We start from the raw sequence: 72089 nt of genomic DNA, 5'->3' as shown, positions 1-72089 counted from the left end.
GTATGTATTATTCCAAATGGTGGAAAGTTTCCTACCAATTCCCTTTGACTTGGGTTTTACTGAAATTTCTATCACATTCTATCTGATACTGGCTTAATGTCAAAAGTAGCTATACTAATTTCATCTCTGAAATTTCTTTATTTGGTCTATGTTTACGCCAATATAATTATATATAGTTATAATTCTATATCCAATGGTCCTGGAAAAACTCAGCTGAAAAAAATGTTAAGCAGCTTGCTAGTGAGTAGGTATGGCTTGATAGTGTTATTTACATCACTTTTCATCAAATTGTTGATTGAGCACAGGCTTAAAGAGTGGTAATTGGCAGGATGGTTTTGTCCTCTGTATTGTGGGCAGAATATGCTTGCGTAATTTTCCACATTGTCAGGAGATGTCAGTGTTGATGTGAGATGACGGAAGCTGGAACTGAGGGTTGACTGCTGCCCTCTGTAGCATCTCAGTAATGCCCAGGGTAGAACTACTGGCGTTAGTTACCACGTTATGATGCACATTGTTGAAGGGATATCAAGGGTTTAGATTTCATCCTGTGAAAGGGCAATGTTGATCTCTTAATGCATAACTACCTCTGTTATAGTGCAGAGCTGTCCATGGTATAGGATTCTATAGGAAACCACATCATTTGAGTAAGATAAAACAACACTTTCTTTGCTTCGACCTATTTAATTTCAATTTATATATTAAGAATCCTAAATTTCAGTGTTTAAACTGGCAAACACCATTGCAGGTATAGATTTTGTACCAGCAGTGTCAGCAAAGCTTTGATAATGTAGAGTGCTGCCAACATGGTGAATTTCTGAATGATCTGTTGTTGGGTACAATGATGTCACAACATCTGAATGTGTTTAAGTCATCTGTCCTGATCAGTCCAGATCATGCGTGCACTAGGTCATCACCTCAGTAGCATTGTAAATAAAGTTGGGGTGTTGAGGGTGGATGGTTTATCAGGAGTGTGGGGAGAGATAATGATCTTTAACAGAGGTTTAAAGAGGTTGGGCTCATTGGATAGTCAGACATTGGGCTATTAGGAGGGGTGTGTCCTGGCTGTTGGGTTCGGGGCAAATTCAGTGCATTGGAGTATGCTGGAAGGTGGGGTGGGGAGTTGTTTTGGCAGTGGGTCAGGATTGTGCAACGCAGCTGTGTAAGAGGAATGGAGGCAGGGTTGAAAGATTAAAGGCGTGTATGAGTTTCTATGAGACTGTATTAGTGGAGCTCTGCTTCAGCACCCTAGCATGAAGATGTCATTGAGCCAGAAGTGCTCAGTGAAAATTGCCGTCAGAAAAATGTGTTCTGATGTCCCAACACTGCCCCCAAAAGGGCTTGCAGTGCAGTGCCTGGTGGAATAGTGGAATTTCTGGGGCTACACAAGATGATTTGGCAATGGCTTTTGTCATGTGTCACTCCACGGAAATACATTTTCAATTGCATGTTTGTTGAAGCAAACAACAGTGTGAAATGTAATTTTTGGTCCACAGTTTTGATGCGACATACTAAAGCTATGCACATTTCTGATGCAGTCATATCTTAAATTAATACATTGTTCCTTATTGTGTTTACCTTTTGTTTGGGAGTTTGTAAAGAGACCACTGGCTGTTCTTCCTGTAAGTCATGTTCATAACTTCTGCACCTGTGCATAACAGTGTGCAAGTACTGGTTGAAAATTGTTTTGAAGATTGAATTCTGGCACGTTTGACCTTTTGTCCAGCTGCAGGTCTTACCATCGAGAGTAGCAGTGGTTCTTGATCAACGTGATTCATTATCTGGCACACCACCTTTATGTAGATCAGCAATCTGCATTAAAAATGGAGGTGAAGGTTACGGTTTATGTGTTTTATTTATTTCATACACCAGTTATACATTTACAGCAGTTTAATGTATTTTTATTTTGTGGATGATCAGCCACGATCACATTCAATGATCATTCGGCTCGAAGGACCGAATGGCTTACTCCTGCACCTATTGTCTATTGTCTATTGTCTATTGTCTATTAAATATATTTCAACGGTTTCAGTTGAAAAAAGTTTTTGACCGCACAATCAGGGCCTCAGATTCCACCAAATTGCAACACATGACCCCTTCTACCTCTTGCCATCATGAGATGACCATAATGTCAAGGGCTTAAGGAATTTTGGAACTCCAGTACATGCTCACAAAACGTAACTGTAACCAATGGATTAATACAGAGCATACTTGAGACATGCTCTTTTGTGAGATTCGGGCTATTACTTTGATGTGGCCATGCTGCCCATAATCTCATTAAGCATTTTATATATGATTATTTGGGGGTGCCTACTCCTTATTGTGTTTGTTCCTGTGCCACACCCTAATAAATAATGCAGAGGTGATCTGCTTTATTTCCTAATAAACAAAACAATTGCAACAGCTAAAACACCATGCAGTACAATCCAGCTATGATGGGCTCAAAATGATGTTAAAATAATGGTTGGTCTAATAAGCTACTCTTATTTATGCCTAAGTAATTTGGGATCTTCAAGTGAGGAGCAGATGTGCCATTGAGTACCATTGTCCAACAGTTACGCTATATCTTGAAGTTTCAATAAGAACACACTATGGAGCAAATTGGGCATAGAAATTAAATTCTATCTTTGCAAGTCTAACAATAATTTAACAGGGTAGTAATTGTTATTGATTGTTGTTTAAGGTTTCTGGTATTGACAATTATCTCTCATTTGCATGGGATGTTATTTCTTCAGGTTTTAATTGTTCGAGATTTAAATTTTTTGTTATTTTTTTTATTGTCGCCACCCTTGTCACCTTTCGTTCCCTTTATTTATCCTTCTGTACCTAATTTAACATTAAGTATTTGTACTCTGGCTTACATTTCTTTCTCCGTCCTTCCACCATTTATTCTCCTTTCTGTAATCTGATCAGCTAAGGAGATGTATATGTAGCCTTCAAAAAACTTAATATTAGTTTTTCTTATTAAGAGATTTATATAAGTTTTGCTGTGAATATGTGTTCTGCATTTGATTTGTTGTTAATGAGTTAGATCAATTTTCCTGTGTGGTGATTGGTTTGGGGGCGGGAGCTGGGAATTGTGGGTAATCGAAGTCCAGGAGAGAGAGAGAAGAAGTCCAGAAGAAGACAGAAGAAGCCCAGGCTAACTGCTACCCCTTCAGCTCGGAGGTGTGGATTAAAGACTGTCGCTGTTTGGACTTTGTGATTACGAGGAGAGTGAGAGCAGCGGTTAGCTGAGCCCTGGAGACAACGAGGGAGAAGGAAGATTTCTGCCACATGGGGTCCTCTCTGGTCAGCCAACTCCCCGCCATCTTGTGAGCTTCTGCACTGTGCACTTGACGGCTTCCACTGTATTTGGCCGCGACGCTCTCCAGCTTCGACCAGGCCTGCAACGTGGGGTTATTCTTGTTTTGTTTTTAATGTTGCCGGCTTGTGTGAGTGAGTGTGTGGGCCCACATAGTAATTAATACTTAAAGGTACTATAAAATATTGATTTATTGAGTGTTGTAGTTTTTTGAATATCTGTGTGAGAAACACCAGTAAAACACCATATTTTTGGTTATTGATATTTTATTTTGTATTTCCCTGACCAACATATCATTTATTTTAATTAATAGAATAAATTCATTGGAACATAGTTGTCAGTTGATTTATTTTAACTGTTTCTACAGTAGGGTATACCATTTAATATTGAAATTAAAGGTGCCCTATTGTCCAAATTAAGAGAGTGCATAAATACTTAAATTAAGGGTTAACTAACACCTATAAGGGAATTAAAGTTTACGAACCTGGGGTGCAGCTCATGTAGAGGGCAAAGAAGCGCTACATATAGTTACTTACTCTCTTCACACACATTTCCCTCACATGCCATCTGTTATCAGCTCACTTGTCCTGTAACACGAGGAACACAATTTGAAGAAAAACCTAACTCTTGACAAAACTGCTAAAACAAAAACGGCCCAATATGAAATGCAATGCACTACAGATGCACACTCCAACATGCAAATCAGTCCTACTGCAATGAAAGTCTGAGCATACAATGGACTCCTGATGTGACACTTCAACAAAGGACACAGTGCCCATAGAATAGAACATTAATACTTTACTGTATATTTCATTTGATGATTTGTAACTTATAGACCCTCCATTCGCCTGCCTTTAATGAAATGGAATTGCAAGAATACCACATTGATTTGTTGTAAATCGCAAGATATAAAAGAATATATTTTTTTTCTCCAAGAAAATCACCAAATGAATTTTTTTTGGATTCACTTTTTTTTTGTGTGTGGTGCATCTTGTGAGTGTCAGAAATCCCTACAGAGCTCATTATATCTAAACCCTGCACTCTTAAGAGGGCTTAAGGTCTAAAGCAGCCTGTTCTGAAATGATCAGTATTAAAGTCAGTGATCCTCCGCTACCAAATTAGACTGCCTGATTAAATCACACAAAAAAAGGGAAATACTTTAAAAAGCATAATTGTATGTGACATTGTGAACTGCCTCACTGCTAATTGAGAGCAGTCTAAAACTCATTTCAGTCTGTTTCTCTGAACAGTGCGAATAGGAAACTGTACCAAAAATGTCAAAGTAAGAGCAACGCATCAAAGTTATTATTGTTCGTGTGGGAACAATTCCTATTTTGCTATGAAATACTTAAAACCTGTCCAGCTAGTAGAGAAATAGGTAAACCTATCTAATTTACACAGCACGTCACCTTAGGATGTAGATTTCATTAGAAACCCTACCCACTGAGACACAGAATGGGGTCTCTGCCCTTTATTTGTTCTAAAAACTTGATAAACCAGGCAGATCCTTCACCCATTGAACGTGTTGTTACATTCTGCACCTCAAAAAATCCCTAAAAATATTTTTTCCTTGGGGATTGAACGGGGCAGAAAAGGATACACCCCATTATGTCTGAATCAGTTTATTGCTTTAGTTCCCTACCTTGTACTCAGATACCTCACTATTTCCCAATAGCCCTCATCATATACATGTCCAGTTCTCTTTTAAAAGTTACTAAAACCTAGGTTCATCGCTCTTTCAGATTGCATGAAGGAATTTGCCATTTTTCTCCTCCAGATTATTTTTTTGTCAACCTTGGACCTGTAATCTCTGACAAGGGGCATTACATTCACTGACAGTGTCATTGCGAGCTACAATTATTATCTAACATCCAAGAGTGGCACAGTGGCGCAGATGTAGAGTTGCTGGCATACAGCACCAGCAACCCGGGTTCGTTCCTGACTATGGGTGCTATCTGTACGGAGTTTGTACATTCTCCATGTGACCACGAGGGTTTTCTCCGGGTGCTCTGTTTCTTCCCACACTCCAAAGACGTACAGGTTTGTGGATTAATTGGTTTTGGTAAAATCGTAAGTTGTCTCCAGTGTGTAGGATAATGCTAGTGTATGGGATCGCTGGGCTGCCCGGACCTGATGGGCCAAATAGTTTGTTTCTGCACTGTATCTCTAAAATAAAGTCTAAAGTGTTAGATTCCATTTTCATTAACTTAAACTTATCCAATATTTTATTTTCTTCCTCTTCACCACCACCACCTTCCTTCCATCTTCCTGATCCCCCACTCACTGGAAATTTGTCCAAGAATTAAGTGTTTCAATCAGCAATATGGCTTGTCAGTGCAGTAATTGGAAAAGTGGATTAAAATTATCAATCTGGTGACAAGAAAGGACATCTTGTTTCATATATTCGGCACCAATCTTTTCACCTTGCCATTGCACGTAATTAAAAAATATATATATTTCCTGAAGTGTTTGGGATGTAGTTATTTATTTTGGTTTGCATGTTTCTGAACTGCAGTTTCACTTTTTATCCTGAGCTTTTGGGAATTATCTTTGAAGAATTAATTCCCCAAAGTTGCATGTTTATTTCTCTATGGGACTTCATTTTTTAAATGAGTGATGTAAATATGGGAATAGCAAAGATGGTTTAACATACTCTCGTTTAAATTAGTTAAATAACTGATTCCAAAGCCTTTGCAAGGTTTGATAATTTCTTGAAATTTTACATGCAATCATTGTGCTGGACAGGAAATAAACCTAATAACACCCGGTCAATGATTTATTGTCCTGCCATGCTGTTCCAGTCTAGTGGCTAGTTTCTTAATAGCAGCAAGTGGAAATAATTGATTTAATAAAATATTTTGTATGTGTTTCTTTTTCTGTTCATGAATGCCATCAAATCTCTGTTGCAGTATGCAGTAGATAATTTAATCTTCCCATACTGTGTCCAAGATGCCTCAGGCAATGCTGGGTGAAGTAGTATGTGTGCAAGTGTAAACATGGGATCGGATGGTTTCCATATATTGGACATATATAAAATGTTGAATTTTGGGTTGAAATAACTGATTCCAGAATGTTAACTCTGAGCTTGTCTTTCAGTGAATATGCAAAACCTTAATCTCATTGTCGGTTCTCTGATTAGCTTCTCTTTGTGCTGTAGCATTTGCACACATACTTCTATTTTTTGTGTTTGTGCCCAGTGTTTATCGGCGGCCCATAAGAAAAAACACACTCATGGTGAAATCCAACTTTATTCCATTAAGTATACAGGAACATTCCAACAGCCAGCAGTTTGTGTCTGGCGTTACTGACTAGTGTGCCCAAGCGAGAGAGAGGGAGAGAGAGAGAGAGAGAGAGAGAGAGTCTTTGTGTAGTACTGTAATACCATGTAAAGGGTGGCATGCACATATGTGTGGTGAAGGTTATAAATGGCATGAATTAATAAGGGTTAATCTACATCCTTCCTCTGAAAGAAGTAAAGCATATACAGTGGTTAGTGGAGCAAATATAAAACACCAGTATAAGGTGTGGCATTTATTATTTTACTGCATATGAGAACACATAAAACTAAACAGGTCATGCACAGTTCAGGTATAGCCAGTACATTTTCCAATTAGCGGGTTTGGCTTGCAGACACGACCTGCACGTGTACGATAATAACCCCCAGCACACAACTCATCCTTCGCTGGGGAAACAAGTCCCTTATCGGGTGAACACGGAGGAGAAGACATCGGTGGAGATTGGGGCACCGGGGAAGGCAGGGATGGCGCCGGCAGATGAATCGCGGGAGCAGCATTCGCAGAGGGTGAGGGAAGATCGGCGGGCTGGTCCGGGTAAGGATGTGGAGGTGCTGGTTCATTAGCCGGAAGGAGGATTGGTGGGTTCGCCGATAAATGCCATTGTCAATACTGACCAAGTACGAGCGTGGTTCCGCAGTGGACCCCAAATTGACTCTGAGGCGGTCGTAACCTCGGAGTGACCACAAACGGACAACCTGTCCCTTGTTGAGTGGTTGAAGCAGAGAGCTGGTTTTATCGTAGTATTTTCTTTGTATGTTGCGGCGGCGTTGGAGCTGGGATTGGATAACTGATGGTGCGCGAACTTGGGGTTCTAGTAGTTGCTTGGCCATAGGCAGAGTGGAGCGGGTTCGCCGTGTCATGAGCCATTCGGCCAGCTGCGGCGGATGACAGTCCGTGGTGATTGTAGTGTTTCGTCTGCAGCTGTTCGTGACACTAGGATGTCTAAACCGGCAGATGGGAGGCAGGAGACCATCATAACTGTGTACCCCTCATGCTCATCATCAGACAGGTGTTTTTAACAGGTTGGGCGAGGTGCCCATGAGAGGGTGTCAGCAGAGTGCATGTCCTTACCACATTTGTAGGTTAGTCTGATGTCATATCTCTGTAGTTCCATCATCATGCGTTGTAAGTGCGCTGGTGCCGTGTGGATCGGCTTACTGACGATACTGACCAGGGGTTGGTGATCGGTTTCGACTGTGATCGGGTTGCCAAAGATAAAGTCCTTGAATTTCTTGCAGACAAAGGTTATGCGAGGGTTGGAGCGCAAGACATTAGTTGTTTGAGGGTTCCAAATGCTCTCTGCTGGTGTTGGTGCCAGGACCAGAGCGTATCCTTGTGGGTCAGTTGTCGCGGCAGGGCTGATAGCTCGCTGAAGTTTGGGATGAATTTTCCAAGGTAGTTTACCATGCCTAAGAATCGTTGTAGAGCAGTCACGTCCGTAGGTGCTGACATTTCATTGATGGCAATAGTTTTAGACGGGTCTGCCTTAAGTCCGTTGTTGGTGAACACGTGGCCCACATAAGTCACTTCGTCGATCTGAAACCTGCACTTGAGAGGGTTGAGTTTGAGATTTACCTCACTGGCACGATCCAGGACCTGTTTCAGGTTTGAGTCGTGTTCTTGTGCATTGCGCCCAATGACCAGGATGTCGTCCACGATTATGTAACATGGGCAGCTATCAAAGAGTACGCGGGAAAACCTCACTAGCTGAATTGATGTCAAATGTCATTTGTAAAAATCGGTAGCTTCCGAAGGGCGTCGCGAATGTGCTTAACATGGAGGATGCATGGTCTAATGGTATTTGCCAAAATGAGTTCTTTGCATCTAGGACAGAAAAAACTGTGGCTTTACCCAGGTTGGCAGCGACTTCTTCCACCGTCCGCATCGGGTGGTGTGGCTGTTTCATGGCAGTATTTAAATCCTTAGGGTTGATGCAGATCCTTATTTCGTCTTTGTTCTTCTTGACTGCTACAACCATGGTGGAGACCAAGGAGGAGGGGTTGTTGACAGTGGCTATTACACCCTGTGATTCTATTCTGTCTAATTCAGCTTTGACGCAGTCCTTCATTGCTAGCGGGATTTTGTGAGGAGAACGAATGACAGGTATAACAATGCTGTGTTCTGTGGGAAGCTTGCCCTGCTGATTGTCAAAAAGGTCTTTGTATTGTTCGAGTAGTTGTTGGGTAGGATTTTAGGAGGTCGACAGCTGATACACAGTTTTGCTGAAGAAAACTAGGTTCATAGTACGGCATGCCTCATTGCCCAGAAGAAGTGGCACTTCCCCTTTTACGATAAAAAATTCCAAGTTGTAAACTTGAGATGCCAGATGGCATTGTAGTGTAACCGTACTAACTGGTTGCAATTCCCCCCCACTAAATGAATGTAACTTCGAGTTTGTTTTCAGAACAGTTTCATTGTTGTGAATTATTTGGAAATCTGCCAGCGAGATCACATTACATCTCGCCCCCGTACCTATCTTAGCAGCAACCTTGGTGTTGTTGATACTGAGCGTTGTCATAGGATCACTGTCTGTAGCCACAGAATCGGGAATACAAGAATGTATGTTTTGGCTGACTTCTTGCAGGTGCTGCGGTTGTGGTTCTGCTGTTTCAGTCAATGCCTCGTAGGAGAGTGTGGGTTCAAGTGCATAGAGAGATTGTTGTGACTGGGCCCTGTTGACATGGGTGCAGCAGCACTGGATAAAGTGGCATTTATTTTTACAATAGTGACAAGATTTGCCATAAGCGGGGCATTGTTCACGGAATTTCGGGTGCGAGCCACCACAATTACCACGGTTATTGACTAGATGATCAGTTACCCTCCCTGGGGGGTTTAGGCAATTGTTGAGGGGTTAATCCTTGTTGTGGGGACCTACAGAAGTCATGGTCATCATAGGCAGAGTGTGGCCCCTGTTCCAAGGCTTTGTTATGGGTATCAGTGTATTCTGCAACCCGGCAGGCACGTTCATCCTTATCAAGTGGAAGCTCCTCATCCCGGAGTAATTAATTTCTCACCTTATCATTCAGGATGCCATATACGAGTCTGCCGCGGATGAGCACGTCGCGGTCTTGAAAGTGGCATCTGTATGCAATGCTCTTAAGGGCACCAATGTAGGATTCAACCGTTTTGCCCTCTGTTGGCTGCGGGAAAAAAACTTGTTTTCAGAACAGTTTCGTTGTTGTGAATTATTTGGAAATCTGCCAGCGAGATCACATTACATCTCACCCCCGTACCTATCTTTGTTGTATCTATCATGATGGCAGGTGTTTCTAGGAATAATACAGAAGGTGCAGGATCAGTTCATTCCTAGGAGAAAGAAAGATTCCAAGGGGAGAAAGGGACGACCATGGCTGACAAGGGACGTCAGGGACAGTATAAAAATTAAAGAGAAGAAGCACAACGTAGCAAAGATGAGTGGGACGCAAGAGGATTGGGTAATGCTTAAAGAACAACAGAAGATAACCAAAAAGACAATACAGGGAGAAAAGATGAGGTACGAAGGTAAGCTAGCCAAGAATATAAAGCAGGATAGTAAAAGCTTCTTTAGGTATGTGAAGAGGAAAAAATTAGTTAAGTCCAAAGTTGGACCCTTGAAGACTGAAAAAGGTGAATTTATTATGGGGATCAAGGAAATGGCAGATGAGTTGAACAGGTACTTTGGATCTGTCTTCACTAAGGAGGACAAACAATCTTCCTGATATAGTAGTGGCCAGAGGATCTGGGGTGATAGAGGAACTGAAGGAAATCCACATTAGGCAGGAAATGGTGTTGGATAGACTGATGGGACTGAAGGCTGATAAATCCACAGGGCCTGGTGGTCTGCATCCCAGGGTACTTAAGGAAGTGGCTCTAGAAATCGTGGATGCATTGGTGATAATTTTCCAATGTTCTATAGACTCAGGATCAGTTCCTGTGGATTGGAGGGTAGCTAATATTATCCCACTTTTTAAGAAAGGCGGGAGAGAGAAGACTAGTTAGCCTGACATCGGTGGTGGGGAAGATGCTGGAGTCAATTATAAAAGATGAGATAGCCGCACATTTGGATAGCAGTAACAGGATCGGTCCGAGTCAGCATGGATTTACGAAGGGGAAATCATGCTTGACTAATCTTCTGGAATATTTTGAAGATGTAACTAGGAAAGTGGACAAAGGAGAGCCAGTGGATGTAGTGTACCTGGACTTTCAGAAAGCATTTGATAAGGTCCCACATAGGAGATTAGTGGGCAGATTTGGGGCACAAGGTATTGGGGGTAGAGTGCTGACATGGATAGAGAAGTGGTTGGCAGACAGGAAACAAAGAGTAGGGATTAACGGGTCCCTTTCAGAATGGCAGGCAGTGACTAGTGGGGTATTGCAAGGCTCGGTGCTGGAACCGTAGCTATTTACAATATACATCAATGATTTGGATGAAGGGATTCAAAGTAACATTAGCAAATTTGCAGATGACACAAAGCTGGGTGGCAGTGTGAACTGTGAGGAGGATGCTATGAGAATGCAGGGTGACTTGTACAGGTTGGGGGAGTGGGCAGATGCATGGCAGATGAAGTTTAATGCGAATAAATGTGAGGTTATCCACTTTGGTAGCAAAAACAGAAAGGCAGATTACTATTTAAATGGCGTCAAGCTGGGAAAAGGGGAAGTACAACGGGATCTGGGGGTCCTTGTACATCAGTCTATGAAAGTAAGCATGCAGGTACAGCAGGCAGTGAAGCAAGCGAATGGCATGTTGGCCTTTATAACAAGAGGAATCGAATATAGGAGCGAAGAGGTCCTTCTGCAGTTGTACAGAGTCCTAGTGAGACCACACCTGGAGTATTGTGTGCAGTTTTGGTCCCCTAATTTGAGGAAGGACATTCTTGCTATTGAGGGAGAGCAGCATAGGTTTACAAGGTTAATTCCCAGGATGGCGGGACTGTCGTATGCTGAGAGAATGGAGCAGCTGGGCTTGTACACTCTGGAGTTTAGAAGGATGAGAGGTGATCTCATTGAAACATATAATATTGTTATGGGCTTGGACACGCTAGAGGCAGGAAACATGTTCCTGATGCTGGGGGAGTCCAGAACCAGGGGCCACAGTTTAAGAATAAGGAGTAAGCCATTTAGAACGGAGATGAGGAAACACTTTTTCTCACAGAGAGTGGTGAGTCTGTGGAATTCTCTGCCTCAGGTGGAGGCAGGTTCTCTGGATGCTTTCAAGAGAGAGCTAGATAGGGCTCTTAAAAATAGCAGAGTCAGGGGATATGGGGAGAAGGCAGGAATGGGGTACTGATTGGGGATGATCAGCCATGATCACATTGAATGGCGATGCTGGCTCGAAGGGCCAAATGGCCTTCACCTGCACCTATTGTCTATTGTTTATTGTCTATGATAACGTTGGTGCGAAGTTGGCACATGTCACGGAACTTTCGGAGGAGGCAGGCTGGGTCTCTGATGGATTCTGCTGGGGTCACAACATGTGTTACCGGATCGGTATGTTCTGATGCATAGTGGAAATCCTGTGCCCGCCACATTGAGAAGAATTGAAGCATCGGTGTGGAGGGCAGCTGCAGGGTGGGCAGCATCAATGAAAATCCCGAATTCCACCTCGAAGATGCGCCACCATTCAGCAAGATCACTGTCGAACACCAAAGAATCTGGTCTGCGTAAGGAACTATCCATTATTCAATGTAAAAAAATAAACTAAAATAAATTCAGGCAAAATAATTGGAGTGGCGATTCAAGACTCTGACACTATGTTTATATAGTTTATGTTTATATAGGCCCATAAGAAAAATACACTCATGGTGAAATCCAACTTTATTCCATTAAGTACACAGGAACATTCCAACAGCCAGCTGCTTGCGTCTGGCTTTACTGACTAGTGTGCCCGAGCGAGCGAGAGAGTCTTTGTGTAGTACCGTAATACCATGTAAAGGGTGGCTGGCACATATGTGTGGTGAAGGTTATAAATGGCATGAATTAATAAGGGTTAATCTACACCCAGGAACAGAGGCATCTGCGCACTCTTGAAATTGCCAAACCAATGGAAGTAGAATGCTGTGCATGTATTTTGCCACCAGGGAGATTGTGGGTGTGCAGGGATAAATCTTTATTTAGAAACCTTTCAGGGGACAAAGACGACAGACTAAATAGAAAAGAAACAGGGGTGGTAGACATGAATCAATGAGCTTTCATACAATGAGTCATGTCGGAAAGAAGGGGATGAATATTCTGAAGCGTGACTTTAGAGAGCTCGGAAAAGTGCTGAAAAGCAGGACCTCCGGGGTGGTTATCTCTGGTTTGCTTCCAGTTCCTCGTGCTGGCGAGAGCAGGAACAGGGAAATACAGGACCTGAATGTGGGACTGGGGAACTGGTGCAGGGGGAAGGGATTTAGATTCTTAGGCCACTGGGATCTGTTTTGGAGTAAGGGGGAACTGTACAAAAGGGACGGATTGCACCTTAGCAGGTGGGGGACCGGCATTCTGGCAGGCAGGTTTGCCACTGCAACACAGGTGGTTTTAAACTAAATAAGGTGGGTGGGGGGGGAGGTGTCAAATGGGATAGTCAAGGATGGAGTTAAAGGGAAAGGGAGTAAAGGGATGGTTAATGACCCCCAGAATTAACGGGAAAAAAAGCTCACAAAGGGATAGGAGAGTATGGCCAAATGTAATAGGGATCGATGTGAATGGTGAGATGCGTAGGGAATTAAAAGTACTGTATTTGAATGCGCGAAGCATAAGAGGTAAAGTAGATGAGCTTGAGGCTCAGATAGAGGTTGGTAGATATGACATTGTGGGGATTACCAAGACGTGGCTGCAGGAGGATCTGGTCTGGGAACTTAATATTCAGGGTTATACATCCAATAGAAAGGACAGGCAGGTGGGCAGAGGAGGGAGGGTTGCTCTTCTGGTGATGAATGGAATTCAGTCCCTTGCGAGGGAAGACATAGGGACTGACGAGGTAGAGTCACTGTGGATTGAGTTGAGGAATTATAAAGGCAAGAAGACACTAATTGGTGTTATCTACAGACCCCCAAATAGTAGCCCGGATGTAGGGTGTAAGTTGCAGCAGGAGTTAAAACTGGCATGGAACAAAGGTAATGTCACTGTGGTGATGGGGATTTCAATATGCAGGTAGAGGAAAATCAGGTTGGTTCAGGACCCCAAGAAAGAGAGTTTGTAGAGTGCCTTCCGAGATGGATTCTGAGAGCAGCTTGTAATGGAGCTGACCAGAGAAAAGGCAATTCTGGATTTAGTGTTGTCCAATGAACCAAATTTGATAAGAGAACTCGAGGTAAAGGAACCGCTTGGAGGTAGTGATCATAATATGATTAGTTTTAATCTGCAATTTGAGAAGGAGAAGGTTAAATCGGAAGTGGCAGTGATGCAATTGAACAAAGGGGATTATGAAGGCATGAGAGAGGAGCTGGCCAAAGTAGACTTGAAAGGGATCCTAGCAGGAATGATGGTGGAACAGCAATGGCAGAAATTTCTGGGCATAATCCAGAAGATGCAGGATCATTTCATTCCAAAAAGGAAGAAAGATTCTAAGGGGAGTAGGAGGCAACTGTGGCTAACAAGAGAAGTTAGGGATAGAATAAAACTAAACTAAAAGATGTATAACACAGCAAAGAGTAGCCGGAAGCCAGAGGATTGGGAAACTTTCGTAGAACAACAGAAGGAAACAAAACGGGCAATACAGGCTGAAAAGATGAAGTATGAAGGGAAGCTGGCCAGGAATATAAAGGACAGTAAAAGCTTCTTTAGATATGTTAAGGGAAAAAGAATAGCAAAGTCAAATGTGGGTCCCTTGAAGGCAGACACAGGTGAAATCATTATGGGGAACAAGGAATTGGCAGAAGAGTTGAACAGGTACTTCGGATCTGTCTTCACTAAGGAACACACAAACAATCTCCCAGAAGTACTGGAGGACAGAGGATCTAAGGGGGTCGAGGAACTGAAAGAAACTTTCATTAGGCGAGAAATAGTATTGGGTAGGCTAATGGGACTGAAGGATGATAAATCCCCTGGGCCTGATGAACTGCATCCCAGGGTCCTCAGTGAGGTGGCTCTAGAAATAGTGGAAGCATTGGTGATCATTTTCCAATGTTCAATAGATTCAGGATCAGTTCCTGTGGATTGGAGGAAAGCTAATGTTATCCCACTTTTCAAGAAAGGAGCGAGAGAGAAAACAGGGAATTACAGACCAGTTAGCCTGACTTCGGTGGTGGGAAAGATGCTGGAGTCAATTATTAAAGAGGTAATAATGGGGCATTTGGATAGCAGTAAAAGGATTAGTCCAAGTCGGCATGGATTTATGAAAGGAAAATCATGCTTGGCTAATCTTCTGGAATTTTCTGAGGATGTGACAAGTAAAATGGATGAAGGGGAGCCAGTGGATGTAGTGTATCTAGACTTTCAGAAAGCCTTTGACAAGGTCCCGCACGGGAGAATGGTGACTAAAAATTAGAGCACATGGTATTGGGGGTAGGGTGTTGACATGGATGGAAAATTGGTTAACAGACAGGAAGTAAAGAGTAGGAGTGAACGGGTCCTTTTCAGAATGGCAGGCAGTGGCGAGTGGAGTGCCGCAAGGCTCGGTGTTGGGGCTGCAACTGTTTACCATATATATTAATGATTTGGAAGAGGGAATTAGGAGCAACACTAGCAAGTTTGTGGATGACACAAAGCTGGGTGGCAGTGTGAACTGTGAAGATGATGTTAGGAGGTTGCAGGGTGATCTGGACAGGTTGAGTGAGTGGGCAGATGCGTGGCAGATGCAGTATAATATAGATAAATGTGAGGTTATCCACTTTGGTGGCAAAAACAAGGGGGCAGATTATTATCTCAATGGGGTTAGGTTAGGTAAGGGGGAGGTACAGCGAGACCTGGGTGTCCTTGAACACCTGTCATTGTAAGTTGGCGTACAGGTACAGCAGGCAGTGAAGAAAGCTAATGGAATGTTGGCCTTCATAACAAGAGGATTTCAGTATAGGAATAGAGAGGTTCTTCTGCAGTTGTATAGGGCTCTGGTGAGACCACATCTGGAGTATTGCGTACAGTTTTGGTCTCCTAATTTGAGGAAGGACATCCTTGTGATTGAGGCAGTGCAGCGTAGGTTCACAAGATTGATCCCTGGGATGTCGGGACTGTCATATGAGGAAAGATTGAAAAGTCTAAGCTTGTATTCAGTGGAGTTTAGAAGGATGAGGGGGATCTTATAGAAGCATATAAAATTATAAAAGGACTGGACAAGCTAGATGCAGAAAATGTTGGGCGGGTCCAGAACTAGAATAAAGGCCCAGCCATTTAAGACTGAGGTTAGAACAAACTTTTTCACCCAGAGAGTTGTGAATTTGTGGAATTCCCTGCCACAGAGGGCAGTGGAGGCCATATCACTGGATGGATTTAAGAGAGAGTTAGATAGAGCTCTACAGGCTAGTGGAATCAAAGGATATGGGGAGAAGGCAGGCACGGGTTATTGATTGGGGACGATCAGCCATGATCACAATGAATGGCGGTGCTGTCTCGAAGGGCTGAATGGCCTCCTCCTGCACCTATTTTCTATGTTTCTATGTTTCTATGAGTGGCTGAGGATGAATGTGGAGCTTCTCACAGCTACTCTGAATGGGATCATCTTGAGCTAAGTATGGAACCTGGCACTGTCAGACTTACTTTTCCTTTACTTGTAAAGAAATAGTAAGGAAGATTTTGCATGATACGATACTATGTCAAAATCCAAAATAATAATCAAAAAACTAAATTAAATCCACTTGTCCTGTTTCAGGAGGGCTTTCACTTATCACTCCGAATGCTGGATTAGTCTACAAACATTAGCATTTTCAGGTCCCCCAGGAGAACTTTTAATTCCTATAATTAGTCATGATCTTCTGTTTCACTCACTTGGGCTATTTCAGAGTTTACTTCTTTTATCTTATTTTAAACTTCCTTAAGTTTAGTTTCTAAACTTGATAATAAAGCAGGAATGTTTTCATTGACCCTCTGCTTTCACATGTTGTTCCTTTGACATTGCACAGGTCAAAGGAGAATGGGCACTGCTGAATCTCAGCTCTGTAAAGTTTCACTGCTAAAGTGTATTTCATTTCTTGTAACCAAAATGAAATGCACTTTACAAGGCGTTAATATGATCTCTTCTGGCTGGTTTTGATAAATACTTTATTTTAATTATATTTTACTCTAACCTACTAGAGACATTGTAGATCTGATGTGTGAAAGAGAACTGGAAACATTTGAAGCCCAGCAGGTGCTCAGTGTGAGGTTAACATAGGCACCTCAGTGCCCAGAAGTCAGTTCTCACAGCATTTATAAGACTCTGTAGCACTCTGTGTGATTTTCATTTTATTATTTATGTCTTGCATCCGGTCAGTGTCTGCAGGATGTGCATTTCCCCTGTTACATTCTCACTGGAACCTGAGGACATCGACAAACAGCAAAACATGAAAACTGTCAGGAACATAAGTGATTGAGGTGGCGGCAGTGTTAAAGGTAGAGTTGCCAATCAATTTTTCAAGTACATTCAATAAACCCTGTCTGAGCATTTGTGAAAGTCATTGTGAAAGATGTTACTGGAGATTTAGACCATTTTTCACGAGGAACAGGAGGTGACATGGAGTTGACGGTGTTTCTGTTTAATTTCTTCTTTGTGTGTGTATATCCTAAAGTGCACAGTGTATTAATGTACTTTAGTGATTTGAAATTATATAGTAATGCTTAATCCTGCTCCTGGTATTAAATATTTGTGTTCAATTTCCATTGTATGTATTAGAACTTGTATATTCTCACTGGGAAAAAGTTCTTCTTCGAGTCCGTTGCAATCTCAGATGTGGGAAAAGGTAAAATTAAATCACTAATTGGCAGGAATTAATATACATTTTGAATAATTATTCCAAAAATTTGATTAATTTCTGCCATTTAATTATTCTATGAATGCATTAGGAGGCAATAAAGAGTTTCCAATGGTGAATTAGCATACTACATTTGTTAGATTATGGGATTATGCTTATTTCCCCGTTTATATATTGTCGAGAGAAAATTCTCCAGATATTTGTTTATGTGCCTAGAAATGTTTGCACATTGTTATAGAGCCATACAGCATAGACACAGGCCTTTCAGCCCACCTTGCGCATGCTGACCAAGTTGACATATGTGGCGTCCCATTTGCCGGCATTTGTCCCATAGCAATCCAAACCTTTCCTATTCATTTATTTTCCCAAGACAAATATATGGATAGCATGCAGTGAAAAATGTGGTGATCATGGCTGATCATCTAAATTCTGTACCTTTTCTCAGCATTCACTTCATTATTCATTGATCCCTTCAGATGCAAGAACAATATCCAACTCCATTTTTAATATATTTAATAATAATAATAATGGATGGGATTTATATAGCGCCTTTCTAATACTCAAGGCGCTTAATGATTGCCTTCAATTGCTTTCTGTGGTAGAGAAAGGTTCACCACTCTCTGACAGAATAAATTTCTCATCATCTCAGTCATAAATGGCCTAACAGTATCCTTAGACTAAAACCTCTGGTCTTGGACTCCAAACCATTGGAAACATCCTTCTTGCATTTAATCTGTCCAGTCCTGTTTAAAATATGTGGGTTTTTGAGATTCCATATCATTCTTCCTGTGGCGAATATTGACCTAATCTCTCCTAAGTTCTGAACATAAGTTCTGCCACCCCAGGAATATCATGAACTCTGTCTGTCTTTTTAAGAGTGATATGGTGGAAAATTTATATGTCAAAGTGTAGCTTTCTTTTGCAGCTGTGTAGTTTAAAGCGTCACTTAGGAATCCTGCTCAAACTTCTGCATTTTGCTGCAGAATGTTCTGGAGGTTGAATACTGATTCTAAACATTGACATGTAAGTTGCAGTAAGAAGGATGTGGCATAGACACTCTTCTCTTCAATAGCAGTGAGCAGAAGTGATTGAAAGACTGTATTATGCTGTGCAGGTAGGTGTGCAGGAATAGAACTTAAAGTCCTGATATTGCCATTGGGGAGATGCTACTGATAGATGCAATATCACTGTTATTCTAGTCCAAGGAGAACCTTTACAAAAATGGATAGGTGCAGCACTTTATAATCTCAGAATTGTTTATCACTTCAGTGGCTTATCTACAAAGAGTCCATCTTATTAATTGAGCCCACAGCCATATCAACAATCATCCACTGCCCATGATATAAAGACAGTGAGGTGAAAGTTCTCTGTTGTGGGATGCCATCAAAGGACTTGTTACATGGGTACTGAAGAGACAAAAGGGTTTATGTGATGGTGTTGGGATGGGCAAACAAGGATTCATGATAAATGCAAGGATGGTAAGAAGTCTAGAGGAATTGAAGGATGTTGGTGTGCATGTCCACAGGCCCTTGACAGTGTGTGTGAGACAGATAGACACAGTCAATGGCATATGTGCATCTCAAAGCATATGAGATAAGAAAAGCATAAAGTAGATGTAGGGAACTAGAATTAGATAAAATATATGTTAGGCTTTGATGAAAAACTCTTCTGATCACAATGGCAGAGGAAGGATTTGATAGCATGATGGAGTACAGAGGAATGTTGAGAATTACAGGATGATCAGGAAAAACCCATTCCACTTGGCAGAGTGTTTAATGACCAATTAATTGGGAGAAAGATTAGAGTAGATCTTTGGAACAATGTGAACTCACAGCCTGAAGGAATGGTAGAGGCAGAATCCCTCATCACATTTAAAGAATGCCTGCATGAGTATTGGAAGAAATAACTCACAAAATTGTACCCCGAGAGGCAGTAAGTGAAAGTAACCTAAACAGGTTCACTTGTACTCAATATGAGTGCAATGTTTGAAAAGGCCCTTGGACTATAATTTTTTACATTCCAATGTCTAAATATTGCAAAACAAGCCCATCACTTCTGTTTCCATTTTACACTCCTTTGCTTTAACATCTTTCTCTTTACCTCTTCCAGATACCTCCTCACTATCAGCATACTTCCTTTCACCTCTACTTTTGGGAGATCTCTCATCCATCTCTTCCCTTGACTTCCTACTGTCCTGGTCACTTTGTTTATTTTCCTCCTTTATTTATCCCAGATCCAACTAAACAGGATGGGAGAGGAAAGTGTGCCAGCCTACCTTACTATATGAAATCTGCAGACTTCATTGAAAGCTGCCCTTAACCGTGTAGAAAAATGAGCATTGGCCACTCATGGTTCAATTAGTAGGAAACCGATACAATTTGATGGGAGATTATGCAATCTCAATACAAAATTCTCAATACAAGAGAGTTAAGAGCTGAGCTGTAATTTAACAACAACAACTATTTGGAATGAGAACTGTGATAGAGTCACCAGTTTGTCAGGCAAATATGGGTCACTGAGCCCTCCTTTGTTCCCAGCACTGAATAATTGCCTATTCTAAGTTGAACGGCACAGCAGGTTGTCAAACTACTTTTTCACAACTACTGAGAAACAATTTGAATTCTCTTTATAGTGACGGAGAGATAACTTATTAAGCGATAGCTTTTTAAGTTAAATTAGGCTTGGGTAATTTCATTACCACTCATAATTAGTGAACCAAACGAAAGTTACCCCAAATGTTGTACAATGGACCTTCAATTCGCCTACTCACCTGAGGCTAGATACATTTGACTCTTGTCCTCCATAGTTTTAAAGAATTTGGGGAAAAAAGAAAGAATATAGAAACAAAAGAGAGAAAAATGTGTAATGATTAGAGAAATAAAAGAGAAAGAGAGAGAGGTGAATGAGGATAATATTGAAATGAAGAGGAAGGAAGCAAAGAAGACAGAGACTAAAAGTGGAGAGAAGAACAAAAGAGCAAAAACTGAAGGAGAAGAGGCAATACGAAGCAGGATAGGTACGAAAAGATGGAATTATAGAAGCCAAGAAGATAGTGTGAAATGGGTGGAGGGGAGTCAAATGACAGTTTAACAAAGCAGTTCATTAATTTCTGTATTAGAAAATGTCATGAAATAGAAGTATGTTTAAATGTCACATCATGTCATATCATCAACCTTACCAGACATTTGTACTCAGTGTACCCATTAGTCTGTCAAACCTGTGATTATGATCACTGTTCTTATGGTGAATGTTGGTAAATTACAACTTTGTTGGTAACCTTCTGTCTAAAACAATGGAAGATTTTTTTTTTGTCAGTCAGGGTATTGAGTATAGAATGTTTAAGAAGGAACTGCAGATGCTGGAAAATCGAAGGTAGATAAAAATGCTGGAGAAACTCAGCGGGTGAGGCAGCATCTATGGAACGAAGGAAATAGGCAACGTTTCGGGTCGAAACCCTTCGTCAGACAGTCTACGTATTGTTTACCTATTGAGTATAGAAGTTGGGATGTTATGCTACAGTTGTACATAGATGTTGGTGAGGCCACATTTAGAGCATTGGGTTCAGTTTTGGTCACCCTGCTATAGGAAAGATGTTGTCAAATTGGAAAGAATGCAGAAAGGATTCACAAGGATGTTGCCAGGACTTGAGGGGCTGAGTTATAGGGAAAGATTGGGCAGGCTCAGACTTTATTCCTTGGTGCGCAGAAGGATGAGGAATAATTTTGTAGAGGCGAGTAAGATTATGAGAGGAATAGATCGGAATACTCAATTACCCAGAGTAGGGGAATCAAAAACTAGGGACCTAATTAAGTTGAGAGGTGAAACATTTGATAGGAAGTTAAGGGGCAATTTTTTCACACAGAGGGTGGTGGGTATATGGAACAAACTGCCAGATGCCAGACGCGGGCAGGTGGGATTAGTGTAGGTGGGGCATCTTGGTCGGCATGGGCAAATTGGGCTGAAGGGCCTGTTTCCATGCTGTATGACTCTAGGAATGGTATTTCCAAAGGGAAATTATTTGTGCAATCTTTAGGACTGTTCAAAATAGACGGCATTCAGAATAAGCATTAACATTTACGCTGAAGGAACAGTCAACAATTGGATAACAGAGAAATAAAAGAAAGAGTTGAAAATGTTATGCAATTTCTTGAATTTTTCTTTATGGTCTTTCAAAATTTTCTTCGAAGTTTCTGATTTCTAGGAAATTGAAGACTGATTTTAAATGGATGTGCGTTACATCCAGTGTTATTGAGTTGGAAATGACTGGAAATAGATTGTGTTGTATCACTGCATAATTTAAATATTCCATCTCTGTTTGAGTAGATTTTTTCCAGCATTCAGTAATAGAAATGCTGGAATCTATAATGAATGTTAAAATGTCATAACGGGTTCCTGCCCCTTTTTCTACTCCACTACTGCTGAATATTGGGAAGTATAAGTAAAAAAAAGTCTACCATTCAAAACTGTCAGATTATGTCCCCTTGTCTCTTTCAAGCCTTCAAGAATTGCCATGCTGAGTTCAGGCTTGGTGCCATGCTATGAGATGCCTCGTCTGCTTTGAAAGGCACACAATGAGTCGATCAAAATTATGTCAAGATAATGAAAATCATTAATATTTATCATTTTGGTGACAAAATCCATTTGAGGGTAAATTTCCCTTAGTTTTTAGATCTTATCATTAATGCATGATGCCAATAAAATTATGCAGAGCACAAAGGCCTGGTAAGGTTGATGAGGCCCAGCCCTGATATGACATTTAAACACATTTCCATTTCAAGACTTTTTCTAATACAGAAATTAATGAACTGCTTTCGAGGGAAGCCGAGGTGAATCTTGCCCTCTCCTTGAAAGCAATTCAGATTTTTCCTAATATAAAAAGAAAGCCTTATTGACCCTGCCCTCTAATTACTTGTCATTGGTAAGGCAAGTCGTATTCACATGAATTGTCTCAGCAGAGCCTGCTTTGCATTTTACAAAAGTTGCTATCTTTCTGACGTTATCAAAGCTGACTTTCTGAAAAGGGATCTGACTCTCATCCTCATTTAAACTACAGTGGATGAAAATTTTGCATTTATGTAACTTTTAACTGCTAAATAAAACTTTATTATCAAAGCTGACTTCGGGAAAAGTGATCAGCTTCACAGCCCTCTGTTGGTGCTTTAGAAAAAGACAGATTTTAAATGTTGTGTGAAGAAGAGTTTCGACCCGAAACGTTGCCTATTTCCTTCGCTCCATAGATGCTGCCTCACCCGCTGAATTTCTCCAGCATTCTTGTCCACCTTATAAATGTTGCTGTTGTTTCTCGAAACTCAAGTGTCTTCAAAATGTTGATCACAGTAATATCAATAAAATACATACATTGCAGCCTGACACAGTCCCACTTGCAGAATCATAGTTACAGTGTGCCAGACCCCTTTAGGACAATACCTGGGCATGTCCTATATGCTGACATGACATATCCATCATAAATGGGAATATAGTGGGATGTGTTGGCTGGAAAATTCCATGAAGATTCATCGGATCAAACATAAATTAGGAGAAATCAGTGTTCTATTGCATTGAACTCAACTGGAAAAAAATACTGAAAATTGCATGCTCAGAATCCGCTTCGGGTGAAGAGTCCATTATTAAGAGAGGCTTGACAGCACCACCACTGTCTGAATTGGCCATGCCCAGGCCAATGAAGGCTGTGGCAGGTAAAGAGAGATAAACTTACTTGATCTAGTTCTCAGTAGTCTACTTGTAACAGATGCATCTGTCTATGACAACATTGGTAGGAGTGACCACCATCTAGTCCTTATGGAAACTAAGTCCAGTCCTTATGTTGAGGGTAGCTTTGATCATATTGTGTGGAACAATGATTGTCCCAAATGCAGTTAACCCTGAACTGATGTGGAAGTTTAAAACACGGCATCTACAAGCTGTGGACATCAGTAACACCCCTACAATCTGTAACCTCAGTAGCTGGCTAAACCTTACTCTATCATTACAAACCAAGGGATCAATAAGTACTGAAAGGTATACTTGGTGCAACTCTATAATGTTCTTAAACCTGGGGAAGCTGCAATACTGCACTGCACATATGCTAACGAGCAAATCAGCATGCAACAGGCAATCATCCCGTAATCAATGGATCAGATCACAGATCTGCTACATTGCCACATCCAATTGCGAATGCTTTTGGACATTATAAAACTTGTGGGAGCAGATGGTAGCAATGTTACAACATTTTGAGATTTTAAAAATCAAGTCTGTAATTTATCCCATCAGATAAAGCATAAAAAGAAGTTTAATTTGACACCTAATTCACTTTCATATCTTCAGTATTAAAATAGTTATGGCCATTTTCATACTCGGAAATTAGCATCTTGTTCCCTATTGCTTTTTCATTGACTTAACATAAAAGCTGTGATCGAGAATAGTCAAAAGCCCATAACTTTCTTAAAAATTAAGAGAACTGAAAGAAATGTTCAGTTATTGTAGATTGAAGTATTCTGAAACAAATATGAAACAATCTTACTTAGATGACTTGAAATTAAAGCATATAATTAGTTAGTTACCTAATTGTAGCTAATTACAAAATTCAATTATTAGATCTAAACATCTATCCATTTCTTAAGAATAGATTAACATTTTTAAATAGCCTAAGTGTCCAAATAACATTCACACAAGAATTCACAATATAACATAATTTTAAAATCTCATTGTCATGGGTTTATAGGCCAAATGGATGGAATTTAATGGTTAATACCTGTAAATTAATGGCCATTCAAATCAACTTGTGAGTGGATTTTTTTGGAATGCGACCATTTGGAACATTGCGATTGCGATGATTTTAGTCCCCCATATCAGCAGCAAAAACACTGTCGGTTCGTTCGGGGAAAAAAATCACCGTTTCGCAACTTAAAATGTGAATTAAATGCATCTTAAGAAACACTTTTATACATAAAAATAAACTACTTTATTTTACCTGTCCCCTACGTAAAATCTGGCCCCATTGTCGGCGTTGACGGCTTCAGAAGCTGATTTTAAAATCACTCCAGCGATTAACTTGTCGGGCGAATTTTTTTTAAAAACCACACAGAACGCCCGTCGGAACGATTCTTTGGCAAAATCTTGCACTCCAACAAAATATAATACAGGACAAGGTCGGAAAAAAAATGCTTTTTAACCCCGCCCCCCCCCCCTCAAATGCGGCAAAATCGCGCACACGGCCAGTGGCAGAATAGCAGCGCCGTTGAAGGTAAGTATTGTAACATACCTACAGATGGCTGAAGAATATCCCCTTTCTCAATAAAGATCTGGCCCAATATACGAGTGTAAAAGACCCCCCACTATTGCAGAAGTCAGCTAATTTGATTCACTTCACATGATTTGAAAATAATTGAGAACACTGGCTATAGAAAAGACAATGGGATTAGACAACAACCAATGATAGATGACTTGCTCTAGAATCAGCTGTCTCTAGCCAAACAGTTATACTATTTACGACACCACAATTACTGACAATATAGAAACTGACCCCAGTATTACCTTTCCATAAAAGGTGAGCATATCCAAATTAGCAAATTATTGCTTGATCAATCAGTTCTCAATCATCAACAAAAAGATAGGGGTGTTGTTGATAACATATCAAGCAACACTGAGTTCAAGAGTACTGAGATAATATGAGAAAACAGTGCATTCAGAAAGTATTCAGACCCCTTCACTTTTTCCATATTTTGACAGCCTTATTCTAAAATTGAATAAATTCATTTTTTTAATCATCAATATACACACAATGCCCCATAATAAAAAAACGAAAGCAGGTGTTTAAAATTATTTGCAAAGTAATTAAAAAGAAATAACTGAAATATCACATTTACATAAGTATTCAGACCCTTTACTCAGTACTTTGTTGAGGCACCTTTGGCAGTGATTTTGCAGCCTCAAGTCTTCTTGGGTATGACGCTACAAGCTTGGCACCTGTATTTGGGTAATTTATCCCATTCTTCTCTATAGATCCTCTCAAACGCTGTCAGGTTGGATGGGGAGCGTCGATGCACAGCTATTTTCAGGCCCCTCCAGAGATGTTCGATCGGGTTCAAATCTGGGCTCTGGCTTGGCCACTCAAGAACATTCACAGACTTGTCACAAAGCCACTCCTGCATTGGCTTGGCTGTGTGCGTTGGGTCGTTGTCCTGTTGGAAGGTGACTTCTGCCCCAGTCTGAGGTCCAGAATGCTTTAGAGCAGGTTTTCATCAAGGATCTCTCTGTACTTTGCTCCGTTCATCTTTCCCTTAATCCTGACTAGTCTCCCAGTTCTTGCCGCTGAAAAACATCCCCATAGCATGATGCTGCCACCACCATGCTTCACTGTAAATATGGTATTGGCCAGGTGATGAGCGGTGCCTGGTTTCCTCCAGATGTGACGCTTGGCATTCAGGCCAAAGAGTTCAATCTTGGTTTCATCAGTCCAGAGATCTTGTTTCTCATGCCTTTTGGCAAACTCCAAGCGGGCTGTCATGTGCCTTTTACTGAAGAGTGGCTTCCATCTGGCCACTCTACCATAAAGGCCTGATTGGTGGAGTGCTGCAGATATAGTTGCCCTTCTGGAAGGTTCTCCCATCTCCACAGAGGAATTCTGGAGCTCTGTCAGAGTGACCATTGGGTTCTTAGTCACCTCCCTGACCAAGGCCCTTCTTCCCCCGATGCTCATTTTGGCCGGGCGGCCAGCTCTATGAAGAGTCCTGGTGGTTCCAAAATTCTTCCATTTAAGAATGACAGGAGGCCACTGTGCTCTTTGGGACCTGCAATGCTGCAGAAATTGTATTATACCCTTGCCCAGGTCTGTGTCTCAACACAACCCTGTCTCGGAGGTCTATGGACAATTCCTTCATCTTCATAGCTTGGTTTTTGCACCAACATGAACTGTCAACTGTGGGACCTTATATAGACAGGTGTGTTCCTTTCCAAGTCATGTCCAATCAATTTAATTTACTACTGGTTAACTCCGATCAAGTTGTAGAAACATCTCAAGGATAATCAATGGAAACAGGATGAATCCAAGCTCAATTTTCAGTGTCATAGCAAAGGGTCTGAATACTTATGTAAATGTGATGTTTCAGTTATTTTCAATTACTTTGCAAAAATTTCTAAACACCTGTTTTCGCTTCTTCATTCAGGGGAATTGTGTGTAGATTGATGATAAAAAATAGAATTTAATCCATTTTAAAATAAGGCTGTAATGTAACAAAATGTGGAAAAAGTGAAGGGGTCTGAATACTTTCTGAATGCACTGTAGCTGTATTGATATTCAGACAGTATTTGACCAAGTGTATTTAACCAATGCTGGTGAAAACAAGTAAATGGACATCAAAATCATGAATTGCACAAAAGAAGGTTGTATTATATGATTATACGAACCTAACTGCCACTGGCCATACACATAGCTTTGGAATATGTGTTTTGTTTTATAATTTGTCTGAAATATGCATAACATTCCCTAATTTTCCATATATAGTTCAATATGCATTTGATGTCCATGAGTAATTGTCAAGTTTTGGTAATTAGCCACATAAATAAGACTAAAGATTTCATAAATTACCAATTCACATTGGAACAATTTTGCCCTGGATTTAAAGTATTTTACCATGCAGCATGAGCATATAATTGCACTGCCAGGGAACATTCCCTTGCTGCCCTATTTAAGGTGGTGCAACTCCTATTGCTTGAACATCCATTCATAGAGCCAACTATTGAGGTTTTTGAGTTATTGATGCATCTCCGAGTCCCAAGAGTTAGCTGCCTGGAAATATGCAAAGGGAGGCAATCATTGAGAGAGCAGATGACATGTTATGTTCAGACTCAGGGAGACATTTGTAGAAGAAAGGTGGAAAAGGGTTTTAGTCGAGTCCTTACGTTGGATGATGTTGGGTTTAGGGTAAATGTTGATGTCCTTCTCTATTGTCTGCATCTGAACTGCAGCATTGCAAGATTTCTGTTCTCCATATCATGGAAATGTAAACACCCTCTGTGAAATTATCAATGTGTGCAATATGAAGCCTGCTATATGTAGCAGCCTCAGAAGTTGGAATTATTTATTTTAACCATATTTGGACCCAGAACCCACTTCACTTCACCTTTAATGCTTTTTGGAACCATAATAAGTGATGCTGTGTCCTTAGTGACCAAACTAGACAAATCACATTCACTTCCAAAAACTGCAATTGATTGTGGTAATGAGTAATTAATAATTGACTAGATAATTAATGTACCCTTTCTGTCAGTGCTTCATTGTAGTTACATAATAATGAAATAAAGAACACATCTGCTCCTTGTCTCCAAGCGCCAGGGAAATGAGTTTAACAAATCAATAATATGAATGAATCCAGCCCACTAAATGCTAACAACAGGTTCATGGGAGAAGCCAAGGTACAAATCTCCTCAGCTCTAGTGAGGTCTGCCGACACATGGAAGAAGCCTGTTGGGTAATTCTTGCCTAATTAACTGTTTAGCTGCAATGCATAAGGTTTTTATTTTAAAATTAGTAAATTCACCACAGCATTTTAACTGTACATTGCAACATACATAAAACATCTTGGAGATTAATTAAATGCGTTATTAAATATACATTTTATTAATTGTTGTAACATATTTTGACCTTATCCGGTTTGTTGGAGAGGTCATTTCAATTTCATTACATTTCTAAATTATTTAAAATGTAATTTTTCAAATGTTAAAGGCAGTCAATAGAAATAGCTATTTCTGTTCCTCCAAAGAGCCTTCAGCTTACCGAGAGAGTGCTTCAGCACCAGTGCACTTACTATACCAGGTAACAGCGTTCTTTTTAATTCTGATTCAAGTTTCACATGTCTGTGTACTTTATGGATAATTTCATTGATTTTTATTGGTCTCAGCAACACTGTTACAGTTGCTGCCTGGAATAGGCAGTCCTTCAATCTACTTGGGAAGAAAGGGGTTATCAGTATCAGGAGACTATTGTCTTAGGAAGAATTGAGTATATACCTTTGGTTATGTAGCTACTTTATGAATTAGTACCTCCTTTTGTTCTTGTACTTCAGTATAGTTTGTCTTTGGGTCATTTCATTTTATGTTTTTCTCTTTTATGTATTTAGGATGTGATAATACGTACAAAATTAGTGTCAATGCCATAAAATTCTTCCCTGTCATCCTGCAAATGCCTGTGTCAACTGCCAAGGCCTTGCCGGTAAAGAGCCACTAGATTATGCAGTCAAAAAACAAAGTGTTCATTGGAAATGTTAGAATGCAACCTGGTTAGCACAGGATACTGTTCAGCACTACAGCCAGAGCATAGTATTAATATCAGAGTCTAAAACCTATCACCATAAGATAAAAGAGTCATGAAGAATTAAGCAAAGCATTAGATGATAAATTGATTAAAGGTAAACGCGGGACATTGAAATAGGAAACATGAAACCCACACTAAAATTGGAAGAATGTCAATTGTTGAAGTTGGAAAGAAATAAGGATTTAGGTTGGTTATTGACCAGCTATTGAAAGAGTCTATCTCCAGAGTTCCTAATCATAACCGCCAAGGTCTTCACTAATCCGCAAATTGGAGAAATTTACATTGTGGAAGGAGGTCAGTTAAGTCATTGTGCCTTAACCTCCTGGAAAATCTTGCATCCTACTTCATGGTCTGGAGCTTCAGAGGTCATGGCAATGCACAGCTAAATTCCTTTTAATAGTAACTACTGTTTCTGATTCTGACACTCTTTTAGGCAGTGAACCTAAGATGCTAACTACTTTTTACAGAAGAAATGTATATCCTCAATGGTCAACAAATACCGAACAATTATTTTAAATCTATATTTCTTTCCTATCCATCTTGAAATTCCTATAATTATATGCAGCTTAAGTAAGTCTCTCCTGACTTTCTATTGCAAAGTCAATTCACTGGTTAGCTAATTTCTCTTCATAACTAATGATCTTCAGTTCTGACAATGTATTTGTACATCTCCTCTGTATCCTCTCTAATAGCTACACAGGATTTCAGATGTGGCCTAGGCAAGCATAGACTTAATGGGACAAGTGGACACTCTTCTATGTTGTAAAGAAATATGAACATGATAGCAACTTGTCTGTGCCTTTGTAAGTGGTCTATTGAAAGGTACACTTTACATTCATAGAGATAATTCATACAATTAGAGCAACTAACCTCCAAACTGATGATCTTTTAGTTCTAAAGAGACTCTACCCCTTAGGCATTTTTCTCCAATTAGATTGTAATTGTTCCATTTGAAATCCATGCCAATGCAACTAGGATAGGCATCCCTAAAACCTGTTTTACTTCCATTCACTATTTCCCAAATAAGTGTCCAAATTGAACTGCAGTATGTTATTAATTTCTCAAAAAATATTTATGGGACTGATCTAAGAACTATGGTTGATTAGAACACTAATGACTCGCATTGCTAATACACATGTCTTGCATTTCATCTGAGCAGAGACCTCATATTTGAGTCATTCTTACTTAAGTGGACGGTCTGTAGCTCTTATGCATCATGACTGATGCTGGTTTTCCCAGATTAAAAGTATTGTGTGCAGATAGCACTGAGCCAGGTTGCTGTTTGTGTATCACTCCGAGCTCAAGGAAAACAAGACCTCAGCAAAATAAAGCTCAACAAATGTGCAGAATTGATTGCCTTGCACGTTTTACCTGATTCTGTGAAGTGAGATGTTTACAATACGGTACAATAGAACTTTATTTATCCCAGGAGAAAAATTGATCTGCCAAGTCGTAAAACACAAGATACATGAAACATGAAATCAAAGTGACGAGTGGAATGGATGGAGGTGGGAGGGTGGGGGGGTGGGGGGGGGGGGGGGGGGGGGGGGGGGGTGGGGAGTCAGTCTACCCCACGACACAAAGGTCGATGAGTTGTACAGTTTGATAGCCACATGGAAAAAGGATCTCCTGTGGCATTCAGTACTGCATCTTGGTGGAACCAATCTGTTGCTGAAGGCGCTCCTCATGTTGACTTGTGTGTCATGGAGGGGGTGATCTGTATTGACCGAGATGCTCTGCAGTTTGAGGAGCATACTGGAGATCAGAGTTTGCCAAATATAAAAGGGATTATCAAGCAAGATCCATCTGTCAAAACAATTAGGCCACATCATCTTAGGATATTATGCCAAATAAGACTGAAATTAGTGTAGTTTTACCTCTGAGTGGTTTCTGAGTTCAGGGTTGCAATTCTGGGTTGGATCATATAATTTAGAAATTGACATATTATTTTGGTTATGCAGTCATAATACTTAAATACCAACACTGGCCTTACCTTTGGATGACCTTTCATTAAGGCAAAAATAAATTGGAACTCATTTGCCAAAGAATCCTTTGCTGGCAGGATATTTTTCGAACCAGCCTCTTGCAAAGGTCAATATGTGTTGTGATGAGCAGCAACTGCTGATGGAATTCTCTAGCGAAGGCTCAGAAATTAATGTTTTAGCCTCAAATAACCATAAGTTCCTCAGATAAACAAGAACTGTAACTTCTTTCTGTTGACTTTGGTTTTCTTTCCAGCACCAATTTACCTTGTATATTGTGATCACAGCAAATAGTTTAAAAGGAAATATGCAATAGCATGGGGTGATGGATGTAAAGTATTTGCCCTTCTTCATGGAAGAGGGGAACCCCCGTTTTCTAAAGAATAAGGACATCTCCGATGAGCTGGTATCATCCATTATAGATGAGACTCATTCTTTAGGAAATGGGGGTTCCCCTCTTCCATTATAGATGAGGCTCTCACTAGGGTCTCCTCGATACCCCGCAGCTCCACACTTGATCCCCCTCCTCCCATTCGTAACAAGGACAGAGTCCTCCTTGTCCTCACCTTCCATTCCATCAGCCGTCGCATACAGCATATAATCCTCCAACATGTTCGCCACCACCAACGGGATCCCACGACTGGCCACATCTTCCCATCTCCACCCCTTTCTGCTTTCCGCAGAGACCTTTCCCTCCGCAACTCCCTGGCCAACTCGTCCCTTCCCACCCAAACCACCCCCTCCCCAGGTACGTTCCCCAGCAACCGCAGGAGATGCAACACCTGTCCCTTTACCTCCCCCCTCGACTCCATCCAAAGACCCTGACAGTCTTTCCAGGTGAGGCAGAGGTTCACTTGCACCTCCTCCAACCTCATCTACTGTATCCGATGTTCCAGGTGTCAACTCCTGTACATCGGCGAGACTAAGTACAGGCTCGGCAATCATTTCGCTGAACACCTCCGCACAGTTCGCCTTAACATACCTGATCTCCCGGTTGCTCAGCACTTTAACTCCCCCTCCCATTCCCAATCTGACCTTTCTGTCCTGGGCCTCCTCCATTGTCATTGTCGGGGTCCGTGGTCTGGGTCGGGCCTGGGTCTCCGGCGCTGCAAGCGCTGTTGAGTTTCTGTTGGGCCGTCCCCGTCCTCATCCCTGTCCCGTCCTTGTGCGGGAGCGGTCAGAGTTGGCTCTGGCCCCCGGAAGGGGCATTCCCCGGCAGACCGGGGACCGTCAGCTGCGCCTCTCTCCTTGTCCAGTGGCTGTCAGTTGGCCCCCTGGGTACCGGTGGGGGGCGAGTGCCGGTCATCGGCGGGGATGCACACATGGTGCTGTGGTGGCTCGGCGGGTCAGGCAACATCTCTGGAGAAGGGTCTCGACCTGAAACGTCACTCATTCCTTTTCTCCGGGGATTCTGCCCGTCCAGCTGCAGTGCTTTGTGTGTATCCCCGTTGATGGCTGGTGCTCGGCTCTAGCCAGGGGGGTTGACCGGCGGCTGCTGGGTGGGGCGGGGGGTGCGGCTGGCGGTCCCAGCCAGCTGGGAAGCAGGTACCTCGGGAGTTGGAGCGGGATTGGGCTGGAGTTGGCACTTCTTCTCCGCACTGGCTGTGGGCCTGTGGCCGCTGGTGTCCCGTCGGTCTGGGGTCGCCCCTGACAGCTCCAGCTGCCCCCCACGGGGGGACAGGGTTGTCCAGTGGCGGTTCGGCAGCGCTTGCGGCGCCGTGGACCCGGGTTGGATCCTGGCTGCGGATGAGGTGCGGGCCTGTGTGCCCACTCTCCCCTGTCTCCCACTCGCATCTGCCCCGTCTCTCTCGCTGTTACACACCGCTCTCCCGCTACCTGTTCCTTTGGGGGGGATGAGGAGTTGACCATTTATGGGAGTCTCTCTGGAATCGAGAATTTTGTTGCTCATTTGTATTCATAGATGAAGCTGAAGATTGCCATTGCCTTGAAATTAGCAGAATAGTGAAATTTGACTCAGAAACTGTCATCGTTGTGTTCCAGTCTGGAATACATTAATTTTCCTATAATGTGACCACACGGCACCCACGTTCCTCAGATCAAATATATTTTTACACATAAATTATGAATAAAGATAAGAATTTATACAGTTTCTTCAGCCAGTGCTTTGTTCGCGTTTTCTTTATGGTGAATGACCTTTGACAAATCCCATGATTCCTTGTGTTTTTCGGAATACCAAACTCGCTTATTGGAGGAACAGCACCTCATATTTTTCTTGGATAGCTTACACCCCAGCGGTATGAACATTGACTGCTCTAACTTCAAATGGCCCTTGCTTTCCCTCTCTCTCCATCCCCTCCCCCTTCGCAGTTCCCCCACCAGTCTCACTGTCTGCGACCACATTCTATCTCTGTCCCACCCACTCCCCTGGCATCAGTCTGAAGAAAGGTCTCGACCCGAAACATCACCCATTCCTTCTCTCCAAAGATGCTGCCTGTCCCGCTGAGTTAATCCAGCTTTTTGTGTCTATGCTCAGTGCTATTACATTCTGTGTTACACTGATGATGGTGGCTGTGTACAAATCAATAGTCTCCAGAATGACTATAGAACAACTAACTATGTCCAGCCCAGACCCCTTACATGCTTCTAAATTATATTTCATTATTTTTATATTCTATTTTGCCCTTTGCTTGCATTCAGTGCTTTTCAAAAGATGCAGCTGGATAATGCCACTTACAGAATGTAGAAAATAAATGAATATAAACATTAAATAAATTAATATTATTATACATTCACAATTGACCATGCAATGTGCTTTGACAACTCTCAGCATTTAGAAATAATAAAATAAATATTTGGAATCTGTTCCATCTATTAATATGATTATGTCTTTCTTTAAAGTATTTAATTTTCTATAAATGAAGACCCCCTGTCTATTTTATTCAATGCCTCCCGTGCATACATAACTTAGAGCAAACATTTCCAATGTAATCAGAATTGGTTTACAGTGTAGAAAATTACAATGAATACGGTTAGCAATATCAGTGACTGCATGTTTTATATGTTAATATTATCTTGCTGAATTTAGATGAGAATACCACTGCAAAACAATAGACCGAGGAATATCCAAAGAATACATTAAGCCTTTATCAATTATATCACTAACACTAATTTCTGATCTATAATGTCAGGGCAAAAGACACGTAAAATGAGAAGGAAGCAATGAGTAGAATACAAAATATCCCCTGGAGATTGGAGGTTTGTAACAGCTAGGATGATGGCCTAAAAACAGCTCTGGACAGGTAGGAATCAGAATGTTGAGTGTCCATGGGGACTAATTAAAAAGATACATTTACCAATATTTGTAACATTCTCACCAAGAACGTTAAAATGATGATTTCTGTTGAAATGTCTAAATGGTTATAATCTCAAAGGCCTTCAGATCTTCATTATCCTTGAATGGCTAGAAGTACCTGTGAGAATAGTACATTTGTGATTGCCACCCACCTTCAAAAAAGGGGACATCTCTTATATAATAATTGTTTATTGTGAATTAAAATATTTCATACACAATGTTAACTTCATTTCTCTCATCTCTTCAGCCTATCTTCAAAGCGTGCATGTTGTAAATTGTTTGCATTGATGTACAAAATGTTTGAATAATGACAAAGTCCTTTAATAATAATGGAGTTGGTGTCATGAATCATGAATCAAGTCATGTTTCTAACCTTACTCAAGTCAGCTACAGTAAATAAACCTACAAACAAGATCCAACATCCAATAAGATCCAATCAAAATGAATTATTTTATTTGACATCAGTCAACTCAGCATTGATTGGTGACAGATTGCAACACAACAGCAGGATTCTGATTCTTAAAATGCCAACTTATGTCAAGTCTAAATTTGGGAGGATTGTCCAGGAAAGCAGAAATACTTATTAAGATGCACGTCAGAATTGGCCTCCCTTCTTAGATATCTGGTAGTGTGTGTCAAGGTTATAAATAATAAGCCAACTCCTACTGGGATTAATACATAATGATCCATAGCCTGAAATCCCAACTTGGATGCCCTCAACCTCTGCAGGGAGAAGAAACCTAATCACTTTTCTAATTATCTGAGCTGCAGCTGAGACTTGGGGTACTGGACTGTTATAATAGTAACCTAGTAATCCAACCTTGTCCAATGAGAGATTTTAAGTTAATGGATTGAAAAGCTCTATTTTCTTTCCCACCCTCCCTCTTGTCAGCCAATGTAATGAGGAGACAAAGCTGATGTATTGAATTTTGCACAATTCTGCTTGCCTGAAAGGTGTATCTGTGTGTGCAATTTCAGTTATGCAATAGATGGTCCAAATGATCTTTTGTTATTAATCTTTTCATAAATCTGTACATATTATGAAGGTGCTGTCTAAGGCTGGTTGATAGAAGTATGACAGCTTGTCAGAAGAGAATGTTTTTTCATGGTGTAGAATTAAGTCTAAAAGTTAGAATCTGAGGTTAAGTTTGTTGCAAGCGAAGAGAAGCAGTATTTTCAAGCTTTAATATTTTTCTCAAGCTGTGATGATATCAGAATGTATATCTTGTAAGAAAATTGAAAATTATGTACGTCTCATTTATTGTTTCCTGAACTATAAAAATTGCAACATTTTATAGATAGATTAGATATTGTATACTTGGATCGGAAGCATTTACTTTCATACCAAAGTTAAACAATGTGCCACCCATTGGCAGAGAATGGAAAATAGAGAATTTTGTGGAATCTGTGTGTTGCAGGAAGATTACTGCAGTTATGCTTTGGTTCATGGTATTGACCAGAGAGAAGTTCAGATGAAATCTCTACAACTGGAATATTTGTAGGAAACTTTAGAAGGATGTAGAACAGACATGAAGAGAAACATGAAGAATGTCTGAAGAAGGGTTTCGGCCCGAAACGTTGCCTATTTCCTTCGCTCCATAGATGCTGCTGCGCCCGCTGAGTTTCTCCAGCATTTTTGTGTACCTATGAAGAGGAACTAATTGGGTGTAACAGAGTTCTGCAAATCTAGAGTTTGGAATTAATTGGCACAGTAGGAATGAAAGGGAAACAACTAGATACCCTGGGACTGGAACATACAATCCAATGGTAAAGACAGAAGTGAGTAAATCAATGAAATATGATGAATGGATACACAGTCAAGTGGATATATAGAATACAGATGTAACATAATTTCTATGGAGGCTGTGAGTCTGAAATAAAAAAACTTGAAACATTCAGAAGGCCGTACAGTATTTATGGAGAGAGATACAGAATGTACAAGTTGAATTTCACTGGCAAAAATGGAGCTTCTGTCATTTAGCCGCACAAATGTTCATAACTTCAGGAATTCTCCCCTAGTGCTGTTAAACCTGAAGTCTCGTACTTACTGACTGATTTGGTGTGGGTTTGCTCCACTGCAAGATGCCCCCTGGAGTGAGGCATCAGGGCCACATGTTGAGACTACTCACATTTAAAATGACCACAGGATCCCCTGATTTAAATGGGGAATGGACTGCAAAATTTGAAGCATAGAAGAAGTTAAATTTATGTTTTTCATAACATTAAACTGAAATGAAATAATTTAAAATTATTTATATGTGTTTTTCGATGCTTTTAGTTTATTTTTTACAAAAATTTTAAAGTAGAAATTAATAGGTTTTCATTTTTACAGAGATGCAAAAGGGTTAGCCAGAGCCTGTAACCCTTTCAGCGAACAGCTCACTATTAACAAAGCTAAAGCCGATTATAAATAGTTAATAGATTAAGAGTGAGGAATATAGGTAATTGAATATATGATTAGATTTGATAAGTCGGAATGAAACATATATATATAGTGTAACTGGGTGAAATAGAACTAATTTGGAAATGGTATCGACCCCCTAGGTTTAGGGTAATAAAGGCAGCGGGGCTAACTTCATAACATCTACACTGGAAGCGGTATGTCGAATCCCACAGACGAGTGGGACACTCACTACAGTGTCGAATACTCAGACACTGTAAATTTACTTGTTCTATTTTTTTTTTTTATCACAATAGGTCACATCTATGTGGTTTTTTTTCAAGGAAAATCGCGGAAGGGAGCTACCAAAGAAGTCTATAATATAAACGCCCCCCAAATAACCAGAGTCCTGAGGTATGGACGCACCGCAATAAATAAGGTCATTAAAATTGGTAAAAATGCATGACGACAATCAAAAGAAAATGGGAGGAATCACACTATGTAGTTGGAATATAAGGGGTATTAATGAACCTATTAAAAGGGGTAAGATACTAGCTCAGTTGAAATCATACAACACGGACATTTCGTTTCTACAAGAAACGCATCTTAAACACCAAGATCAGACGAGGGCGAACTGGATAGGCCAAACATTTCACTCTTCATTCACTTCCAAATCTAGAGGCACTGCAATCATTATTCGTAAAGGAATACCATTTAAATCAAAGAATATTATATCAGATAAGGAAGGGAGATACCTTATAGTAACAGGAGACATCAATACTACGCCAATTACGCTGGTAAACATTTATGCGCCCAATTTTGATCATCCTCAATTTTTTAATAACATTTTGAATATAATTGCAGAATTTAATTATCAAAATGTTATAACTGGAGGAGACTTCAATTGTGTTTTAGACCCTTATCTAGATAAATCGATGCAAAAACAAAGAGGTAACATGAAATCTAAAACCAGTGAACTCTTACATACATATATAAAAAACACAAATATAGCAGATGTTTGGAGGATTGCAAACCCGACGGGAAGGGATTATTCGTTTTATTCAACGGTACACAAAACATACTCACGTATAGACTATTTTCTAGTGGATACAAAATTAATTCCGCATACTATGAACCCTAAATACCACATCAATGCGATCTCAGACCACTCTCCGTTAACTTTTGTTTTAAAATTTGAAGGAATGTCTATGAATAAATCGTTCTGGAGGTTTAACTCGCAAATTTTAAAAGACCCACAAGGGAGTATATATCTAAAAAAACAGATGGACCTATTTTTTCAGATAAATGATACACCAGATATATCCCCCACGCTATTATGGGAATCCTTCAAAGCATTTATTAGAGGAGTCATTATTTCATTTCAAGCTTTTCAAAATAAAAAGAATAAGAATGAACAAAGACATTTAGAAGAACAAATAAAACAATTAGATACAGATAATGCTAAAGATCCAACTATGGATAAACATAATAAAATTCTACTATTGAAATTCAAGCTAAACAAATTGTTGTCAGAGAAAGTTATAACACTATTTCAAATTACTAAACAAGAACATTTTGAATTTGGGGACAAACCCCACAAACTTCTAGCACGCCAATTGAAAAAACGGGATAAAGAGAATGCAATACTAAAGATTAAATCAGATAGAGGGGAATTATTAACACTACCCAAGGATATCAATAAAAGATTTGCTCAATTTTACCAGAATCTATATACATCTAAAACGTCAATAGACAATAATAAAGTCTCAGAATTTCTGGATAATTGTAATCTCCCTCAATTAGAACTGAGGGAACAAGAGGAACTGGGAGCACAAATTACGCCTAAGGAGATAGAAGACACAATAAACACACTTAAGAACGGAAAAACACCAGGACCAGACGGATTCAGTAACGAATTCTATAAATCCTTTTATGACATAGTTACTCCACGCCTACAGAAAATGTATACATATGCTTTTAAAGAGCAAATATTACCTGAAACATTAGCAGAATCAACGATCACATTAATACTTTAAAAAGATAAAAATATAGAAGAACCAGGATCATATTGAGCTATTGCTCTGTTAAATACGGATCAAAAAATAATAGCGAAAACACTAGCCAGAAGACTAAGCAGGTACGTTAGTAGATTAATAAATTAGGATCAAACAGGATTTATACCTAAGAGACACGCATTCAATAATTTGAGACGCTTGCTTAACATAATGCATTCACATAAATCTCATGACCAAGAGTTATCTATCATTTCACTGGACGCAGAAAAAGCGTTTGATCAAGTAGCATGGGATTATATGATTAAAGTATTGCAAAAATTCCAAATGGGAGAGAACTTCATCGCATGGATAAAATTATTATATAACAAACCCACGGCTAGAATACGAACTAATAATATACTATCCATGAAATTTGAATTATCAAGGGGTAATAGACAAGGATGTTCATTATCACCGCTGTTATTTGCTTTGGTAATTGAACCCCTTGCTGAAAAAATAAGAACACACCCGGATATTTATGGTTATAATACAAAACACTCAAATAACGTAATATCTTTATACGCCGATGATGTACTATTGTACATCACAAAACCACAAATTAGTATACCAAACATATTAAATTTAATTGAGGACTTTGGATCCTTCTCAGGATATAGAATAAACTGGAACAAAAGTGAAATTATGTCGATAAAACCAAAAGACTCAACACACCTCCGGAAATTCCCCTTTAAAATAGCCACAGAAAAATTCAAATATTTGGGAATTGAAATTACTAGAAACTACCATGATATGTTTAAAGCCAATTATAATCCCTTACTTAAGAAACTAAATAATTTGATTACATTCTGGAAAACACTTCCGATGTCCCTAATAGGCAGAATAAACGCTATAAAAATGATCTTTCTACCACAAAACCTATACCTATTTCAATCAATACCTATATATCTCCCAAAAAAGTGTTTCAAATAATTGGACTCAGACATTACAAATTTTATATAGGATTATAAATCCCATAGAATACAAAGAGCACACCTTAATAAACGAAAAGAGTTGGGTGGTCTAGCGCTCCCCAATTTTATGTATTATAATTGGGCAGTAAATATTAAAAATATGATTCACCTGCTGGACAATTCTGCCCAGCAGGTGGACTGGATTGTAATGGAAAGAGAGGACTGCTCTCCGTGTAATATAGGAGCGACTCTCCTCTCACCAATACATCTGAATAACAAAAATTATAATAAAAATCCAATTATACATAGCATAATTAGAACATGGAAACAAATAAAACAGAACCTAAAATTAAGAAACCTATTTCTTTTAATACCAATTGTTAATAATCCATCGTTTAAACCATCAATTATAGACAAATCATTTATACAATGGGAAAGAATGGGAATCAAAACGCTCGGAGATCTGCATGAATTGGGAAAATTACTATCATTTCAACACTACAATTGAAATATAATTTGAAAAATAATCAATATTTTAAATATCTTCAAATTCGTGATTATCTGAAAAAATACACAAAAGACTATCATAATATGCCTACAGACTTACTGGATGAAGCAATGAAGACAAAGGCGGAATCAGCGAATCTAATATCGTACTTATATAACATCATCTTAAACATAGAAATACCCACAACTGATGGAATTAGAAGAGACTGGGAACAAGAATTAGCTATAAAAATTTCAAAAGAGAGCTGGAATAATCACTTTCTACAGGTGCATAAATGTTCGATCAACGTACGACATACTCTCATCCAATTCAAAACATTACATAGACTATATTATTCAAAAACTAAAATAAATAAACTCTTCCCTAATGCCTCACCCATCTGTGATAAATGTCTGTGTCAAGAAGCTACCATAGCGCATTCTTTCGTTTTTTGTACAAAAATACAAAAATTCTGGAATGAAATATTTGACATCTTTACAAAATTAATTAAAATAAAACTGGTACCAAAACCAGAATGGATTATTTTTGGAATATCGGAAGGTAACCCTGAACTAAACGTGTTTCAGAAGAAATTACGGGCTAATAATGGGAAAAAAGCTCATACTTAAATTCTGGAAAAATGCGCCTACACCAACAATAAAAATGTGGATATCAAATATGTTTGAAACACTACGTCTGGAAGAGATGAGATTCCTCTTAGCAGGCAAAGCAGACCATTTCCAAAAGACGTGGTCTACGTTTTTGGAACTATTATAAGCATAAGGTGCAATAGTAATTAAAAATAAATAAATAAATAAATAAAAGGTACCAGGATCTGGTAACGGGGTGTAAAAAAAACCAAAAAACAAAACAACAAAATAACAAAAACAGACTTGGTTGGTAGTCCCCTTTCTGCGGAGTTTAATGTTATAATAGAGCGATTGTTTCTCCTTTCTTTTTCCTTCTTTTCTAGGGTCTTCTTTCTTTCTTTCTTTCTTTCTTTCTTTCTTTCTTTCTTTCTTTCTTTCTTTCTTTCTTTCTTTCTTTCTTTCTTTCTTTCTTTCTTTCTTTCTTTACTTCCTTCTCTAACTTCTTTTCTAAGGGGCTTTCTTTTCTCAACACTCTCTTGCACCTTCACGACTCTTGCGCACTTTCTTTACTTTCTTTATTTCTATCTTTTTCTTAAAGCTCAAAAAATGAAGCGGTACAAAAAATGTATTAAGACATATGTGTTGTGTAGTATTGTAATTTACCGTACTTCTAATAAAAAAAAAATTTAAATTTTAAAAAAGGATCACTAAATTACTATCTGCACTTTCACAAGTGGCAGTGTAGGGTGAGGGACTTTTTTGGCTGTCAAGGCATTTGGGATATTATTGGTATTCAAGTTTCTGACTTTACCAGTGGGTGCTCAGACCACAGGTTGCGCATAACATCCATGGCACCTACCTACTACCTAAGAATACCTCCAGATTCAGGGACAGTTTCTTCCCAGCTTTTACCAGGCAATTGAACCTGCCTATCACCAACTAGTAGGTCCTGACCTACCATCGACCACATTAGAGACCCTTGGAATATATTTAATTGTACTTTGCAGGACTTTATCTTGCATTAAACATTATTCCATTTATTCTGTATCTGTGCACTGTGGATGGATTGATTGTAATCATGTATAGTCTTTCTGCTGATTGAAAAAAGATTTTCACTGTACCTCGGTACATGTGACAATAAACTAAAGGAAAAAAATGAAAAACTACTTCCATGCCATTGGTTCCACTAACTGTTGAACATTCTGCTTCATTTCTTGGTTCGCACGAAAGCTGATATTATTACCAATGCTCTTTATTCAGCCATTTTCTTGCAGCGCATCTCATTCATCCATCATCCCTGTGTTTGTCAATCAGTAGTGACTTCCAGTTATGGAGCACCTGAATTAAAAAATTCTCCTCCTTGTTTTAAAATTATTCTGCATTCCTCTGTAACTCCGTACAGTTGTCCCTGAGATATTGAATATCCTCTCTTCACCCCTCTTTTTTTTAAATTAATTTTATTTAATTGCCTTCCATGGATTGCAATGGTTCATTCAAGACCATACTTACAGTATCTGCAGTATCTTGGCATTAGAATAAAGCAAGTACATTTTTAATAATGATATTCAGAGTTTTAAACCTCACTGTCATCAACTTGTTTAAATCTGTGTTTTGCTGCAGTTGTCAGAGATCTTCTGATATCTCTAGCTTGCTTTTACCTCCCACTGTTAGCTCCAGGTAGTTTTATAGCTGGCCCTTTTATCTTAACTGTGACTGTTAGTGCAGTGCACTTTCTTCAAGAGTGGTGCAGTTCTGTAGCAGTGAGTGATGAATACAATATTTTGTCAGACTGCTTTTATTTCCTCTGCATTTACCAAATATATCCCAACTTTGATCTTTGTTTCTTCAGGAAACAGGATACAGACTAACAGAGGAATGCTGCTCGAAACAAAACGTTTGCTGTTAGCCTGAGGATAGAATATTGGGCGGATTTATCTATCCTGTCTGATTTTATGGCATGTGAGTATCAGGCGTTTGGTAAGATGTGCTTCTAATGTTGTCAGTCCTGTCAAATATTGATTTTGCACCGGAATGAGAATATTGGTTCACCATGATATGTTGGTTCATCTTACCCAAAATGGTGTGTTTCTACTATGTTAAGAGTGCATTAAAAAATAGCAAATGCTTTCATTCAATATATTTAATATAACAAATTAGTCTTGGATGCACAAATCTGATATTTTTGACTATAGTGAATGAAAAACATCCTTTTTCCTTTTTAACTATAATCTCATGTTTCCCGCCTCTCCATTTTCAATAAAGCCTGCAGTGGGTCCCACAGTCTGTATCAAGAGTCTCCATACTCTGGTGTTATTTTTAATATAGGTATCTGTAACAGTTGTGGGGCAGCACCTTGGAATTATTACACTATTATTAAAGTACCTTTCATTGGAAAAAGGTTTACATTTCTACTGGTCACTTAGGTAAGTATCCCATTTTTGTGCAGTTAATACTGAATTTGCCTTTAGTAGTTTGGTGATGACTAGGTGAGTGTTCTACCACACCGAAAAAATAATATTCTCCAGAACATAATCTGGGAATAACATCTTTTTGCTCTTTCAATAAATTAATTCCAAAAACTGTGTTTCTTTTCACAGTCTGGGTTGATATCAGTATATTTTACATAGATTGCAAATGTAATTTGTTTTAAGAAATATTTTATTCACCTGAGGAAAAAATATCCACCAAAGTTGATCAGCAAAATCCCTTGTACTGAGATATTCTGATGAACATCATTGAAGCATGAGTTTCCAGATGCTTTCCAGTCATTTCACTTATTCTGTGTTCTTTTGAGGATGTTAAAGTGGTAGAGTCAGAAAGAATTTACACATCTGCTGAATGTGTCTTGAAGAGTATAGGAATTACTAATTTAAAAGTGCATGGATCCCTGCCTATCCACAAGTTAAGGAATCCTCATGCTATGACTGTACAGTTGCCATTTGTTCAGCAGGAGCAATGGTTCCAGGGTGAGGTGCGTACATGATTTAAGAAATTCTGCAATATAAGGATTACCTAGTGTAGAATTATGGAACTCCCTGTCGCGGACACCTTTTTAAATTATGGAGACACAAGAGGCTGCAGATGCTCAGATTAGTTTATTGTCACGTGTACCGAGGTACAGTGAAAAGCTTTTGTTACGTACTAACCAGTCAGCAGAAAGACAATACATGATTACAATCAATCCATTTACAGTGTATAGATACATGATAAAGGTATAACGTTTAGTGCAAGATAAGACAGCAAAGTCCAATCAAGGATAGTCCGAGGGTCACCAAAGTGTTAGATAGTAGTTCAGCACTGCTTTCTGGTGCTGGAATCTTGACCAAAAAAAAACTGATGGAGGAATTCAATGGCCCAGGCAGTATCTGTCGACAGAAATGGATAGATGATGTTTTGGCTCTGAACCCTTTTACGGTCTAAGTTCCTCCAGTAGATTATTTTATTACTTACAATGCACTAATGTAATACAAAAATCTCCTCAATTCAACCTTTTTGTGAATCTTCTTAAAATCATGTTTTCTGATTACTCCAATCAAGGGAGCAGATTCTCCTTCTTTACTTTATTAAAATCATTCATTATTTAGAATATTATTATTAAATCACCTTTAATGTTCTCTGCTCGAAGGAGATCAGTCCCTGCATCTCCAATCACTCTGCCATCGGAACGGATTGTGGTGATGGCTTGCTGGAGGTTCCATAACATTTGTGACAACTTTAATTTTTAATATACTTTTTAAACTATTTGAATCATTTTCTGTTGTTTTTAACTATCTCTGCATTTTGCAGATGAGCCTCAGGATATACCATGTCATGCCGGTGGGATGGTTGCAGAAGTGAAGCTTCGAAGTCCCAGGCAGAAGCATCGCCACAGAAGATTAGTACAGGGCAATTGCAGGTAACATTAGTCAAGTTGGGCAAATACTACCGCACATTTTATACTGAGGAATAAATATGTTCAGAGACGACCGTTCATAAAGAACAGATATTTTGGGTAATTGAGCATGTCTTTTCTTTCCTTTGATAATAAAATCTGAGTAATCTTATTTTCAACCGAGAAATATATTCTATGTGGGAACCTGTTACTCTGCATTTGTCCACTGGTTTGAAGATAGGATGTTGTGTCAAGTGATCAATGTGTCCGGGGGATTTTGGGTTATGTACTCGCTTTATTCTAATGCCAAGATACTGCAGTTAATATCCCACTGTCTCTTTATTAGCATGGCATATTTCATTATGTAACTAAACAAAGAAGGGGTACGTAAGGAGGGGTACAATGGGGGATGCTGGTTAAAGGGCAGAGAAGGGAAGATAGTGTAAAACATGGGAATAAAATGGAGCTTTGGCTTTGAATTTCCATGGCACCTTCAAAGGCTTGTTAACCATTTTCTGCATGCCCACCATTAACTGTTTTACCAATTAGACCCCAATGGAAAATAGAATAGGTGTTGAGGTGCCACGACATCAGCTTTACACAAGTGAAGGCCTTTACTTTGTAACCTGAGCAAAGACAGAGTGTGTGAAAGGGTTTGTGTGGAGAAAGGCTCTGAGGTGGAAGTAAGTGATATGTAGGTTGGGAGGGGTGGTCAGATGATTCGAACTTCAGGATACTGTGTGAATGTGGGGAGCCTGGGCGGATAATTTAATGAGGCACTGGATAAGCAGTCAGGGCAGTTGATGAGTGAGTGGGATGGTATGTCTAAATGAGAGACAACGCAGGAGTAGCTTTGTGACAAGTCTGTGAATGTCCTTGAGTGGCCCAGCCAGATCCCGGACTTGAACCCGATCGAATATCTCTGGAGGGTCCTGAAAATAGCTGTGCATCGACACTGTGCACACGGGGATGTAACAAGGAACTCCATCTGGGCCAGTTGCTTTCCATGAATTTACTCTCAGGAAGGTTGATCTTATCTCTGCCACAGTAACTGTTGTTACAACTACACCCGAGACTTGCGGGGCGGGTAATATTCCTCCTCTGCCCTACTGTTCAAAGCGGATGCAGAATGCATTGAGATAATTGGGGAGGAACCCATTGCTGGTGATATTGCCCTAGCTTTGTCACCTGTTATAGCATGCAAGCCTTTCACAATCTATGGGTATCCATGTCATTGCCATGGGACTGTAGCTTGGTCTGGAATTCCCTCTTGGCAGTCTTAATGTCTCTGCATAGAAAGATTTATTGTACAGCCCGGGATCATTTATCTTAAATGCTGCAGACCTGGACTTTAACTGGGAGGGAACCTCACAGTTTTTCCATGGTTTCTTGTTGGGAAACATGGGAATCATCTTCTTTGGCACAGAGTTCTCAACATACTTGCTGATGAAGTCTGTGACAGCAAAGGCATATTCATCTAGTTTAGCCCCAGATTCCTTGAATATGGGCCAGTCGACCCACTCAAAGCAGTCACAAAGGATTCTTCGGACCAGCACTGCACAACCTTCTGTACTCTACTGACCTTATGTTAAGAATTCTAAAATCCTGTTAAGTGATGAAATGTGAAGTGTGAAACAAATATCGCAAAAGTTACTGGAAAAATAATTCAGTTTGGTGCCACAAAACTCAGAGGAAAAATATCCTTTTATCCAACACTGAAGGGAATATCAGAGATGCCGACTGAATAAATATCATATGAGCTCCATTCACAAAGCATCAGTCTGTATTCAAAGCTCATTAGAGCACAGTCCTGAGGATTCAAGAATTGTGTGTAATAATGGTGCATACAGCTGTGTTGGTCATTTTACTGCCAGCAATGGAATGTAATGAGAAATATCAGGCCTTTCTCATATGGTTATAAGGACTGGGGCTTTATTAAATGGGCTGTATTAGACAGTTTTACAACCAATATACCAGGATGACTATATTATTGGAACTGGATTTTTATAGCGAAAGTGGGTTAATAGAAAGAGCGTTGTAACTAAGACATTTGTAATCCAGATTAGTTATGTGTAACCTAAAAGCCTTAAAGGAAGTTAGCACATTTCAGAAAAGAAGCCTCATAATGAAAGTCTGGAGAACAGCAAACAGCGGGATCACTGGCTGATGTTGAGGGCCGGAGTGGGCCACTGGTCGCATAAAGCACATGTATTGGCTTTCTGCTGACTGGTTAGCATGCAACAAAAAGCTTTTTACTGTACCTTGGTGCATGTGACAATAACCTAAACTGAAACTTGGAGGTCCTGAAGCAGCCTGGGGATTCAGGTGGATCAGTTACCATTCCATGTGTCTGAGCGCGTGGAATGGACGTGGGCTGCAGCAGGTCAGAGTAATGGAACAGCGGTGGAAGGATCAACACATCGTCTGGCCAGGTCGACCCCTGCAACTCCGACTTAGTGCCACCACCAGTACAACGGGCCTTTATGGCTGTTAAGACTCTAACATTAAAAAAACATCGGACTTGAAGGGTCCAAGATGGCACCTGAAACATGGTAACCCATAAGGTCATAAGGAATAGGAGTAGAATTGGGCCATTTGGCCCATCAAGTCTACTCCGACATTCAATCATGGCTGATCTATCTTTCCCTCCTGACCCCATTCTCCTACCTTCGCCCCATAACCTCTGACACCTGTACTAATCAAGAATCTATCTATCTCTGCCTTAAAAATATCCACTGGCATTGCCTCCACAGCCTTCTGTGGCAAAGAATTCCACAGATTCACCACCCTCTGATAGAAACATAGAAACATAGAAAATAGGTGCAGGAGGAGGCCATTCGGCCGTTCGAGCCAGATGTGATCATGGCTGATCGTCCCCAATCAATAACCCGTGCCTGCCTTCTCCCCATATCCCTTGATTCCACTAGCCCCTAGAGCTCCATCTAACTCTCTCTTAAATCCATCCAGTGATTTGGCCTCCACTGCCCTCTGTGGCAGGGAATTCCACAAATTCACAACTCTCTAAAAGTTTTATCTCATCTCAGTCTTAAATGGCCTCCCCTTTATTCTAAGACTGTAGTACCTGGTTCTGGACTCGCCCAACATTGGGAACATTTTTCCTGCATCTAGCTTGTCCAGTCCTTTTATAATTTTATATGTTTCTATAAGATATACCCTCATCCTTCTAAACTCCAGTAAATCCAAGCCTAGTCCTTTCAATCTTTCCTCATATGACAGTCCCGCCATCCCAGGGATCAATCTCGTGAACCTACGCTGCACTGCCTCAATCACAAGGATGTTCTTCCTCAAATTAGGAGACCAAAACTGTACACAATACTCCAGATATGGTCTTACCAGAGTCCTATCAAACTGCAGAAGAACCTCTTTACTCCTATACTGAAATCCTCTTGTTATGAAGGCCAACATTCCATTAGCTTTCTTCACTGCCTGCTGTACTTGCAAGCAAACTTTCAGTGACTGGTGTACAAGGACACCCAGGTCTCGCTGCACCTCCCCCTTACCTAACCTAGCCCCATTGAGATAATAATCTGCCCCCTTGTTTTTGCCGCCAAAGTAGATAACCTCACATTTATCCATATTATACTGCATCTGCCACGCATCTGCCCACTCACTCAACCTGTCCAGGTCACCCTGCAACCTCCTAACATCCTCTTCACAGTTCACACTGTCACCCAGCTTTGTGTCATCTGCAAACTTGCTGGTGTTGCTCCTAATACCCTCTTCCAAATCATTAATATATATGGTAAACAGTTGCGGCCCCAACACCGAGCCTTGCAGCACTCCACTCGCCACTGCCTGCCATGCTGAAAAGGGCCTGTTCACTCCTACTCTTTGCTTCCTGTCTGCCAACCAATTTTCTATCCATGTCAACACCCTACCCCCAATACCATGTGCTCTAATTTTAGTCACCAGTCTCCCGTGCGGGACCTTATCAAAGCCTTTCTGAAAGTCTAGATACACTACATCCACAGGCTCCCCTTCAACGATTTTACTTGTCACATCTTCAAAAAATTCCAGAAGAATGAATTGATTTAAGAAATTTCTCCGATTCTCCTTCTTAAAAGAACGTCCTTTAATTCTGAGGCCCTGATCTCTAGTCCTAGACTCTCCCACTAGTAGAAAACATCTTCTCCACATCCACTCTATCCAAGCCTTTCACTATTCTGCATATTTCAATTAGATCCCCCCTCATTCTTCTAGACTCCAGCGAGTACATGCCCAGTGCCCACACATGCTCATCATAGGTTAACCTACTCATTCCTGGGATCATTCTTGTAAATCTCCTCTGAACCCTCTCCAGAGCCAGCACATCCTTCCTCAGATATGGTGCCCAAAATTGCTCACAATATTCCACATGTGTCCTTACCAGCGCCTTTTAGAAACTTAACATTCCATCCCTGTTTTTGTGTACAAGCCTTCTTGAAATAAATGCTAGCATTGAGTTTGCTTTCTTTACTATCGATTCGACTAGGAGAATAACTGTTTGGGAATCCTGCACCAGCACTCCCAACTCCCATTACACCTCCAATTTCTGGATTCTCACCCCATTTAGAAAATAGTCTACGCCTTTATTCCTAATACCAAAATGTATGACTCCACACATTGCTACATTATATTTCATTTGCCACTTCTTTCCCAACTCTCGCAAGCTGTCCAAGTCCTTCTACAGAGTCCCTGCTCTCTCTACAGTACCTGCCTCTCCACCTATTTTCGATTGACCTGCAAACTTTGCCACGGAGCCTTCAATCCCCTCGTCCAAATCATTAATATACAACGTGAAGAGTAGCGGTCCCAGCACCGACTGCAGGAGCCATTTATGTTTAGGCTAGCTATTATATTATTTTGTCTAGATATATCTTGCAATATTATTTTGGACACTTGGGGGCGGTCATTAGATGCACAGAGGGGCATATATGTATGGGTATAGTGGACAGGGATTGGCAGACCAGGCACAGTTGTGGAGAGCATACAGTTTTCACCAGACCGGGAAGAACAGCTAGCTACAACGTGTATGCAGAATAAGGAAAGTCTGGCACGTTCACCTCTTTGTTTCTATAACTACTTCAATAAAGAACAAATTAAACTGGAAATAACGTCATGGAAAATCTGTTCTATTTGATCTGTGTAAGATCACTCCTACTTACCTGTGTAGTAATGCAAAGGAAAGCTGGACACTGAAAGAGTCGGAAATTTGCCATTACACCAACCCTTGCAGAACTCCACTAGTCACTGGCAGCCAACCAGAAAAAGCCCCCTTTATTGCCACTCTTTGTCTTCTGCCATCCAGCCAACTTGCTTGTGTACTGACTCAGTGTGATCTACTATCTTACACTCTTATACTTAGTATGATTGTGCCTAGTGTCTTGTAGGATTGTCACTGAAATGTATGCAAACAAAATATTTCATTGCACTTAGGTACTCGTAACAACAAAGTACCATTGAACCATTCAATATGTCAATTTTGCATAGAAAACATTCATTGGTGATGATGCTGGGAAGGCAAAAGAAGGGAAAAAGGATGTTTTGGAGAATGAGTTGCAGAAGGTAGGGACAAATTTTCTGAAGATTACCTACCTGTGTTAGGTAACAAGGAAGTATACACAGAAGGGCAAACTCAGAGGGTCAATATCACAAACAGGAGTATTTTATAAAAAAGGAGCAGCTGAGGTAGGTGGGATGAAACCATGGTGGATATGGTACAAACAAATGAAGAATTAAAATTTAATTCATTGTGAAAACCAATGGAAGTTGAAGTTGATGGAAGAGGAAGACCTAATGTAGGTTAGAATGTAAGGACCAAAGTGTTATGGTGTGAAGCTTTGGAGTTTGGAATAGAGAGATTTTCAAATACCAAAACACAACAAAGGATTTCAGCAGTAATTGTGGTGCATTCAATACAGATCAAGGTGATGTTCTGGAGTTTGTGGTGGATAGAATATAGAATCTAAGGCTAAGCTTGGATTGAAACAGAACACAAAGTTCATCCAACATGAGGGCTAAATGGCAAAGTGGATGGAACTAGAGATTTTGATGGAGGATTTAATGGAATTTAAAAATGATAAGGATTCAATGAATCAATTAATGCATAGACAATAGATATTGCTGAAGATGCTAATTTAGTTGATATATTTGTCGATTGTGCACATGCTTCTATTTTAGTCATAGTAGCATACTGCACAGAAACAGGCTTTGCGGCCCAACTCATCCATGCTGATAAAAGTTCCCCATTTAGGCTAATCCCATTTACCTGCATTTGGCCCATATCCCTCTAAACCTTTCCTATCCATGTGCAGGTCCAAATGTCTTTTAAATGTACCTGCCTCAACTGCTTCCTTGGGGAGCTCTTTTGAAAACACATACCTCCACGTTCAGGGACAGTTTCTTCCCAGCTGTTATTAGGCAGCTGAACTGTCCTCTCACCAGCTATAGTGCGGTCCTGACCACCCATTCATCTCATTGGAGACATTTCAACTCAACATTTTAATCTGACTTTATCAGACTTTACTTTGCACTAATTGTTGTACACTTTATCCTGTATTTGTACACTGTGCTCGACTTGACTGTAATCATGTACAGTCTTTTCTTTGACTGGATAGCAAGCAACAAAAAGCTTTTCACTGTGCCTCAGTGCACGTGACAATAAACAAAACAAAATTAAATTAAGATAAACTAGACTAGACTAAACTATACCCACCACACTTTGTTGCTGCTTAGGTTCCTATTAAATCTTTCTTACCTTAAACCGGGGAGAAGGGGCTTAGTGAAGAGTTGCTTTTGTAACTGGAAGCCTGTGATCAGCAGTGTATTGTGAGGAACTGGTACCATTGGTGTTTGCTATATACATTAATGTCTTTGGTGTGAATATAAGAGGTGTAATTAGCACATTTGCAGAAGACCAAAATTGGCAGTGTTGTTGATAGTGAAGAGGGTAGTCTTCCATTACAGAATGATAATGATCAGCTAGCAAGCTAGGGAGGGCAATAAATCACGGAATTCAATCCTGATTAGTGTGAGGTGATGCATTTTGGAAGGTCGATTAAGGATAGGACATAGGGCCCTAGGGAGTACCGAGGAACAAATGGGCTATGGAATATTGAGAAACAAATGGACCTAGGTGCACATGTCCAAATATCCCTGAAAGGGGCAATACATGTAAATGAGGTCATGAAAAATGCAATTGCCTTCATTAACAGGGTATTGTATTAGAGTAGGGAGGTCTTGGTACAACTTTATAAAATATTGGGTAGATCACAGCTGGAATGTGGTGAACAATTCTGGTTGTTGCACTGTAGGTGAGATGTAAAGCACTGGAGATGGTAGAGATGCGATTCACCGAGATGTTACAGAGGATGGAATGTTTCAGTTATTGGGAGAGACTGGGTATGTAGGGCGTGTTTTCATTCTCACAGAGGATGCTGGTGAGGGGATGGGGAGGCTTGAGGGAGGGGGGAACTGGTGTTTGGAAGGTGTGAATGCTTATTTTTGCCTCTACTATTTAGCTGAATAAAGCTGAATCTAACTTTCGGCTGTTGTCAGTAGTAAGACGGATATGAGTGGGAATTTGACAGAACAGTAAACAGCACTCAAGTAGTGATATATTCAGTGCTACCATTTGAAGGTGCAATGTTCAGTGTTCATTAGTAATGTTTAGTGTCCTTTGGTGCTGCCACTTGAAAGTGTAATGTTCAATGATCTTCATGTTTGAGACAGTTTTGGAACGCAATCTCATTTGGAACACATATTGCCTTTGCATTTCCATTTTATTGTCAAGCATTTTGCTTTTGTTTTTTACCACCTTGGAAACATTGTAGTTGGCACACTTCTTGTTGACAGTATTCTCATTTGCAATCCTCTATTTCATTTTTCTGCTGCTTATATTATGCCACCTTGATATAAAAAAGGAGCAAGTGTAACTATCATATTTGGCTTAAGTTGCAAATGTCAATCTTTTATGCTGAACTATTCCACCATTGCCTCAAATATAAACATAGAGTTTTATATTATTCTTGGGCAGGCGTGTAATTCTGCAACAACTGAATACTGAACCTAACCCTGGACTGTAAGACATTGACACTGGGTGCCCGAACGGAAAATATTGCATTCCTCTGCACTAACATCCCAATTCCTAATGGGCAGAGAATTTTTTTTGTGAAAGCAAAAATACGCTTCAGACAATAAATTACTTTTGAAGTTCAGCGATTGTTATATAGCCAACAATTCCAAGTCAATTTCACAAATTCAAAGTCAACCAACCTGAACAGCCGATGTATGCTGAATGCTAAGGATGTAGGCAGACCAGTGAGCTGAAATAAATTCATACACATTCCAGAAAAATTCTCAGGTGAAATAAGTACAAGGGCAAAAAATGAATCTGATCCCAAGCATGAGAAAAGGAATGTTCCAATTTCACTGAGGGATCTACCTAAGTTCAGTGTCAGCGGCGAATGATGCTTTTATAGGGCGCAAGCCTTTCTATTAGGATGGAAAGTTAAAATAGAAAGACATCTAGACAGGGATATTGGAGGATAAAATGCAAGCGTGCATGTTAATGAGCCCTCCACTGAGGTGCGGGTCTTCACTGCACTCTGTTTACAGTAGCTTTATGTGGTGAGGTTTGTTACTAATTCTATTTGGGCGGCCTCTTTACTTTTTAAATATATTTTATGATTAGCAAATTTTAATTGGACGAGCAAGCAAACAGTGTACTCTCTGGGCCGTCAAATCAACATGAACATCTTGTAAGTAATTTGTTGAACATTGTCAGTAATAAGCTACACGAAGCAGCCAGGACATAAATGAGTTCTGCTCTTTGTTTTTCTCTTCACTGAGAAACTATGAATCATTCATGTGGTCCAGAAAGAAAGCAAGCTTCAAAGTGGATGGTGCTGATTGGATGTCCTGCGTGATTTGCTAGGGTAGGCCTACTATACACTGGGGATTCTCCTCTGCGGTAAATAGGGCCTCCAAAGCAGCCAGGGGCACAGTTCACCATCATATAATGATGCAAAGGGCCCTCAGAATCAGCATGAGTGGCATGCGTTGGGGCGTCTTGCCATCCCAAGTGATTTCAAGTAGTCTGGCATGTTGATGTGATACAGTTGTTAATGGAAAAACAAAACTGAAGGAACTCTTTGATTCTGAATATTTAAGCAGTTTATTAGCAGGACGAAGAAGAGAAATTTAAGTAAACTGCCTTAATTTGTATTCAAAAAATGCCTCAACATGATTTATTTTGGAGTAGCTCAGTGTTTTTTTTTTATCAAGGGTTCAATGATATTCAAATATTGCTGACAATGAACTATTATTTAATTAAATGGTCCTAATTGTATTTAAAAGGAGCACAATAATTTAGATTAGTTCAGCTTAAAGTGTGTATAAGGGTGAATGCAAGAGATGTTTAGGTAATAAATCAGGTAACAAATGCTACAACTTTTCATCTGCAATTTAGATTGTAATTGTGTGATATTTTCATTGGGAGGAGGGGTTGTAATGAGATTGAGAATCTGCAGAATGGATTCAGTGATTTCAACACTGTTAACAAGATGTCTGGTAAAAGCCGTTTTACTTCTACCTGCGAATGTGTTAGATGCAGGAAGGATCTAGCTGTGCTTGATCTTAAAGTCTGTATCCACTCTACACCCTAGATTTATGACAAAAGCTTTACTTCTCAGGAAATAATTAATTCAGAACAGGCAAACAAAACAAATAGAAATGTAGGGTAAGATGTAAGTAACACCAGCAGAGGCAAAGGGAAATATTGTTTTGACTGCTTTTCAGTTTCATCTCTCAATTGTCTAAATCTGGTAGGAATTTTAGGTCTTCATAGAGTTCTTTCCATGGCCGCTACATTCTTTTTTCACTTTTCTCGTACTGGTGAAGATGTGTCTGCAAAGTTGTTGGATTTACATCTGGACTTAGATAAATAGGAAGGAACACTAATATATGTTGTAGTGGTGCGTCCATGTACCTATTATCCTTGGCTTTCTTCCTGGTAGTGATCATGTATTTGGGTGTCAGCGCAGTCTAGGTGAGTTACCACAGTGTATGTTGCAGATGGGAAATGCTAGAGCCATAATGAGACACAAAGTACTGGAGTAACTCAACGGGTTATGTAGCATTACTGCACATTGGTAGGTGATGTTTTGGATTGAAGCCCTTCTTCAGACGTGATTGTTGAGCTCTAATGTTTAGTTTTAGTTTTGGAGATATAGTGTAAAAATAGGTTCTTCGACCCACTGAGTCTGCACCAACCAATGATCACCGGAACACTAGTTCTATCCTGCACATTAGAGAGAATTTACAGAAGGCACTTAACCTACAAACCTGCACGACTTTGGAATGTGGGAGGAGCCACCCAGAGAAAACCTATAGTCAGGATTGAACCCGGATGTTTGGCAGTGTAAGGCAGCACCTTCTATGACTAGGACATTATATGCAGGTACATGGGAACAGCCTTCTCATGTAGGCAACAATGAGTGCTTGGAAGCAGTAGTAATATGTGACATCATCCACCGGGTGGTGCCGCGATGGCAGCCTCGCCAACAGTTTGTCTGTCCTTTCGTCTTTTTTTGTTATTTTTAGTGTGTTTTAAAAGTTTGTGGTAATGATAACAAGGGAAATCAGGGATAGTATCAAAACAAAAGATGAAGCATACAAATTAGCCAGAAAAAGCAGCCCACCAGGGGACTATGAGAAATTCAGTCCAGCAGAGGAGGACAAAGGGCTTAATTAGGAAAGGGAAAATAGATTATGAAAGAAAACTGGCAGGGAACATAAAAACTGACTGCAAATTTTTTTATAGATATGTGAAGAGAAAAAGATTAGTTAAAACAAATGTAGGTCCCTTGCAGTCAGAAACAGGTGAATTGATCATGGGGGGCAAGGACATGGCAGACCAATTGAATAACTACTTTGGTTCAGTCTTCACTAAGGAAGACAAAAATAATCTGCTGGAAATAGCAGGGGACCAGGGGTCAAATGAGATGGAGGAACTGAGTGAAATCCAGGTTAGCCGGGAAGTGGTGTTAGGTAAATTGAATGGATTAAAGGCCGATAAATCCCCACAGCCATATAAGTTGCATCCCAGAGTACTTAAGGAAGTAGCCCCAGAAATAGTGGATGCATTAGTGATAATTTTTCAAAACTCTTTAGATTCTGGAGTAGTTCCTGAGGATTGGAGGGTAGCTAATGTAACCCCACTTTTTAAAAAGGGAGAGAGAAAACAGGGGATTACAGACCAGTTAGTCTAACATCGGTAGTGGGGAAAATGCTAGAGTCAGTTATTAAAGATGGGATAGCAGCACATTTGGAAAGTGGTGAATTCATTGGACAAAGTCAGCATGGATTTATGAAAGGTAAATCATGTCTGACGAATCTTATTGAATTTTTCGAGGATGTAACTAGTAGAGTGGATAAGGGAGAACAAGTGGATGTGTTATATCTGGACTTTCAGAAGGCTTTTGACAAGGTCCCACATAAGAGATTGGTATGCAAACTTAAAGCACACGGTATTGGGGGTTCAGTATTGATGTGGATAGAGAACTGGCTGGCAGACAGGAAGCAAAGAGTAGGAGTAAACGTGTCCTTTTCAGAATGGCAGGCAGTGACTAGTGGGGTACCGCAAGGCTCAGTGCTGGGACCCCAGCTATTTACAATATATATTAATGATCTGGATGAGGGAATTGAATGCAACATCTCCAAGTTTGCGGATGACACAAAGCTGGGGGGGAATTGTTAGCTGTAAGGAGGATGCTAGGAGGCTGCAAGGTGACTTGGATAGGTTGGCTGGGTGGGCAAATGCATGGCAGATGCAGTATAATGTGGATAAATGTGAGATTATCCACTTTGGTGGCAAAAACAGGAAAGTAGACTATTATCTCAATGGTGGCCGATTAGGAAAAGGAGAGATGCAACGAGACCTGGGTGTCATGGTACACCAGTCATTGAAAGTAGGCATGCAGGTGCAGCAGGCAGTGAAGAAAGCGAATGTTATGTTAGAATTCATAGCAAAAGGATTTGTGTATAAGAGCAGGGAGGTTCTAAAGCAGTTGTACATGGTCTTGGTGAGACCGCACCTGGAGTATAGCGTACAGTTTTGGACTCCTAATCTGAGGAAAGACATTCTTGCCATAGAGGGAGTACAGAGAAGGTTCACCAGACTGATTCCTGGGATGGCAGGACTTTCATATGAAGAAAGACTGGATAGACTCGACTTGTACTCGCTAGAATTTAGAAGATTGAGGGGGGATCTTATAGAAACTTACAAAATTCTTAAGGGGTTGGACAGGCTAGATGCAGGAAGATTATTCCCGATGTTGGGGAAGTCCAGAACAAGGGGTCACAGTTTAAGGATAAGGTTCTTGGTTCTTGGTTTCTTGGTCCTCCAAAATATTCCAAACAGAATTTAAACTGGAGGTGGTGGAGGGAGGACTTAAGCCAGAAAGGGTTATTGGGAAGAAAGAGCTACTTTAAATTTAGTTGCATCTGGTTGGGTAACTATAGTAGGGTGGAAGTCTTTTAGGACCAAGATGAGAAAATCATTTTTTACACAGAGAGTGGTGAATCTATGGAATTCTCTGCCACAGAGGGTAGTTGAGGCCAGTTGATTGGCTATCTTTAAGAGGGAGTTAGATGTGGCCCTTGTGGCTAAAGGGATCAGGGGGTAGGGAGAGAAAACAGGTACAGAATACTGAGTTGGATGATCAACCATGATCATATTGAATGGCGGTGCAGGCTCGAAGGGCCGAATGGCCTACTCCTGCACCTATTTTCTATGTTTCTATGTTTCAATGAGTCCACCCACGAGTGACCCCGAGTGAAAGAAAAAAATCAGACTCGTGGTTGTGTACGAGATTCCAAGTTTATGTTTAAGAGTTTAACCGAGTTCCCACGGGTATGTCTAAGTTTGCCGTTTACTTCTCATTTCTGCGATGTTTCAAGTTTGTCTCCCGAGTTACCAAATTCCTCTCCGGAGTTACTCTCGCGTCAACAACGTCTACCGACGTGTGGAAAAATCATCACATGGTAAAAGTGATGTCATACAGTTTTTTTTTCACTATAAAAAGATCTAGCCTGAAGAACGATCTCGACCCGAAACAGGACACTCAGCGGAATGGGTGACGTTTCTGGTCGAGTCCCTTCTTCAGACTGAAAAAAACGTTTCGACCCTTCTCTCCAGAGATGTTGCCGGCTTGGCTGAGTTACTCCAGCTTTTTGTGTCTAGTAAGATTGTTTTATTCCCTTAATTTATCTCTCATCAAAACGTTGGTAAACGTCTAACAAAAAGATTAGGTAAATTGAACATTAATGTTATTTTTTCCCCCGACAGCAAGGTCCGTAGACCAGAGCGATAGAAGTGTGTGTCTCTCTACTCACCCAGTATGTCCATCAGAGCAGCCGTCCCATTGTCGCGACTTAAGCTGTATAAAAAGCAGCGGCTCAAAACATTGCTGATTGGCCAGATCTGACCAGAAACCACCCCTTTCACACTCACCCCAGCCTTGGGAAACAAGGTTTTCAGAGTCCTACAGTCACCCCAGCCCGCCCGCGAACCTCTGAATGAAAGACAAAGCTCAAACTCTGCACCGAGGGGACCGCTCTGACCTTTAGTCGTTTTTTTTATGTACTCAACATGCAGGACTATTTGGTTATTTTTAAAATCTTTTCCTGAGATAGGAGAAATAAACAAAAAAATCGCTATTGACATGCTCTGAGTCCATGCGGTTAATATAATTGTTAGCGGCAGCTTTTTAAATCCTTCTTCTCCATTTCGTCACAATAACCATTTTAATTTTGCGCATTGTTATTCTTGTTACCCTGGATAAAAGATCTTTATCCCATAAATAAGAACCAATAATAGTGAGGTGTTTGCTTCAGATTCTTCTGTTCCTCTGATTCTCTCTGTGTTTCTCTCTCCCTTCTCCCCCTCCCTCTCTCTCTCCCTTCTCCCCTCCCTCTCTCCCCCTCCCTCTCTCCCCCTCCCTCTCTCCCAATGGGCAACCACTACCAAAATGTCTGCCCACACAGTCAGTACCCCTATCACACACCTGTCTACCGTACTAAGTCACCCCAACTTCCCCCATTCCCCCCCGACTCCCACCCCTCCCCCCTCCCCCCCACCTTTCCCTCCCAACTCCAGTCCTGTCCCGACCCCCTGGGAAACTGAAGGGAGCGACAATCAACTGCCATGGATACAAATAATGTCAGACACCAGAAAGGGCAGATGCTAGTTGACAAAAAGTGAACACACGGTGCAGGAGTAACACAAAGACGCAGCAGAATTTTGGAAATGTCATCCCGTCACCCATTCCTTCTCTCCAGAGATGCTGCCTGCCCCGCTGAGTTAAAGAGTGCCCACAGTAGACTCACGAATTATTAAGGTAAACTCACGGGCTACTACGTTCTTACAACGAGTTTAAATGTTTCAAATTTTAACTTCAAGAGTAAATTTGACTCGTGGAAAACTTTAAACATGTTTAAATTTTTCAAGAGTTTACAAGTTTCACGGGTACCTGCCGTTAGCGCCACGAGTCGCTAAGTTGCGTCCACGAGTTCCGACGTTCCCGCTACGTTAATTGTACGTGATTACCACAAGTTTAATTTGTTTTAAACTCGGGGTCACTCGTGGGTCGACTCGCACCGTGAGACAGGGGTTTAACCCTTTAAGTAGTTCTAGAATTTCTGTCGCATTCTATTTGTTTTAATCTCCTTATGTCCACAATCTCTGTTTACCTGCTAAATAAACTTATATTACTTTAACATTAAAGATGGCACAAATTTTGTCAAGCAGCTCTTGTCAGGCATTTCATTTGGTCATTTTGACTAATGCATCCCATTTGGTAAATAGCTCCACTGACTTTACATTTAACTGATAATGCTTGCAAAAGTTGCTATGTATTTTAAACTCGTTTTAGCAATCAATTACACCCACATTTTTGTATTTTGTTTATATAAATACTGAAAGCGAAAAATATTTGTTGGGCTATCTTGGATAAGAGTATTGGGTGGCATAGTGGCGCGGTGGTAGAGTGGCTGCCTTACAACGCTTTCAGTGGCAGAGAACCGGGTTCGATTCCGACTACGGGTGCTGTCTGTATGGAGTTTGTACGTTCTCTCCGTGACTGCATGGGTTTTCTCAGAGATCTTCGGCTTCCTCCCACACTACAAAGACGTACAGGTTTGTAGGTTAATTTCTATAAATGTAAAGTGTGTGTAGGATAGTGTTAATATGCTGGGATCGTTGGTCAGCGCCTACTCGATGGTCTGAAGGGGCGAAGTGCAGTATCTCTAAACTAACCTAAACTATTTGTTCTGATAACAAATGGTGAGCATTACTTATTTTTGCAGTGACTAGAATTGAGTATTCTAGTGCCATGAGATTCTACATGAAAGTAGCCTCTGTGGGGTGATTTCGGGCCCGGCTCTTCCTGTGTCTCACCAGGTAAAATACCTGTGCGATGTGACACTCCCTCTCCCTCCAGAGACTTTATCCGGGTCTGGTGAATCTTCAGGCCTTGGCTGTTCTTGCAAACATAGAAACATAGAAAATAGGTGCAGGAGTAGGCCATTCGGCCCTTCGAGCCTGCACCGCCATTCAATAGCTTCCGGAAGTGGCAGCGCTGTTGAACAGCTGCGGCTCCCCTGCAGTCCGTCTGTTTTTTTGTCTTGTTTTAGTTACATTTTAGTTTATTAGGTTGTGTTATGTGTGGGGGGGCTGTGGCGGCCCGAGTCGAAGCAGAGACGGCGTTCCGGTTTTTGGCAGTGGCGACATCACTTTGGAGGTCCGCTGGACTGGAGGGCGGCATCTTCGGCCTGGATCGCCTCAGCGCAGAGGGAGAATAAGGAGGGAAGAGACAGAGACTAAGACTTTTGCCTCCATCACAGTGAGGAGGTGCTTGGTGAACTCACTGTGGTGGATATTAATTTGTGTTTATTGTATGTTTTGTTATTTATTATTATTGTGTATGACTGCAGGCAACGAAATTTCGTTCAGACCGAAAGGTCTGAATGACAATAAAGGAATCTAATCTAATCTAATCTAATGATCATGGCTGATCATCCAACTCAGTATCCTGTACCTGCCTTCTCTCCATACCCCCTGATCCCTTTAGGCACAAGGGCCACATTTAACTCCCTCTTAAATATAGCCAATGAACTGGCCTCAACTACCTTCTGTGGCGGATAATTCCAGAGATTCACCACTCTGTGTGTGAAAAATGTTTATCTTATCTTGGTCCTAAAAGATTTCCCCCTTATCCTTAAACTGTGACCCCTTGTTCTGGACTTCCCCAACATCGGGACCAATCTTCCTGCATCTAGCCTGTCCAACCCCTTAAGAATTTTGTAAGTTTCTATAAGATCCCCCCTCAATCTTCTAAATTCTAGCCAGTACAAGCCGAGTCTATCCAGTCTTTCATAGAAACATAGAAACATAGAAATTAGGTGCAGGAGTAGGCCATTCGGCCCTTCGAGCCTGCACCGCCATTCAATATGATCATGGCTGATCATCCAACTCAGTATCCCGTACCTGCCTTCTCTCCATACCCTCTGATCCCCTTAGCCACAAGGGCCACATCTAACTCCCTCTTAAATATAGCCAATGAACTGGCCTCGACTACCCTGTGTGGCAGGGAGTTCCAGAGATTCACCACTCTCTGTGTGAAAAGAGTTCTTCTCATCTCGGTTTTAAAGGATTTCCCCCTTATCCTTAAGCTGTGACCCCTTGTCCTGGACTTCCCCAACATCGGGAGCAATCTTCCTGCATCTAGCCTGTCCAACCCCTTAAGAATTTTGTAAGTTTCTATAAGATCCCCTCTCAATCTCCTAAATTCTAGAGAGTATAATGAAAGTCCTGACATCCCAGGAATCAGTCTGGTGAACCTTCTCTGTACTCCCTCTAAGGCAAGAATGTCTTTCCTCAGATTAGGAGACCAAAACTGTATGCAATACTCCAGGTGTGGTCTCCACATTTCTCATTTTTTTAAGTGAATGGAAAACATAGTGATGATGCAAAATCAAGAGTGGCACCAAGGGTGATTTCAAATTTATCTTAAGACCACGTAAATGTCTAATACAATAATTCAGGAGAGGCTATTTTCATACAAAGAGTGTTTAAAAAAAAAGCAACGCATTATCTGAAGAAGGGTCGCGACCAGAAACGTCACCCATTATTTCTCTCCAGAAATGCTGCCTGTCCCGCTGAGTTACTCCAGCTTTTTGACTATCTTCGGTTTAAACCAGCATCTGCAGTTCCTTCTTACCCACACATTATTGAAAGTTTACACATCACAATAAAACAGTTGTTTTCACAAGTTGCAAAGACTGAAGATTTGGTAACTTTTTTGAAAGAAGCATGGCAGTTCAAAAACTCAGAGATCACTGTGCTCAGTGTTGGAAATCATTAATTCACCTGCCTTAGTATCTCATCCGTGGAACACATCCTGGACTTGCCTCTGTTCTGTTAGCCGCAGTTCCGCTTCAGTGCGTTAGGTGCCTTTCGAAGTCACAAGCATCATGTTAATGGAAGGACGGCTTCACACATGAGACCATTTTGAGTTGAATTAAAAAAGCCAGCGGAGCCTGTAGTCACAGGAGATTTTGACAACTGTTTCCTATTTTTGCACTTCAGCATCGTTTTGTCTAAGAATCATTCGCATCAGTTTGCCGGCAGAATGTACAAGGATTCAAACATGTTCTGTCATTTGTCCGTCACAAATATATTGCAAAGAAAATCGCAAGTCCTGTGCCTATTCTTTTTTATGATAACATATGATTTTACTGCTATATCGCTCTTATCAACAGTCGCACCCAATTTAACTAAATAGGACATATACAGTCATTAAAAATAAATAACAAATCGCTTTTACTTTGACTCTCTCTAGGGGGTATAAAACTAAAATCATTGTGTGTAATTAATTCAGTCATAAATGAAATTTGGCAAAACGTCTGTCCACATTCAGAGCTTGGCCAAGCAGCAGATTACGTCTGAAATATTAATCAGCGCGGTCTCACATTTCACCATTAAGTCAGTCCAAGAAAATTTTATTTTCTTTATAAATTGTACAGGCACAGCTGCATTTGTGCACGCTTCTCTGGCCACGTTATAGACTTGAGTGATCTCGGGAGTGGTGGATGTGGCCTGGGCCATGGGGTCAGGATGCTGTGATTCAGGATCTCACAAGCAACGGAGAAGACAGCTCATTGTGCACTTGATTTTACTTGATGTGCAACCGCACAAGTGCTGACTCCATAGTGACCGTTCCCATTGCTCCACTGTCAAGCGAGTAGGTCAAGACATTCCTGGACTGAAAGACAGGGATCAGGTGTGTGGATGCCATTGAGCTTGCTGAACTCCTAATGCTGTTTAATGCAGCTATTTTAGGTAAGACCAGTCACAATGGTGCTGTAGATTTAGCTTATGATATAATATAATATAACATGATATAATACACCTGAGAGATATAGGATTGTTTCATATTATTTAATGATCCCCACACAAATCTCAGCTAATAGGTTTGATGGGATACTGCTATAACCATAGAGAATTATAACAATAAAAGATTAGCTGCAAACCTTCATAAGTTACATTAAACCCCAATGCACATCTGTGCATAAACTTGCCAGCTGATTCATAACAAGCTTGCAGATGAATCCTCTTCACCAGTTAAGTCAGATTACCGAAGAAGGGTCTCGACCCGAAACGTCACCCATTCCTTCTCACAAGAGATGCTGCCTGTCCCGCTGAGTTACTCCAGCTTTTTGTGTCTAGATCATTTTGCAATATAGTTTCTGATGAGAAATGTGGAATAAAGGTTACTGGTGTGTTCTATGTCTCCTTGAATTGCCAAATCAGGTGCATAAATCAATAACAATGACTTGCATTTGTAGCCTATCTATATCACACTAAAATATCTTGAGGAGTTTTATTGGAGTTCCATAATGAACAAGCAGCCATTACTTCAGGAAAGTGAAAACTTTGCCAATCAATTGGACTTTGGACCTACTACAAAAAAAGTGGTTTGAGGGGGGAGAGAAGAAGAGAAGAAGAAAGCTAGAAGGGAGCTGAGTGAGTGAATTCCACAGTTTAGCAGCTAGGCAGCAGAAGGCAACATTCTTACTAACAAAATTAGGAGTGTGAAAAAGACCAATTTTGGAAAATACTTGGTTTGGGCTTTAAGGAGTCAAGAGTCAAGTCAAGAGAGTTCATTGTCATGTGTCCCAGTTAGGACAATGAAATTCTTGCTTGGTGCAGCACAACAGAATATTTTAGGCCATAAATACAGATCAGATCAGTGTGATCATATATGATAGAATATATATATACACATATAAATACACAGGTAAAGTGCAAAAGGCTGCTATAATTCATAGTTTGTTTGAAGTTGTGTTTAATAGTCTGATTGTGGGGAAGTAGCTGTTCCTGAACCTGGATGTTGCAGATTTCAGGCTCCTGTACCTTCTACCTGATGGCAGCGGAGAGATGAGTGTGTGGCCAGGACGGTGTGGGTCCTTGATGATGCTGGCAGCCTTTTTGAGGCAGCGCCTGCGATAGATCCCCTCGATGATAGGGAGGTCAGAGCCGATGATGGACTGGGCAGTGTTTGAGGCAAGATCAAGAAATGTTTTAAATATGCATGAGAATTGTTAAGTCGAGGGGTTGCTTTGAATGGTGAGCAAAATTGACCACTGAGCACAGTGCTGATTGTTGAACGAGACTTGGCACTGGCCAGGGAATAGCAGCACAGCTGCTGCAGTGAATGGAAAATGGGAGGCCAATCAGGCCAACACTGTAACAGCCCAGTCTGAAGGTAACAGACGAAATGTGCAGGAAGGAACTGCAGATGCTGGTTTAAACTGATGGTAGACACAAAAAGCTGGAGTAACTCAACGGGACAGACAGCATCCCTGGAGGAAAGGAATAGGTGACGTTTCATGTCTGAAGAAGTCTTGAACCTTGAGTTACTCCATCTTTTTGTATCTATCTAAAGGTAACAGATGCAGGTTACATTGCAGAAGGGTAATGCAAGAATGGGAATTGTCAATATGTAAGGAAAGGTATTTCCTAGTTAAAGAAAGCTGGTCTACAGAGCAGCAAAAACTCAATGGCTCAGACATTGTGGAGTAATGGTATTGGTTTGTAGAAACAAAGGACTGCAGATGCTGGTTAATTCACAAAATGATACAAAGCACTGGGTAACTCAGAAAGTCAGGCAGCATCTCTGGAGAACATATATAAGTGATGTTTTGTGTTGAGACCGTTCATCATCGAATTGTAGAGAGAAGGTATTGATTTATTGGCAACGATGACTAAGTGGTCAGTATTTCCGCGGAGAAGAAAGCGGGAGAGATTGGACTTTATTACCTTCCATCACAGTGAGGAATGTGGAGAGCCGCTGTGGTGGATGTTTATGTTACATTTTATTTCATGTGGTTGGGTGTCTTACTGCTTTTCACTTGGTGTGACCATATGGTAACTCGAATTTCACTGTACCTTAATTGGTAATTGTGGCAATAAACCCATCTTGAATCTCTTGAATGTTCTCCAGCGATGCTGCCTGACCCACTGAGTTACTCCAGTACTTAGTGTCTTTATTTGTAAACCAGCATTTGTAATTCCTTGTGTCTACGCCTACATTCCATAAAGATATTCTTTCTACAGGCTGTGGGCAGTTAATGCTCCCCCTAGTGTGCACAGTGGCAAATATTTTCAATATGCATTCTTAGTATCGAGTCTCATGTCCTGGAAGCTTATTTTGGGAAATCAGACGTGTAACACATTTTTTCTTTATTTAAGAATGGAAAGTCAGGATCAAAATGCCTATCAATAACAGCAGCCTAAGGTCCCTGATTTTTAAATACAACTGGTGATGCTGACAGATTTAAGTGCTGAAGAAAATCAACTGCTAGTCATGGAAATCAAGGAGTCCTTGCCAAGGATGGTTCAGGTTATATGGAGGTGGTGGTGTGGTTATGGAGAAGGGGTTACTGAAGCAGTTGGCTACTATCCATGGCTGCAATGCAGCGCAAAAGGTTTACAGCCCCACAGGAAGTTTTAGCAATTCTGATCCCATACAAATGAGATGAACATAACAGCACAATAAATGAAAGTAGGAGGATGCCATATAACACTGGGACTCCAATCTGTCTTGCAGTTGGAACATGCTGATCTGATCTTGGTGTTAACACTACTTACATGCTCGATCTTTATAACCCTTGATTCTCTTTTAGTCCAAAAAATGATCACAGCCTTGAATATATTCAAGGACTGTGGAGAGTGTCCATTCACTCTCTAAGGAACGTGAATTCCAATGGGTCATGGCCTTCTGAGCGAAGAAATTTCTCTGAGCTCCATCTTCAATGGGTAGCACCTTAATCTGAAATCATGTTCTCTAATTCCATGTTCATTCTTCATTCATTCTTCTGAACTGCAATGACACCAGGCCAAACTTAATTAACTGTTCTTCATAATATAATCCCTTCTTCCAAGACTTCACTCTGAATTTACTCTGAACTGCCTCTAATGCTGCCTGACCTGCTGAATTTGTCGAGCATTTTTCATTTTTATTTGATATTAGTTGCAGATGTAATTATCTGTTGTGAGTGTGGTAATGAATTGCCTTCATTACAGCCCCTTCAACTTTTTGCATAGAGTGATGTGTTCTTGGAACTTACTGAGCTTGATAGAAACTGGATCCTTCTAATATAACAATTGAAAAAAGGCTCTTTAGTTCATTGTGAGATAGAAGTTATTATACATGTGAAAAATTGAGTCTTTTTTTCAGTTCTCATTGTTTGTTATTGGTACAAGTCTGCAGGCAGAGAGGGCAGACAATATGTGCTTGAAGCTCTGGTCTGAACGAGCCACTAACCTTTTTTGTCAGATCAATGCTCTAATTATTGCAGATTGCAGCACCACCTTTGAACTTTACACATACTGAGAGTGCCTTCTGCTATCAATAATGCATAGATTATTGACTATTCCCAGCGGAAGTTTCTTCATTGTATTACAATAAAAAATAGCTCAATTGAATAGCAATCAATAATTTTGAAATTGATTCCTATCACCTCAATCAACTATTCACAAGTTGAGCCTGAAACTCACCATCCTTAAAGCAACATTTCTATAGTTTGTCTCATTTGTCTCTACAACAGGAGTAATATCTGGCAATGTTCATAGAATTCTGTATAATATTAGAAATGCATCATGTGCATGGCAATGCATTCAATAGGTAGATATCATTGTTGAATTGTAACTGACGAAAAAAGTTTAATTAGAGTTTATGTACCCTGTAATTCTTCTGTTGCATTGTCGAAGGATTGTGTACATCAGTAGCTTATTGTATAGTACATTGTTTGGGCTGGGGGGCTAGAATTACTTGTACTATTGCTTGTCTTCAGTTTTCCATTTAAGAATGAGATGTCAAAAACACCAGTCTCTTTGAGAAATATAAAGGTCAGCTGGCGCAGTTTTGGGGTCTTAAATCAGGCATTTATTTGGGGTGTCTGAATTTATTCCTTCTATTTGTCAGCTTCCAAATCTGAATGAGAATGGGAACCAGGGATTGAGTTGACTGAGAGCAATGCAGATGAGGCCCTGCTGATGGGGTGGCTGTTGTTGACAAGGAAATGGAGGGATGCCTCAATCGCAGACTATTGATCGTAGTTCCAGTGTTCAACTTATGATGCGCATCAACCAATTCTCAATTTTCTAAAATCTCAATTTTCCAAATGCCTTGTTTTTATTTCAATGATTAGTCTTTTCCTATTTTGATAATCTTGTAGGATTTTAAAAAAAAGGAATGTGTCATTTAGATATTATGTATGAATGTATTATTTGCTTTGATATTACAGAGTTCTTGCAGGTATTTAAACATGCGCTGAAATATTGATTAATATTTTTAACAGTCTACCTAAAATGAGGATAGGTGAACTACACACAAAATAGTTCTAATCCATAAGAACAAGTATTTAGTAAAGTTTAAGGACAATTAAACCAATGACTTACAACATGTTACTTCATAATAAAAGGGACCATTTAAAATGTAAAACTTGTCCAGGATTTGACCTATGAGACAACCCAGCTCATCAGCTGCTATTGATCCTGTTTTAAACTGTGATCGTCACAGATGTGTCAACATGAAGAATCTCTAAAATCATTGACATTTCTTAGCTAAAAGGGAAGATTAATTTGTGTCAGACTCTCAAATTAGACAAACTATTCATGGAAGATAGACACAAAATGCTGGAGTAACTCAGCGGGACAGGCAGCATCTCTGGATAGAAGGAATGGATGACATTTCGGGCTGTGACCCTTCTTCAGACTGAGCGTCAGGGAAGAGGGAGATACAGAGATAGAAGGTTTAAGAGATTAAAAGAGACGCAGATCAAGGAAAATGTAGAATATAACACTTCTAGGTCGGAGAAGGTGACAACAAAGCAGACAGAGATACAATGTAGTCAGAGGGACCGTCAGTTGGAGAACTGGGAAGGGGGAGGGATGGAGCGAGAGGGAAAGCAAGGGTTACGTGAAGTTAGAGAAGTCAATATTCATATCTTTGGACTGTAAACTGCCCAAGCAAACCCTCACATCAATCTGAAGAAGGATTTTGGCACGAAACATTGCCTATTTCCTTCGCTCCATAGATGCTGCCTCACCCGCTGAGTTTCTCCAGCATTTTTGTCTACAAGCAAAATATGAGGTGTTGTTCCTCCAATTTGCGATGGGCCTCACTTTGACAATGGAGGAGGTGCAGGATTGAAAGGTCAGTGTATATCTTTGGTGTAAACAGGTATCTGCAGTTCCTTCCTACACAAACTATTCATGGAAGTGGATATTTCTTCAGATGATTACTGATGGTGTTAAAGAAAAACTTCTCTAATCAAATCTGTAGATTGACTTTGCACATTCTTTATGAAAAGAAGCATGGAGAACACCATTTTACACTCGCCCCGCCCCACCCCACCCCACCATCAATCCCATTCCCTACACTCTATGCTGTGACTAAAGCGATATATGTCGATGATCATTTCTAATGAATAGTGTAAAATGGCAAGAAAGTTTACTTTGGTCAATCTATACATTTTCTTAATAATCTTCATACTTTTTGTAGTACCTCAAGAAAATATTTGGATGGGTGTATCGACCACCATAATGTCACAAATAATTTGTTAGTGGGAATGCCAGAAATCCAAGTTTTTCACTTAATGAAGGAAAATAAACCTACAAACGTCTTGGGGAATCATGCTGAATTTTATTTTATAAATTTCAAAAAGCTTGCTACATGAACCTCAATTAGTAATTTATTGGATTAATCTCCAGAAAATATTTGGAGAAAATAAGCTTTTATCTTGCTGCTTTTAAGTTGAGTAACATAAAAGTGCTAAGACTGAAGCTTATTTTCAGCTATTAACAACCAACTTGAAGCTACAGTGAAGGCTTTCAGAACCCAATACTCAATAAAAGCACTCTGATAGGTTCTCAGTCAGACTATGCAGAAGCTGACAACTATAAAGAGGCAGAGGTGTAGGCAAGTAGATAGATTTTATACAGATGCATGGATCATCTTTGACCAGATACAGAATGCTGCTTAATGGTTTGGCAATATGTTGTTTACAAGCAAACCAATGATGTAGGATAAGGAAGTGTATTGTTATTTATTTTTTAATTAATTGAAGTGCAAATTATGGTGATTGAAACAAGAACAATTATTACTGTTGCTAAGTATTTTCAATTGCTGTGAACCAAAGCAGTTTACTGATCCACTTCTCATTAAGCTCACTACATGCGCCGTAGCCCTTCTTTAAAAAATTAGAGAGCTGCATTAAAGGAATTTTCAAAACTCAGTTTCCATTTTCACATTCTTTGAAGATCTCTGGGCTGTACGCTTATAAGAATACAATAGGCAATGCGGCACACTCCTTCCTAAATGCACTGATGGGAATACATCAAGAAGGTATCCATGGCAGATCTAGAGTTATTCAGATTCAATTCATGCAGATCACATTTAAGATAAATGGGACATAATAATGATATCCAAGGGAGATATGACACAGAAACAATAGTACAATATTTTTCAGTTAATATAGCAAGCAAAGGCTGTCAACAATTTATCAATGTACAGAATAGAAGAGAAATCTGACAGAGTAACTGATATTCCAGCATTTTAATTGAGAAATGGCCTGCAGCTCAGTTCATATCTTGTTATGAACCTTTAATTCATCAATGTGAAAACACAAAAATGACATAGAAAACATATTTTTAAAACAAGGAATCTATATGATTTTTTCTTTAAAAAAAATATGGACAGTATTGCTATTGATGAAGGATGCAATGTCTAGAGTCTACTGTGTCAAATGAATGAGAGGACAATACGTCATCCACTTGAAGCATACAATGCCCACTAAATATATTTTGATTGACTAGGTAATTCCAATAATTTGATATTTGTAGATATGTGCAGTTATCTAAATAAGGACGGGATCAATAGCAATCATAAAAAATAATAAGATGTTAATATGTTTCACCTTCCTGAAACAAAAGATAGTATAGTTTAATGCTCATCTGGAAATCTGAAAAATTACCTATCTTTAAAAGGAAAATAGGAATAGGAGTACGTCTTTTAGACTCTCATTTCTGTTCCACATTTCAATTAAATTATGATTGATATGTAATCTATTCATACCCACCTTAGTCCATATCATACACTAAGCAAATATTTATCAATCTCAGATTTAAAATTTACAATAAAATTAAAAACGCACTTCTTAGCTGGAAATGAGAGAGGAATATCTCTTGATTGTGCGACGTTAAAATTGTGGACACCCTGGGCTAGAGATCTTTTAAATTTCTATGATAATGTTAGTAATGTATAGGTAATGTACATGCCTGATCATTCCAGTTCTGGTAACAATTGGTTTTCAGCGATGATAGACACAAAGTGCTGGAGTAACTCCACAGCTCAGGCAGCATCTCTGGTGAAAAGAAATAGGTGACGTTTTGGGTCGAACCCCTTCTTCAGTCTGAAGAAGGGTCTCGACCCGAAACATTACCGATTCCTTTTCTCCAGAGATGCTGCCTGACCCTCTGAGTTACTCCAGCACTTTGTGTCCATCTTCTGCGTAACCAGCATCTGCAGTTCCTTCCTACACAATTGATTTTCAATCATGGTTGTCCTGCAACTTTGTATATTTGTTTTCAACCTGCAACTTTATCCCAGTTTTGCAGTTACTGGTGAGCTACATTCCCTCTCTGGTGATTTCTGGACTCAGCTCACATTCACCTTATTTTCATCATCTGATGGTAATTTGTTGATGAAAGTTGGCCAAGTCCTCCAAGTGAGTGAATCTATCATAAGTGTATTCCTGATATAATACCCATTAGGCATGGACCACAACGCAATATGTGAGGACAAACTCTGACTGGCAACCAAGACACCCCCCTGGAGTCATGGAGAAAAATAGCACAGAAACAAGTGCTATGGTCCACTACATCCATGCCAACCATTAGGCACCACTTTACACTAACCTTACACTAATCCTAATAGATTCTCCCCACATTCCCATCATCTCCACCCAATTTCTATCAATGACTTTACAGTAGACAACCTATACATTTTTAAGATGTGGAAGGAAAGTGGATCAATGTAGTCAGAGGGAGAACTCCACATAGACTGCACTCTGTGCTCAGCATTGAATCTGGGTGTCTGCAGCTGTGAGGATGCAACTCTACTAGCTAGGCCAATTTGCTGCAGCTCTAGGCAGAAGTTATTGAAGATCTGAATGCTTATGAAAGTATGCCACAATTACTAAAACATTTCATTAGAATATCACACACTTAAAAGAAATAAAAGTTATGACAAATAATAACATTTCTGAATGGTGTAGGTTAGCCAGAAAATATCAATCAGCAAATTTGGGATGTTGCATTTGCACAAACATGTTTGGAAAGCTGACACTCATGTGGGCAAATACGGAAATATCCAAGCAGATCTGCCAGTATTTCCTCTTAAAATCTTCCTCTCAAAAGTCTTGTTTAACCTTTCACCTCGTAACATGTAATCATCAGTATTCATCGATTGTGCCCCTATGGACTTCATCCAGTGTTCACTGTCTTTGGGCCTTTGGTTCCTGGAGAACAACAGACCCATGAAATGCACCGTGATTTGTGGGCTTGCTGCTGTAGAGGCTGTGAGGGAGGTTCATTTGGGTGGGTCCAGGCCCCAGACTTAGATTCCAGGTTGAAGAAGTGGAAAGGGTAATTACCTTTATCAAGGAGAACATCTAGAGTTGGGATGAAGTGATTATGAGATGTTCAGAGAAATCAGTGCCTGAAAGTGATGATGCCATGAAATAAGCTGATCTTGTTCAGGTTTGAGCTTTGGCCTTTCAAACCTCACAAACAATTGTAGCCCTGCTTAGCTATTCACATTGTTCATATACACACATGAACACCCGGGGCAAACCTATACCAGCATGGCCTTTCCCTTTAACATTACAGAATCGTCAGGCAGCAGTGACACAGCCTCCCCATCTCTCTCTACAACCCAGGAGAAAAAAACTATATTTACAAGGAGGAGAAGAAAAGCAGAGTGTCATTGTATCTGATACCACCGTGAGTTTGTTCAGCTATTGGCATAGAGAGGATTGAACAGACTAGACTGGTGTACACATTTCATTTAGGGACAGGTCTGTCACTAATGGGTTGCATTAAGGAGAGAGACCAAGTGAAGTTA

This window comes from Amblyraja radiata, chromosome 12 (assembly GCF_010909765.2).
Source record: "Amblyraja radiata isolate CabotCenter1 chromosome 12, sAmbRad1.1.pri, whole genome shotgun sequence".
Taxonomy (NCBI): Eukaryota; Metazoa; Chordata; class Chondrichthyes; order Rajiformes; family Rajidae; genus Amblyraja; species Amblyraja radiata.
Note: the sequence above shows the minus strand (reverse complement) of the source record.